Below are 72,089 nucleotides of genomic sequence, written 5' to 3' on the forward strand. Positions count from 1 at the left end.
TCACGTCGTACACGCGGCCAGATTCATGAAAAAGTTTTCTCTTCGTCATATTGGCACCACGGAAGAAGCTTGCTGGATTCGTAACCGCCTTAAACCCCGTCGTAATCACCCCGGGAACACTGTCCGCTGTGCTGCTAATCGCCACTGCTTGCCCCCGATGATTCTGCACCGGCTACCGAAGAAGCTTTCCGGATTTGTAGTCGCCCACTGTCCTCAGCCGGCGGCACCGGCTTCCGAAGGAACTTTCCAAACTCGTAAATGCCTTAAATTCCGTCGTAATCACGACGGGGACGCTGTCCGCTGTGCTGTTCGTCGCCATTGCTGCCCGATGCTCCTGCGGCAGCTACCGCCAGGTCGCGGCGAACAATAGGCGACCGCCGCGACACGGTCGGCTTGCTCACTTTCTATGACGCCTATCCTGGGGCCCTATGTTGCGCTTTTTGGACTCCCACGGCGACTAAGGAGAGGGAAGTGACGTCAAACACGCAGCAAACGTAGATTGGATGTTGATTGGTGAGAGTTGCTGATGACGAATTTCCGCAGAAGAAAACAAAGAAAAAGTGAGCTTTGTTTTCTTCTGCGGAAATTCGTCATCAGCGACTTTCACCAATCAACCTTTAATCTGGGCTTGCTGCGTTGTTGACGTCACTTCCTTGTTCCCAGCCGCCGTGGGAGTCCACAAAGCGCGACATAGGGCCCCATTCAGGTCAGTCATGAAGAGTTTGGCACAAACCATCTTCTGGAACCCCGGTGTTGACAAAGACATTTAAGACCATGTAAGAAGGTGCGAAACATGTGCCCAGTCCTGTTAAATGCCCCTGGTGCAGGTTCGGGTCAGCTGATTGGATACCAACAAAGGCTGAACATGGCTTATATTATGCCGTACAGCTGGAGAGTTACGTGATACTGATCGACACAAAGCAGATAGAAGCATCGGCCGAGACCACAGTGGAAGGCCAGTGTGACATCTTTGATCGATTTGGACAGCCAAGGACACTTGCGTTTGGCGACAACAAACCCAGATTAACAGTACTGTTTTCAAACAGTTTTTACAACAGCCATGTACATCACCCCACCACCCCTTTGTATCACCCGCAGTTCATCAGGTTATCCGAGCATGCAATATGTGGAGACAAGGGGGAATTTATGAGGTTCAACCTCACAGTCTTGGAACCAGACTTGCAAGCACTTCCCCGCTGTTGTTGAAGTTCCACTGCTGCAGAACCTCAGCAAAAGATAGCAAGTATTCTTCTTAACTGCTATTTGGCTACCACATCAGATCCCCGATTGATTTTTGTCTATATGCATTTGGACTCGTCTCCGCACATGGGAGGCAACCATCCTTTTGGTGAGGGACAGACTGTGTGGGCGCGCAGTTTAGGCCTATGGTGGATTACTGAAATTGTCTGCTCACTTGATGGTATACGAATGACAACAGTAGGCACCTCAAGAGGGCAGCACCAACACCAGGCAGATCAGCTCTGGACACAGCTTTTCCACAAGTGGGCCAGCCTACCTGTAGTAGTTTTTTGACGGAGAGGCAACAATGTTGGAGGTTGGGTAGTTCAATCATCAGGCTGCTCCTTGGCAGCAGGAGACATCCAAAAAGCGCTGGTAGAGCGGCCAGGTGATGGGGTACCCTGATGGGAGACGAGTAGTGGCGGGGTTCACAGTCAGCGCGAACCCTGCCAACGACAAATCAGAGGTGACTGACTTTTAGGTTTAGATTTCATTAATTATAGAGCAGAACATCAGAACTGAAGAACAAGAATGGCAAAGAGGTGCAAGCTCAGACTCGAACTTGCACTCATAATAGTGCAAATAGTGTCTGTGACGATGTAACAAACTAGTAAAAGCCAATTATTAGATTCTCCTTTCCTTAATTTTTTTTTAAACAAAACCCCAAGAAAGACATTAAGGGGGTACAGAATCAAAACTTGGAATATTTCCAGAACACTCCGAAATAAGTGAAATATGATCCACGATATCCGTAAATGATAATGGCACGCTTGTATTTTTAGCAGATGGCTATATTTTTTGTTCCAACCGACAGATTCTGGCGAGCGCTTCAAAAACAGCCATTGAGTCGGCACGCAAATCTCGGGATATTTACCCGTAACGTCACGCTCGCAACGTCACGGGCCCATACGAGGCCAAGGGTATAGTAATTACGATCGCCGTCACTAGGTGGCGCCAGCTTTATCGTCAGCGCGTTACAATTCCGACAAGTCGGAATGCCGGAGGTACGGTGTACTAGACCTGAGACGTGCGCAAGCGTCGCTCGCTCCCGCACGCCTCCATCGGACACGCCACACCGTGGTGTAGCTTCTGATGGGCCCGTGACGTGAGACATTCCAACAAAGCTCAGACCTCAACTACCAGGTGGTATTAGGACATTTTTTTATTTGTTTTAAAATTGCTTTTTTTTGCATTTATAGACGAAAGACTGCTGTTTGTGAGCTGCTGTCATGGAGCAGACCATATCTACAGAAAGAAGTAGGCGCTAAAATGTTGCTTCCGTACCCCATTAAAGCAAAACAAAAAACTACTGCTCTCCCATTCTTAATATTTTTTTTAACAGTAGCTATAGGAAGACTACAATAATAAAAATACCAGAACACAACACTTATCTTCTAATACACACAAGTGATCAATGAGAAATGATATTGGAAAAACTTCATATCCGAGGAAAGTTTGTCATAATTGAGATAGTCGCAATCAGAGAAAAATGTTGACTTAATGGCGGCTGTTCTGGTCACAGGCATTTATGATAAAAACGTTTTCTTAGAAGAAAAATCGAAAGAGAAACAATTAATTTCACAGCACTGCGATTCACCGAAAGCGTCCGTCTAGAACGGAGGAGATGCTAGCTCGTCCGCGAACGGGCAGCCATCGATAAAGCTTCGTGTCGCATGCTGGTGCACGCTCGTTCTTCAGCATACGGTTTCGAGCGAAGAGGCCAATGAAGACAGCGGCCGTATTGTAAACACCAACTTCTTGGGAGGTCGGAGCTAGCTGGATGGCCATCCTGCGCGCTGACTGTATTCTATTCATCCCTAAGCTGAAACTGTGGTGAAAGCTACGTCTTCAATGGACCAGTCATACATCCCTCTTTTGCCACGTGATCACGCTCCCGCTCATATCCACAGACCGAGGACTGGGTCAGGTGATGAAAGGGAGGCGGCTGATTAGTTCGGCGGGCAAGCAGTTCCCACTGCAGTCTCGGCTCAGAGCCGTGTTTAGAGAGTGTTTGGTCAGTGCTAGGCACAGGCAGAGCCTGGGCATGCACCAGAAGCAGAAAGTGGGCTTGACATTCTCTCTTGACCAACCAGAAGCCTAAAAGAATCCCTAGCGGCCCTTAGCAAAAAGAGACCGTACTTCAAACGAAGTTGAAATATATTGATTACGAATATTCATTTTGTATTTATTCTGTATTATTTTGGCCGCACTCGAAATACGCGCGTAAGGTATTCAAAATAGATTATAAATATGAATAAAAATATTTTAGATTTACCAAAATATTATCCCGTCACACTCAAGATGCCCTTTGTGCATTAAAACCGGCTACACATTTTTTTTTTATTTTTTTATCTTTCGATTTTGTCAGCAAATGGTGTCCCTGTGGTATTTGAAGGCACTACTAAATACATCTCACAAAGCTACATTAGAAAAAAACACAAACACCATGACGCTCTGAACAGCTCATTCACAGACCCGTTGACTGCTCTAGAGCCTTATATAGCCTACATATTGAAGGTAATCATTTTTTCGGTGACCACCTCTGCGCTTATTAAGGTTCCAAGTATTCGATCTTCTCCTCGGGAGTCTGTCAAAGGGGAAACAGTGTTTCGAAGTTTGTGGACGATATCTCTTACGAAAAAGCATTGGTACAACCCTTAGCAAAAAGAGACCGTACTTCAAACGAAGTTGAAATATATTGAATACGAATATTCATTTTGTATTTATTCTGTATTATTTTGGCCGCACTCGAAATACGCGCGTAAGGTATTCAAAATAGATTATAAATATGAATAAAAATATTTTAGATTTACCAAAATATTATCCCGTCACACTCAAGATGCCCTTTGTGCATTAAAACCGGCTACACATTTTTTTTTATTTTTTTATCTTTCGATTTTGTTAGCAAATGGTGTCCCTGTGGTATTTGAAGGCACTACTAAATACATCTCACAAAGCTACATTAGAAAAAAACACAAACACCATGACGCTCTGAACAGCTCATTCACAAACCCGTTGACTGCTCTAGAGCCTTATATAGCCTACATATTGAAGGTAATCATTTTTTCGGTGACCACCTCTGCGCTTATTAAGGTTCCAAGTATTCGATCTTCTCCTCGGGAGTCTGTCAAAGGGGAAACAGTGTTTCGAAGTTTGTGGACGATATCTCTTACTAAAAAGCATTGGTACAAGAAATAACAATTCGGCGCAGTCCCTAAAACAATATCCACACGTGAGGACCTAATTCTCGCAAAGTTCGGGAATCGCCTACAATTCCGACAAATAGGTCCCGTGAACAATTCCGGCAAAATGCAAAAACATTAAAATCTGTATTGCGATCCCAGCGCGTCGTGAAAATTAGAATTTGCGAATTATTCCAAAACTCAAACTTTGACCTAAAGCGCGAAATATTGAGCCCGCGAAAAATAAGTATTTTACAGTCGTTATTTTGCCTTTCCTTTTTAGTAGTAGACTATTTAATATGGTAGTTAATGTCACTATATTAAAGTCACTATTCACATCACGTACAATGGTGAGTATACACGTTCAGTGAACTAACATTGTGCTAACAAAACCACGCCGAACGTACCTGTTCATAGCACCTGCTGAAGCTTTCCAGCATCAGCAAATGTTGTGGTTGTAGTTCCCGAGCCCCGTTTGTGATTGGTGTGCAAGGAACTGATCAGGTGTGTTCTTGATAGAAAAAAGGAAACAATAACATAAACTGGGCTGATTTATCAGTGCGATGCTGCGCAATGCAGTTGACAAACTAATCAAATGTTGTATTTGTGCGCTTCAGTGTACTCCATATCTGCTTGAAGTGAACTTCTAGAAGGGGAGCTTTTCAATATCTTGGTAGTTTAAGTCAAATTTCCAAAGTATTGCAGTCAAAAGCTACTTAGAGTATAACACAACAGTATTTACGATTTTCAGGTATTTTAAGTGTATTCTGCACGTATTCTTGATTGCTCCATTTTTTTAGGGTTGGAGTATATTTTGCGTGAATTAAATAAATATTTCAAGAAATATATGTGAAAGGTATTTTGTTCCTATTAATTTAGTGTTTACTTATTTCAAAACGCATAAAGGGAACTTCAAATGAAGTTTAAGTAAAGGTATTTTAAAATGAGTTTTAGAAGTATATTTTAGTACTAAGTAAAAAAAAGAAGTTTATATTTTCGGTCTATTTCTCGTGTACTTACAATTATGAACTGTATTTCAAATACACTCAAATTAGAATGTGGTATATTTCAAACGTATTAGTTTTCGCTAAGGGGGTAGTAGCGAGAAACTGTTTTAACCATAAGTATATGTTGGTGTATGGTTTAAATAAGCACCTAAGTGTGAAGTGTAGTGACCCTTCATGGTTTAAAATAGGGTGCACAGGATGTTACAATCATGATCATGCAGAAAGATGTAAGAAACAAATGTGCCGCTCAACTCTGTTTTGCTCGGGGAGAGTGTGACCGCTCAGACGGATTATGTCGATCGTTCCGCCAGTCGTACTCTTTCACCATAATTTCGGATGACCGTGATTGAAACATCACATGCACCACATTTTCTGTCACCGAGAGTTACTCTGACGCACTTATGAATTTTGTTTCTCGCAACCACCGCCAGGGCATTATTTCCGGCTTCTGATTGGCCACATTCGAATTTGTGAAGACGCCCTGGAACACGCCCAGCCTGCTTTTGGCCAATGGCACTTCCTCATTTGTCTCCTATACTTCCCAACGAATGGCCAAACTTTCTACATATATGGCTCTGTCTCAGCTTAAGGGTGAACGGAGTATAGGGCAGCATGTCTCAATGCAATGAAATTTCGTAAAGTCCAAAACCGGGTACAGCAGAGCGACCGGCCAAGGGGAAAAGATCAGAAGGTTTGAAAGGTCCCGTCTTGCAATGCAGACTGGTAAACTGAACAATCACGGGCGTTGGAACAATGTGAAGAACATCAGGGACTTATTTACTGTCCTAAAAGAACTGAAGGAACACAAGTGTTAACACTGAGAAGAACTTAAAAAAAAAAAAAAGAAAAGAAACTGAACGAGCATGAGCGCAAGAACGTTGTGAAAAACCGCGGGGGCTCTTTTTGTGCCCAGAAAAGAGTTAAACAGTCGAAAAAACGGGACGGGCCGACAGGCTCGGCCAACGCACCAAAATATAGCGGTAGCTGACGCGCCGAAATATAGTGGTAGCTGACGCACCAAAATGTAGTGATCCTCTGGTGGAGAGGCGACGATGATGGAGGTTCGACGATCCGGCTGCTACTTGGCAGCAGGAGACATCCAGGAAGGGCCGGTAGAGCGGCAGCGCTATGGGGTGTCCTGATGGGTGACGAGGCAGAGGCGATTGACCTTTAGATTTAGGTTTAATAAATCAAAGAGCAGAACATCAAACCAGAAGAACGCAAACGGTGAAAGAGGCGCAAGTTCGGGCTCGCGCTGGCGCTTGTAAAAGCACCAATAGCGCTCGTGACGACGCAACAATCTAGTAAAAGCCAATTACTAAGCTGCCACTGAATCTCAACCTGCTACTGAATTGGAAAATTCGCGCACTACATACGTACAGCCAGAAGATCACAACCACGACGGGTGCAGCTCAGGAATTCAACCAGTCCGAGATTGATGAAAACAGTACGGGCGACACAGTCACATCCCTCTGAGCATGTTTACCCTGCCGATCCTCGGTCCCATTGTTCAATGGTTCAACACGATCAGATATACAACTAATCATTTATTTTTTTATATTCTTTGCACGAAAATAGGGCAGAAAGATATCCTCACCTCAGTTCGGCAAACACCCACGCCGTTTGTTGTTGTTATGATGCAACAGCTACACCCCACCACGGTCCACGGCTGTCGAGACCAGTGTTGCTGCTCGCGCTGAACAAATGTTTATTCCACCAATTTACGCGAATTGCACAGCAGATGTGATCTTGGCGGATCTTAAAAGATCACGAAAGCTAAGGAAGCTTATCATTTATAGTCTTCCAGTAGTTATCCAAGTTACTAATATCATTTACGACTGCCAGCACGTGAATATTGGATTCGAAAGTGACCACACCCCCGTCGTCGTCTGCAGAAAGGCGGTCATTCCACAGCGGTTTGGGGTCGTCACTTTGCCCAAAGGCTAGTAACTCGCCTTTTGTTGTAGTCAAAGCCTCCAAAGCGCCATCTGACTACCCAGGGTAGTCATATTTCTTAGAGTGTACGCTCGAAATCTTTGAGAAGAAGTGCCAGATAGTAGCTGCCCGGCAGAGGAAACAATACGAAGAGACACCTTTCATAGCCCACGTACTTTATTCTTTATTCGAATGTTGTTGTTTTCCGCTCATGCACAACGGGGTCATTTTCATATAGTGACAGGACTGGCATATTATCAATATATAGGCGTCACCGGGATGCTGGCGAGCGTTGAACACACTCTATATTCCTTTCGATTGTTATTTTGCTTTGAATCGTCGCTTGTTTTTTTACACACCCGCTGCGGGAAACATGTTTGGGACTGAAGTGTAGCGAAGTTAAACATCGTTCACCGATAAACAAAAATGCGCAAACTAAAACAATTACACTTTTAGAATGTTAATAAAGGTACATACAATTCGGTACGACCCAAATAACCAAAGCATTCCGTGTTAGTTTCCGGCGAAGAGACAGAATGCACGCGCGTTTTCCCTGAGAATGCACAGGAGCATCGCAAAAGTAGACTTCTTACTGTCTGCTTCCATTTGCGTCACGGATGTCACATAGACACTAGCGCCAGTTGAACCTCTAGCGTACATTATAATAACCCTATGCCTTCGCCAGCAGGGCGAAGAAGGGCCAACTCTTCTGGCGGGATCCTGGACGCGTCCCAAGAGGACCCGCGTCTAACAACGGAGAGAGCGAAACATTTGTGTGGTGTCTTCGACTCTACTGTGCGTCTGATCCTTCCTCAGAACAACATGCGAGCCTACAAGATGCACGTCTTCCATGAGCTGAAGCCTTAGGACTATGGGCAACGCTGAAGTTCTGCCTCGATGAGATTCCGAAGATCGGGTCCAACCTCTCTCATCTGCAGTTCCTTCTTTTGTCATCGCAGGAAAACACTCCAAGTCTCACTGTTGAAAACAACCTCTACATGAAAAAGGTTTCTTTCTTTTTTCTTTTTTTTATAATTTTCATTTGATTGGTGACGAGATCGTTTGGTGGCGCCACCTGCCGGGCGCTCTCCTGTGACGGGGCGGCTAGGATGCAAGCAGACGTCGCGCTATGTAATAGCACAGAGTAGATATGTTGGTTCTCATCTATGCCGATTAAAAACGGTGCATTTATTAAAGTAACGTGTATAAGGTTTTCGTGAAATATCTTTCCAATTAATAAGCACTCCTCGGTGTTGCTTTTTATATCTAAAACACACTAAAATTCTAAAAGAAGTCTGGAGCTTCACATTGCAACTTGCGCGGCGGGCGACACGGCTGTTCACAGCCTCTCTGAATCTTGCTTTTTCGGATGTGTGAAGGCTTTTGTAACAAAAAGTTTTGAATTCAGTCAAATAAATGACGTGCTGTCTTCCTAGCTTTGCGTCGGAAGCTTGTGTTAGCTAAATTAAGCTTGCTGATGCCGACGCTTCTATCCAGGTGTAACTCGAGAGTTGCTCGTCAGCAAGTGGCCCTTAGCTCCTCCCGCATCGAATACGTGGCAAAAAGGTTTGTCACACTGCGAGTTCTGCTTAAAAAAAAGAAAAAACAGATATTTTCATAACTTATATTGTATGTCGTGGCCTGGCAAATTCACGTGATTCATTAATTTGTCTATCCAAATTTAGCTGAACATTCTATTACAAATTTATTATCGCTCGCTGAGAAGTGCATCACGCATTATGCGCAATTCTTTGGGTCCGCAAAATCAAACATTCAAACGGTAGTAACTGATAGCAGGTGTATACCCCATTTTTCGGGTCCCCGAAGTGTCATCGTCTTAGTAGATTAGACGTCGATCACGAAGGGCCTCGAATGTTTCATGTCGGCCGGGTGAACAAGCAGGCATTTGTTGAAAGGGCTCCCGAAGCCCGCCACCGCTTCTTCCTGCCAGTTTTTGATGAAATCTTTACTTACTGGTTTACAAAATTCCAAAAGGAATCAACTTGGAATTAATAAGGAACCTGCATTCAGAAAAGACATTGGAACCAAGAGGATACATTTGGGGTCCGAGAGCGTTCGACGAAAGTAGTGGCGGCAAAGGCTGCTAGCTATAGGTCCCACTAATTATTTCAATCAGAGCTCGGCGTTCGTCTCTTCCTCGCCCTTACTTTCTCATCGCATAGGAGGCTGGATGGCGCATAGTTGCTTTATCGAGCCTGGCGCAAGTGAGGCCACTGGAATTTCGATGCTTGTTCAGGGAGTCGGCTTCCTAGTCAATATTTTTGTCTTGCTTTCCTGTGTCTTTGAGTGGTTTTGAATATTTCTGTTTTTATTTAAACCCTGACAATAAGGAATCTGAACGGGGGATAAATGCGAACTTGATCAACTAGAATCTCAAAATTTTCACATGATATGGCTTCCCGGGAGACTTCTCGGGTCTGTATGCGCTGTTACTGTGCAACAAGCAGGCTTCGTTCCTGTGGCTTCATACCTGTTTGCTCAATGTGCCATCCAGCCAACTTGCGGAGATCAGTGTTCAGCCCTTATATGTTCGTCCATTCCGAAAGCGAGCAAAGCACCTGCCGTGCGTACAAGCGCTAAAAACGGCACCACGGCTAGAAACTCTTTTCTACCTACGACCTGCTACAACCGTGACTCGTGCATAATCTGGCGCTACTCATTAGAAGCCAAGCACCATTAGCAAACAGATTTTTCACAAAGTGCGTTCAAATGGCGTTCAACTGATTTGAACGGGGCATCTTTGAAGGCAGTCGGAAATCGAGTAATATATTTTACTGGCTCGTGCACCAGGCCGGCCATTGGCCCCTGCCGGAAGCGGCGGATACCCACCGTTATTAGAACCAACTCAGTTCCGGAACTCCGCTCCGGAGGGGGTCCCTTTGCGTGACGCCTGTTAGAGGGCGCGCGCTCCACATTAATACTCGCTATCATCATCATTGACGGCGCGCTTGTGGCCCTTGCATCTGGCCTACTGAGATTACGAATGGTCGTGGCGCTTTTTCTGACAGTAGCAGACGGCTTTCAAATTGTTTCTGCTGCAGTTGGTAGTCACATACGAGAAATTCCGATACTTGTTTTAAGCAATAAAACATTGCATCTGTGTTCCTTTTGATTCTGAACCACATTCCAAGTCTCGTCCGCTCTCGGCGCAAAATTATGATCGCGCGCGCGCGAACGTTCTTTCGTTCGTCTGCAACCGCCGCGACGGGAACGTCCGCGCGCATTTCACGCCTCGGAAAAACAACACGGAGAAGCTTATAGCAGGGCATGACAATTCACACATTGTTCAAAACTTGTGAAGCGACAATCTGTGAGTCTACAATCTTATCAGAATATGCCGTTGGCGTGGTCCGCACCGGAGTGTCGATATCGTAAACGGTCGGTGCCAGGTACTCAGACGCCACATTTATTCAAAGTTCCTTGAAACGTGAAACGACACGTCTTAGGGGAGAGAAACTTTCCTTGGCGAGATCTATCGGACAAGGACGTCCTCTGTGATTTGTGCTTCAGGAAAAAGTAAATTCTAAATAAATTCTAAAGTGCTTCGAGCACGATATTCGTGGAGCAGTCGTCGTAGCACCACGGGGTAAGTGGAGTCTGAAACCCGACGCGGTCCCCAAGCGTTATTGCGACCTTCCCTGAATATTTGCAGCGTTCTGAAAGGAAGCCTGAAAGTAGGCGGTCACCTGTGACACCTCTGTGCGAAGATGTCCTGGATGTCCGACCAGCAATGGCATTGCCCTGTTAAGACTGCACATCTACTACTACGGTAGAAACTCGCTTTGAATGTAGTCACCGGATTGTAGAGGCGCCGACGAATTCTAGTTGTTTGAAACGCTTCAGGCTGTCAGCACAGCTAAGCCAGCGGCATTTTACAATAATGCAAAGAGTATGCCAAAACGGTCGTAGCGCTTATCGTGCCCAAATTATATTTTTTACTGGCGAAAGGGCAAAAATTAACCAAAAACCATGCTGAACCTCGAGAGGAGTCGGGACTCGCAAGCAGCCGCGGAGCAGTAGCAGACGAAAACGCGTGAAATAATGCGCCGGCAGCGCCACCTAGCTGGAACGAAAAAGGACACGGTTTCGGATCCCCTCCAATGTACAGCGTCTATGGGAAGCTCCATAACTGAGTTGATCCAGTAACGGTGGCGGATGCCGCGCTAGTAGCAATACTCCGTTTTACTTTCAGTATGAGCCTAGCAGAAGCTACAAGAGCGAGCTCCGGGCTTTCAGCGTCCCTGCCAGGCACGCGCGCTCGTGTAGTGCAAGCACAGTTCAGGGCCATATGCTCGTGCTTGCAGCATCGGCTGCATCTCGACTTAAGATTAAACGAAGTATAGTAGGGCGAAGAAAAACTGGATCGCCTAGATTAGTGCCACTAAATAAGCTACGCTTCAGAGTAACAACACTTGGCCATATCGTGGTTTAAATCATGGTTGCCAGTTATCTGAAGCTTTATCTGAAATCACAGGAAACGCTTTTCCGTCCTCCATGAATGTCTAAACAGTACACGACAGAGCAAAGCAATATCACATGACCTTCCTAACACCGAATATAATGCTGAGGAAGTCGCACTTTTGAATCATGACGATCGGCAGTTGCGTCTGCTGCACACAAGCACCAAAATGGGGGCACCTACAACAATTTCGGGGAACGGAGTGCCGATACTCTAAGCGCAGCTCATGTAGTGGCTCTAACCTAGATCGGTGGCGAACAGTCCGTGGCCCGCGCCAATCTTGTGTTTCCGAGCTGCATTTCTGGCTGGGAACAACTGGTTTGCTCCGGAAAATGTCTGCACCGCCTTTGAGGAAGAGGCTACAAAAAAGGGCGATGCAGCAATTTTGTTCCTTAAGTAAATACCACTTAGAATTATTTCTTTAATTTCATGACCTATAAAATACCCATTAGTCGTTTTTCCTCCATATGCAATGGCACTTGCCTAAAGAAAATCGAGAAAAAGTAACAGCGTTCACCCCAATCACACTGCGACCCCGATCAACTCGCAGTCAGAACGAACGTCCACGTGATGCGCGTGGCCGTTTGTTACAATGTTTCTCATAGCCACGCGCTTTAATTGACAATTTTTAATCGAGCACAGGGCACGCGCCGAGGGAGATAATAATAACTTTATTCACCATATCACATTAGACGGGAGCTGGAAAAAAAAAAAACTGACGAGGCAGCTTGACTACCCGAATGCATGTCGATGGCATCATTTGTCACCAGTCCAAATCGAATGCTCACGCGGTGCTCGTGTCCACTGTATCAGGAGCATTCAAATATCGTCACTGCAGGGGCCGCAATTGTTCAGACGAAATTCTGGTGATCACGTTGCTGATTGTCATAACCTCGCCACCAAGCTTTACACACGCACAAAAAAAAATTTAAAAAAAAACAACCTCTTTTATTTTTTTAAATTACGCGGCAACAAATTTAGAAGCTTGATTGTTAGTAGCGTTACGGTCGATGATACTTGGGTCCCATATAGTGCCTAAAAGCTTGTCTAGAGTGAAAACAAAAATCATTACCCAATGTTGTGGACGACCTCATTAGGTGCCGAAGCATTATCTTATGTTTCGTAGGAAGCAGCGTATCAGATCACGTACGCAAAATGCGCTTAAGTAAGACAGATCTCTGCGCAAAGTTCACGTCCAAATTGAATTTAAATGTAAATGAAGATGAAATAGATAGGGAGGACCAAGTATAAAATGGTCGCTTATTCTAAAATGAATAACCACTGAATGGAAGTATTATGCACTTCATTGGTCAGCTCTCTGGGCTGCCCATTATGATCTCAATAATGTCGGTGTGCGATCGTTGATGCGATAGGTTACGCAAGGGAATTTTTGTCTGCGTTCGTAAAACAACCCGCCATATAGTGTGTCCAACTTTTCCTATTGAAAGTGGCACTGGAATTATTTTTGAGAAAGGTCGTTTTTGATCTTATATTGTTTAAAATGTGTTTGTTCTCACATATACCAAGTCCTATATCACAAATCCGCTTTCTCATCTCTGGGCAAGAGAAAAATATGTGGACTTTTTTTTCTCGCGGAGTACACTATGTGGACCAATGATTGCACTTATATACGCGGAGATTCCGAATGGTTTTATTATAAGGTGTCTGGAAGAGAGTCTGATAGGTACACATTCGGATGAGACTCCTCTTTTTCTCCCCGGGCGAAGCCATCGCTTACAACTCGCCGATAAGACCCCTTCGTGGACTACTTCACTCGAAGTCTTCTCAAAAAGGGCGTGTCGCGATCTTGAAACACGCTTTTAACGAGGAAATAGTCTAAGCACGGTTATGGTTTCGGGTTTGTTGGGATGCTTAGAGCGTCCAGACTGAGTTGTTACCCCAAAAGGACGATCTCAAAACCGACTTCAGTGCCCCTTTAATACTTTTGTAAAATAGAAAAAAAGCGAATAGAACAGGTACAAGAGCTGAAGCGAAAAGTAAACGTTTCGTTTCCACTGCTGTGCCACATGCTCAACAACACGCTTCTTTTGTGGCCAGCTGGGGATATTTGCCAGCAGTGGAAGTTATTTCGGTGTACATAAAAAAAGATCGGACGGTTTCAGAGAAGGCAAGGAAAAAAATAATAAAACGAGAGGCACACCGATTCGCGAACAGCTGCGGTAACGTGGCGTTTAAACCAAACAACCCACTTGTGCTTACACACCGGGCATGAAAATGGCATGCTCCGTACTCCAACGGGAACTCGGTTAGGCGAGTTTTCGTAGATCGTTTCCGCCATTTTATATTACGCTCTGCAACCTGCGACGAGATGTGGCACTCAGCATACAACGCTGGTGGCGCGCATGCGCAGTAATTACGTGAAAAGCCACCGATTTTTAAGCTGTTCAGTACTTTAGGGTGAATCCTATTGATTGTGCCTCCCCATGCTATGCGGGAAGATCAACAAATAGTAGGGATGCCGCGAACTTTTTTCGAATCGAAGTTTCGATGATCGAATCAAGCGGTTCGATAGGTTCGAAAGATTTCGATTTTTCGAATTGTCTACATCGTAAAATTCGACGGAAGTCGAATTTTCGACTTGTTGAGCTAAGAAGTTCGACGATTTTCGAACCGTCGAACTTATTATGCTAAAAAAGTCTATCTTTTTCGAACTTTCGAACTTATTGCGCTGCAAATTTTGATGCTTGTCGAACTTCCGAACTTGACTGACCAAAAAATTCGATGGATTTCGAACTTTCGAACTTATTTATCAAAATAATTCGAAAAGGTTCGAACTTTCGAATCCTGAAAAGTCAGAATTTCGACGAACTTCAAACTTTTAAAGTAAACGTTCGACGTGCATCGAACTTCGAAAAACCAGCGGACGGTTTCTATTGAATTCGAAGTAGTGAGGTACATTCGTACCTCACTACCTTACGAAAGACAATGGCGTTTGTTTCAATGTTCTGGCATGCTTAGCTTAAAAGAAATAAAATTTCCGAAGGGGCGAGGAAGGACGACGGGTTTTTGATTATTGTTTGTGCCAGATTTGAAGCGCGCTGTAGCCGAAGCTATTTGTGGTAGAGATGTTATATATTTTTTTAAGAATGATCTATGTATAGCCTAGTAAGTGTCGTCTTAAGATGTGATTATTGTTATTCAACATGAGTTTAGAAGAAATGTCCAAACATGTATCTACATGCAATTATGCCCTAAACTTCATATTTACTTTTGTCTAAGTTGTTTGAGGTATCGCATTTAAATTAACATCACAGACAGTACATATCATTGCCATCTACAGAATACAAAAGAATGTATTTATTGTTTTTTCACGTTAAGGAATAAAATAACTCATGGGAGAAGATTTCTAATAGTGTTCAAGTTCAGCACGTCATTAAAAGAATTTTTTTTTTTTTTCGCTTCACGATTTTGGGACGTGTTTCTACTTTTAGCCTGTACACAGTTTGGTAAAGGAAACTTGTTTAGAAGTTCTGAACCTCTGAAGACGCAAGAATACAACACTTCCGGCGAATTCTTGATAGTTTTTTTTCTCCAACTTTTTATCCCCGCATTTATTTATCTATTCTTTTTTATATATTTTTTTTCTATTGGCACAGGTATTTAGGTCAAAAAGACATAGCTTTGAACTTCCGAACCACTAAGCATGTGACGGGTAGTGCCTTCTGACAACGAGTTTCTAACAATGACCATCTACGCAATCTTTTATGCAGTGAAGAGTAGCTATACATATGCATAAATAATTTCAGATTAAAATAAGCTCGACCACGTCCTCTTTCCCCGCTACCCTCTTACCCCCCGTTTTTCCTCTTCCGACTCACTTGTATGGTAGGACGCTCCTCGACCTCGAGTTGTGTCGGCTTTTTGCGAGGCGATTCCTCCGTCCCAGAAAATAAACCTCCAGGACAATTACAAACTTAACTTACAATATGCCAGCGTCACCCGGGCGGCGTTCGATCAGATCACTACCAGCGTGCAAGGGGTGGCGAGGTAGTTTGCCAGGTCGCTTCAAGGTTTTTCTGAGCCTCAACCTCCTGCCCGCCCCTGGCCGCTTCGAACTGGATGAGTCTCGTAAAACAGTGTGTTCGTGTGATCACTACTGCGTGATGCACGTTAAAGACCCCCCCTTCCCAACCCCGGGCTGGCGGTCACAATTACTGATCCATGGTCACACGTCACTCTGCACTGGCAAAAATTCCAGCACATCCGGGACACTCGTCGCCTCATTTAATTGCGTGACCAACTTCGCAGAATCTAGATATCACTAAGGGCCGGTTGCACCAACGTCGCTTAGCGCAAAGCGGAGCTTAGCCGGGAACTTAAGCTTAGTTTCGGTTTCGTTCGGTTGCACCAAACTCGCTTATCGCTAAACCTAGCACTAAACTACGCTTAACTTAAGCGCCCAACATTGAGCGCTTTGCTTCTGGTTGTTTCTTAATCCTGGATTAAAAACATGGCGGCTGGTTTGTCACGGTCGACGCGGTGGACGAAATTGGTTGTGCAAAGTGTTTTAGGCTACATCAGCGTGAAAGTTTTGACAAAATGACTTTCGATTGTGACAAGGATGCAAAATATTGTCGCGTGAAGTGTTTATCGACCCCTGTTTTCAAGTTGGCTCTCCACTCTCAGGGCGTGTTAGCCCTAACCGAGAAACGTACGGAGCAGTGGGGCTCACGTCTGTATTCCCGTTGGTTCTTCTGTCAACGAGCTTATTCGTATGTACTTACTAATTTTCGCATAGCTGTAACGTATTGTTATTTACCACCTTGTTTATCTACACTTGCAGCGCGTATCCTCCAATCTGATCAGCGCGTTGAATAGTGGCAGTACATGATCTCGGCGATCAGCTGATTGTCGACACCTCTGCCGTTTGCATTAGATTGCGGCGCTTTTGAGTAATAAAACAGCGAAAATTCAATTTCTTTCGTTTTCTGAGTTTTGAGACAATCTTCAGTCAATTTTCCTTATCTCGCGAGTAGAATCTTGGCTTCAGAAAACTGTATCGTTCCATAACTGTAACTTTTTTGGTGATCGCATTTTTTTTATATACTTTGCTTTATATCTTTCATTCGTCTCCCGAGAACGAGATACTGTTGTTTCCGAGTTCTGCTCGTGATGGTGTTTTCCCTTTACTTTTGTCGTTTGTTGTCATTGTGACGATGGTTGAGACTATATACCGGAACACGTTTTCAATAAAATTCAGTTGAAAGTTGCGCCTTGTTGTGTCCTCCGTAACTTTTTTGGTGATCGCGATTTTTTTAGGAATATTTTGCTTTATATCTTTCATTCGTGGCGACGACAAATCGTAACGACTACTATGTTAGATTCGTGCATTGCTGTATCGGGGCAGGCTGGGGCAGGTGATGCAAAAAGACGACCGTTTTTATCGGCACGATGTAATGTACTAGTGGGAGTTTTTTTTTTTTTTTTTTTTTTGGAATTCGACAGTGTGAAATTGAAGTCCGTTTGAGGCTGCAGCGGATGTTCAACGACGGTACAGTGCAGTTCTGTCACCTTGCTGATAGCAACAAGTACCGTCGATGCAAGGTCTCGTGACCTGACCTCTCGACGACTTCTATTCGACGATTGCCGGGCATTTTCGCAGCTGCCGTGGCGAGTTCGTCACTGTTTTGAACTTCATCGGTCTCAGGCTTGACTTGGTTTTAGTAGTCATCTTACCTGCCTACTTATATCCATGATGTTTTGTCTTCAGCGATGTAGCGAGTAGAGTGTCCTTCTCGCGTTCGGTGAGATTTGGGGCCCCCGATGGCTCCTTCGCCTCAAAATGTGAGCACGAAAACTACTACCACTGTCAAAATATCCTGTTATCAACCGATATTAAACACACAATCACAGATGTAAACAGCATTCGTGTTTATTTGAAGCTTTGACTTCTGTTATTGAAAGTTAAACGAAAAAATGATTGAATTTGGAGACCTTTAATTTGTTACTCACCGAAGAAATACAGCGAATAGCAGACGCCAACGACAACTACTACGGCAGTTGTTTTTTTTTTTTTTTTTGTTTGCATCGCGTGATTCCTCTCCGCCAATCTTGTCCGTCGCTTTGAGCGTTCCCTAGTTTGCTCTGTTTGTCCCTAGATTCCCTACGCAAATCCAGCGTTTAGCTAGGGGCGCGTCTGTAAAGCCGGCTTAACGTTGGTGCAACCGGAATTTAAACCCGTGCTTACCTAAGCTCGGTTTAGGGCGCTAAGCCGGCTTAGGAAAGTGCCGCTTTGGGTTAAGGTAAGCGGCGTTGGTGCAACCGGCCCTAACCTTTCTAAACTTGATTTTGTGAAAACCAGTGAGTCGTGAAAACGTTATTTGAAACAAACTGTGGAGGAACTTGAAATCCGGACTTCGAACTTTGAAAACGAACAGAAAGAAAAATCGAAATATTCGAATTTTTCGAACTTCATGTCTATAAAAATTCGAAGCGTTCGAAGTTTTTGAATTTTATTTCCAAAGAATTTCGAAATCTTTGAATTTATCGAACCTGAAGTAAAAAAATATTCGAAATATTCGAATCCGAAATTTCAGAAACCGTAAAAGCTTCGAACCTTTCGATTTCGAAACTCCACTTTGATTGAAAGTTGCGAATTTTTCGAATTCGAATCTCGGTCGGTACGAAAATATCGAAATTTTTCGAAATCGAACCCCAGTTCGCTTCGCAAATATCGAAACCTTTCGAAATCGAACTTGGGGTGGCTCGCGACATCCCTAACAAATAGAGTGTGTCCAAAAGAAAAAAAAAAAAGAAAAAAAAAGACACCTCGTTTGGTCATAAGCAAATACAAAAAAAAAAAAAAACAAAAAAAAAACACCGAAGCGAGAAGACGGCGTGCTCTGTTGTCTGTTCGCTGGATCTGCGGGAGATGGCACGCACCAGAGTTACATTCATTTATAACTGGATCGCAAGCCAATGCATCCGCCGTTGAATTAAGCAAGTTCATTGACCTCGTTTATTTTGACAAGAAGATAAACATACATTGAAATTTTACATAGTAAAATACACTAATTAAATTGACATTGGGTGTAGGTTTGACTTTTCTATCTACAGGCTCTGAATTTTGTGGCTAGTTTTAAAGCGGTCTTAACACCGTGTCCACTTTATATTTGATCTATTGCACTACTCATACGTAAACGCAGAATGTATTTTTCTAATGTTGGGTACATGGAGGAAGGCAGACGTGCGTCTTTTCCTTCCTTCATCAGCTGCGTTGTACAGCCGTGGTGTGGCAGTAACCACGAGAAAGGAAAACACAATGCCAAGAAAACTGATCACACGTTAGGTGCGCTGTCGGGGAATCTGTGCATACAGATATTACGAGGCAGCTTGAAAATTCAAGAGTTTATTTCGTCCGCTTGCATTCAATCCGCGAATGTATGGAGAAAGAAAGAAACCGATAGGAGAGAGGGAAAGAAAGAAAGAACGTAAAAAATATTGAATTGCGGGTCGTCGGTTCTGACGCTATACTTTATTTCCAGTTCTTTCCAGTTGCAAGTTGATTATTTAACTAATTAATATTTTTGAGGTGTTTCGCTAGGTGTAATTCTATGACGCGGGTAGTTTCTTGCCAATGAAATCTATAAGCAACCGACTGTGACTCTAACCCGACATGCGGCCAACGCCTCCAGAAGAGACTCGTTGTCTTCTGCTGGCCGCTTGCCTCGCGTGCGTGTTACGGAAGGCTGAAAGCATGCGCTCGAGAGGGAGCGCGTACGGGATACCCAGCCTGTCATCGACCACGTTATCAACAGAGAATTTCGGAATAGGGAACCACAACGCTTTGTGTCCTCCTTGCAGCTTGGGCCGCCGCCGCGTGCACGCGCAATCGTTCTGCGCACGCATACGGTAACGCCCTTGGTTGCTTGGGACTATCAAATGTATATGCATGTGCATGCCGCCAGGATTCAAAGGGAGCCTAGTCTCGTCGATTTAAATAACTGCTTTGCTTGGGTAGAGTGCCTGAAACGCGTTCCCGACTGGTGTGTTCACCGCGTCAAAAGAAAATGGTCGCTGAAAGCGCTAGCGTTGGTTGTCTATTAATTGCGATAGCATTCTTCATGAGACTCACGACGCAGCTCACTAGTGAAGACGACTACGCAAATTATGAGTTAACAGTTTATTTTATGAATTCAGTTTTCCCTCCATATTTAGCGCAGAAACTTAAAAGAAGGAGGCCTTAAAGATCTACAAAATCGGGGGAGCGGGGAGTAATAACTAACGAATGCCTATCACCTTTAAAAAAGTGGTATCTCGATTTCAGCCTGATGAATTCATAGCACTGTCACGCTGTCGCCTGCCGCAGTCCTGGCGTTGTTCCAGCGGTGGTAGTGGATGTGGAACACAACTGTTCTGCTGCAGGTTGCACTCTGCAGATAGCCAGCCCACGGAGGCTTCAACAGTTGGGAGTTGGGATGCCATTACGAAAGCGGCACTCAAGTTCGCTCGTGCTTTTCACCAGCGTTTCTACGACCAACCGCCAGGATCGCGACATCCAACAGCACGATACTCCGGCTTTTGTGAAACCATTTCTTTCCGCTTCGCGACCACTTTCCATGCACGGGTGGAGTAGGTCGCCAAACACACCAGTCGGAGACGCGTTCCCGACACCACATAGTTTGGGCGTCAGTTTGCCAAAATTGTGAAAGCGCCTTAGCGAGGCTTAACTATTAAGACTGTCAGACGCGTCAGCAGCAAGATGGCGTCGCCCAGAGGTCGTGTTGTTTACACAGACGCTCCCTTCGTTTCTACGAGACGCAGGGAGCGTCTGTGTAAACAACACGTTCACCGGATCTGAAGTTTCCGTGCTCGAGGATACGGATGAGTAGATTGGCGGTCACCCCAGGGGTCATGTACCTGCCACTTTCCTTGGCATCTGAAACAAAACAAAAAATGCCAGTGTTAGCTAAATGTGAGCAACGTTTTGCGGAAGTATTTAGGGCGTAGCGCAGCGAAGGTGCCGTGTGCCCAATGACGGAACTCTGCCCTTCTAAGCGAGGTGAACACTAGACAGTTTTGGAGTAGCGTTCGGTAAAGTTTTGCGCATACAAACAAATGGCGTCGTCTCCCTGCGTGTGCGCCCAGCACAAACTGCGCTTTTGGATTGACGCATGGCGACAACGCTATTTGAGTGCATACGTGAAGCATTTATGAATGCTAGTTAATGTAAAACTAAAATGCAAGCGTCTCTTTAGAACACCCAGCATTCGGTAGGAGCTCGTCGCCATCCGTCGTGCTTTTACAGCGCGTGCAAGCGCAGAGCCCATGAAACGGCGAATTGTTATTAACCCCGTAAGTGATGACGTCACAACATGGCGCTGTGCTCTAAATAAACCGCTGCTAGAGCCGTTGTAATGGACAAATGCGCGGGGCAACAACGTGAGGTTAGAAATTTCCGATAAAAATTGTCTGTCTTTTCTACAGGGGGTATTACACCATGGGCCCTAAACTCGTCAAACACAAAGTTGTAGCCAAAAGTCCGCGGAGCGCATCGATTGGACGTCGGCCAGAAAAACGCCAACTCATTGTCCTGATTGTCCAATCGGTGCGCTCCGTCAAATTCGGCTCCAACTTTGTATTTTACGAGTTTAGGGCCCCATGTTTGAGGGCGATGTTTAGAGCACATGCTTAGAAGGAGGTCAGACTAAAAGGCGGCTAAGACCGGCAACCTTGATGGTATGGAATTCTGGTTCCAGAAGACCAGTGAAAGCTCGCCGTCAGCGCGCGCTCAGCAGTCGCGCGCACAGCTTTGAATGCCAATGAATACTCCCTATATGTAATCACGAATACCTTTTTTATCATGTCATTGCCATAAAGCGATAATAGAAGCCCGTAATTAAGTTTCAAAACCTGTCTGGCCTTGCTTGCTGATGACACGATGTTTACGCACGTTCACTGGTTGTTTCTGAGGGTCTACGCGACTGCGTTAAATTAATGTGGTGACAAGCGACGAAACTTCAAACCCGGGGTCAACTTTATATCCGAGCGAAGAGTGCCCGTGCATAGCTTTGATCGATGTTCGAGGTGTTCGAGCGCGCAAGTGCCTGCCGTAGTATTCCGCATTATTTGAGAAGGGTGAAAACGCTGTGAAGCAGAATCACGTGCGGTGACTACGAGAGGTGTATCAACGTCGAAGTGCCGGCCATCGCACGTTCAAGGAGTTCTGACGGCTCAGCAGATGCTTCAGTTCATATATGACTTGTAATGCTGTTACGCTCGCGCTCTGAACTGTGGTTCAGACGAAGATGTTCGGCTCAAGGACTTTCGGCCGAAGTTACAGGGACATCCATTAACTGAAGACAAGATGGCGGCGTCTACTGCATCGCCGAAGGCCAGTGCTAGCGACGCACTTACTGTTTCGGAACGCCACTAAAGGCATTTTTATGAGATACATTATAGTCCCATTTAATCCGTTTAGAATTTTAAGCACAAATCAGATCATGAAACATATTATAGCTTTAGATTGCAATCCAAAACATAGATAGGCACCATTGGCTCTTTTCTCACCTAGTGGTCAACTTGTTGGCGGAGTGGGATGGGAGAAGAAAGAGGAGAAAAAGAAAAGAAATGAGCATTAATTTAGATTAAGCAATAATTATATAAGTTGCCGAGTACAGTCCACTTGGTTCTATTAGCGATATAGGTTAAAATCGATATTCAACATGGGAAATGCACAACTAAATAGATAGAAATAATCAGCATAAAATGGGGAAAGAGGAAGGAAGGAGACGGAAGAGAAAAAGAGGGAAAAGGAAAAAAAAACAAAAAAAACAACATTTAACATTGAAATATTAGTTATATTCTTATTTTTATACAGGACATCTTCATAAAGAAGTTGGATCGTCGTCGTCTTCTTCCAGAAGATCGGTGGAGCAGAAACCAAGAAAAACAAATTTACATTTGAAGCGATAGAATTTTTAGAAAAGGGATAATCATATACATAAAAGTAAATGCCCGTACTAAATTCCAAGCCCGTTCCTGAAACTATGGTTTCTACGCTCCCCAGTTTTTCTTTCAGATTGGTTTTTAGAAAAAAAAAATAATTTTGGTCATTTGACCCTACTCATTTATTTTGATTGGTTTAACCAACATGTTATGCCGTTTGGTGGTGCAGGTTGAAAGTGATAGGTTTATTTCTTTTCTTTTAGGTCTCAATGAAACATTATGATTGGGAACGCAGTGGTGGGTATGCACACACAATCGTAGAATCAGATATTGCAGGAAGGGACATGTTTAAAGGTTGGAGCTGACTTTTTGGCGATTTCACCCTCTGTTCTACTACGTCATGGAAGCAAACGCCACGAGTGCGGCCCTCGTTCCCGTTTGGCGTCGTTTAAAAAGTTAAGCCCGATTACTGGACATCCTTTACACCGTTAACTAATCCATTAAGCGGCTTCTTTCATTCCCATGCACAACCTCCTTAAAAAAAATCAAAATTAAATGTTTTGCCTATGCTGGGTATGCAATCAACGGTGCAGTTAAACATTTCTGTGTGGTTGAGAACAGCCAAATATACCCACACTCACAAATTATTACTTCAACCGCAGAGTCAAAGAGGTTCATTCACGTTATCCGCTAATTGTGAACTCCTTTGATTCTTCACAATAGTCTCTGCAGCGCTAAACGGACACTCGCACGGTGTTTAAGTGGCTGGGAAACGTATAACCCTCTCTACTTGCCTGGACTTGTAAAGCTTGCCCCCACAATTAACTTTCTGTCCGAATTTCACTTCTTTCTTCTTCTTTTTGTGAGGTTCAGAGAAGGAAAGGGAGAGCCGGGAGAGATGTTGGCCTCCTGCACGGGGCGAGTCGCTACCCGGCTTGGGCAAGGGGGAGGAGCCGTATGTGGCTAAAAGAGATAGTGTGGGAATTCGGAAACCAGTCCAAAAATGTGATGGGGCTTTGGCACAAGTGTGGGTTTCAATTGATTAGCCTTGCTGCTTGCGGTGTGGGTATTTGGTCATAGACGGTCTGCCAAACCAGTCTCACTCAAGAAATCCAAGAGGTTTTTGTAAGCCCTCTGGACTAGCCGACGTGGGGCTTCTGGGATGAGGAGTTCCCGAGTGGTGGAGGAAGGAAGTCCATTGAAAGTGTAGCGTTGAAACAAGGTTTTACGCTCTTCTTCGTATTCTGTGCATACTAGTAGCACGTGTTCAATGTCCTCTAGGGCTCCACAGTGTAGGCAATCAGGACTATTGACTCGTTGAAGTTTGTGCAGAGTTGATCTTGTGTTTGCGCAGTTTGCCCTCAGCCGATGTAACATTGACGCTTGTTCTCTTGGCAGCTTGCGGGAGATTGCTGGAGGGGGCCGTCCTTCAGCCGTCTCTCGGTGTGGGTGGCGCTTCTGGTAGAAATTTCGTATAAATCGCCATGGCTTCATTGTACCGGCGAAGGGAAATGGTAAAGGTCTCAAGTCCATGGGCTTCAGTAACGAGGGCATCCGCTTTCTGGTTTCCCTCAATTCCAGTATGTGCAGGACACCGATGAAAAGCAAGTTGCCAACCCTTTCTTTCAGCTGACCTGGCAGGTGCTACAGTTGTTGCAGTCAATGGAGTGCCAGTCTCGGGGTTCCGGAGAAGTTGAAGAGCAGATTTCGAATCTGTGAGGATGACTGCTCTTCCTGGCGTTCCACTTCACACTAGCAGCTCCAAAGCCCGCCAAATGGCCACCAGCTACACAGTAGTGGATGTTGTTGCGATGTTCAGTCTGTCAGCAATGCAGACGTTGTGAGCTGGGATGAAGACTGTTGTCGTGGTGGTTCCTGTCGCCGGACTAGTGGAGCCGTTGGTGTATACTTGCAGCCATCCAATATACTCTGTGTAGAGTAGTTCCTGAGTCAAAAGGCGAGAAATTGTCCCAGAGCACTCGCCTTGCTATGCATGTAAGGGAGGGTTTCACTTATCGTCATTGGTACTTCTAGATGAGGCTGCGGGGGTGGAGGGATATGTCCGGGTGGTCCTATAAGATCTTCGATCTGTCTCGCCAAATAGCCAAAGCGGGAGTTCGGGCGATCAAGGACGTGTGATAGTAGTGAACTCCCAGAGGACACACCATAAATTCGTGCAAGGTGACGGCAGGCGCGCTCATCAGCCCGCAGAAGAACAGGCCATTCTTCGGCAGCAACGAGTGTGGCAACGTTTCCCGCGTATCGCGGCAGCCCGACGCACATCCTTAGTACTACACGTTGAAATGTTTCAACATCACGTTGTTGTGCTGGTCCGATGTTGAGTAGTGGCAGAGTATAATGTAGGCGGGAAAGGATTAATCCTTTATATAACTGAAGGAGGGCGTGCTGTGGTGTTCCCCAGGTATGGCCGCGGAGGCACCGCAGAACTCCGAGAAGGCTGCGGCACTTGGAGAGAACTTTGCAGACTTCCGCTCTCCAGGTTACCCGATCATCCAACAAAAATCCAAGATATCTATCTGTCCTCACCCTCTTGACTGGCATCCCAGCCATCTTGAGTTGCAGCGCTCGTTCGGGGGGGCGTCCTCTTGGACGGTAAAGCAGCGATGCTGTTTTCTCAGGGGAAAGTGTCAGTCCGAGTTTTTCGTTGGAATTGCAGATTGTATCGAGTGCCTTTTGGAGTTTACAACGAATCTTCCTTGCCCTTCGAGTTGGGCCAGGGCACTAAAGAGCCACATCATCTGCATAGATGGATATCTGCACGTGGAACGGCTCCTGCTGGCTAAGTAAGCTTGGAAGCGTTGCCATGGCCACATTGAAAAGTAAAGGACTGAGGACACTTCCCTGAGGAACGCCCTGAGTCACAGTACGTGGACTGCTAAGTTCTCCCGGGACCCTGACCCGAATCGGTCTACCAGAGAGAAATGCCTTAATATATTCGAGCATTTTCCCTTCACTCCGAGCTGTCTGAGGCGCTGGAGGATAACATTATGCGGAAGTGTATCAAATGCCCGTTTTATGTCTAAAAACACACTGTTAAGCATGTTGCGGCGTGTTTTTGCCTCTTTCAGTGCAGATGCCAAGTTGCCCATTGCGTGTGCTGTACACCTCTTCGCACGAAATCCTGACAGCTGGTGTGGCACCGCATGCGATTTCTCTAGGTGCCATGTCAGGCGTCTTAAGACCAGGCGCTCAAGTAGTTTTCCCAGGCAGGTTGTCAGGGACACAGGTCACGACACAGGATGAGGAGGAGTGGCTCGGCTTACCGCATTTCAAAACTGTAATTACGATTGATTCTAGCCAGGTCATAGGCAGAATGCCTGTTCTCCATATCGATTTGAGTGTCTGTAAAAGTTTTGCATGATGAGCTTGGTCTATGTTTTTCAATGCTTGATACGTGATTCCATCTGGCCCGGGTGCAGTTCGGCGTTTGCAATGTCGGAGCACCAGTGTTGTACGGAACGGCGTTCCAAGGAACGGCGTTCCTGGAACGCGTTCCTTTTAGGAGGAACGAAGAAACGCCGCCGTTCCATTTTGTATCGCTGGAACTGGAACGGGAACGCGTTACATTTTTACTGGAACGGAGAGAGTAACGGCGTTCCTTTTTTTCGTCCTGTGGGGTAATTTTTATTTTGTTTCGAACAGGAAAATTTTTAAAGTACAAAAACAATATATTTACGAAGTGCAGGATCTTGTTAACTTTTTGGCTACTAATCTTGTGGATTATTTTGTGTGGTGCTCGCTTGCTAACAGTTTCGTGTGCAGGAGAGCTGGTGGACATTGATTCCTCTTTGAGTGCCCACAACTGCGGTTGAAAGAGCAAGGCTTTTAGTCGTAGGAAAAGACAAATAAAGAGGCTTGTTTCAAGCTCAGCTACTTTTTTTTGGTTCCACGAATCCTCATACACCCAGAAATCTAAGGCCGACTACAGCCACTTGTGAACTTCCTAACGAGACCTACAGTTCCAACAGGATCACAGACTGCCAGAGATCGAACGCACCCTTGTTTCCCGAACATTGGTCACTTAAAAGATACACAAAAGAAAATAGCCATTACTTCTTCTCTTGTCGCCCCCACCTTCAAAATCAACAACAAAGCCAACCTTACAAAGAAGTATTTGTAGTTTTTAAGACTGACCTTCCAAAAACCCTACCCTCTCCTCGACTTGCTCGTCTTGCGGACAGCAACATTGAGAAGCAACTGTTGTGAAGTTCGAACAAGGAACTTTGCTCTATTGAAACGTGTGACGTTGCTGTAAAACGCTCGTACAATGTTGTGTAAAAGTACATTCGGCTCGTCTGAATCGTCCACTACAAACATGAATATGGTTACAAGCTGAGATTTTTAACTTGAATATATCAACAAATGAAACCGTGCTTCCGCTTGCTTTCTTCTCCTGTTGCCCTTCCATAACGACATACAAACTCGTATGTTGACTACTAAAGGGATAGATAAAAAAAGTGTGCTTGAATAAACTAAATATAGTAATCAGTAATATACGAATGTAACGTATATGTAACGATACGTTCCATTTTCTAAACTGTAACGGGAACGAGTTCCTTTTTCACAGATGTAACTTGTAACGGGAACGCGTTCCAAAAGTCAGAAGGAACGAGGAACGAGCTTTCGTTCCTTTTTTGGAGGAACGTGTACAACACTGCGGAGCACATACTGCAGCTCAAGATGGTGAAGTCGTCATCTGCTGTGGATGCTTCAAAAATGGAAGTGCCTATCAGCTCTTGGGGTAAAACCACGGCTGGTGGAGGAAGGGGGCACGCAAATTCATCAGCTAGCAGTTCTGCCGTTTCAGTCATGGTTTTGTCGTTCCTGATGGCGAGTGCTGCAATTGGGTGACGAGGGACCTTCGCAGCTGCCAAGGCGCCAACTAACCGCCAAGCTTGCGCGGCTCCCCTCGGATTCCCGAAGGAAATACATTTTTGAGCCCAATGATAGCGCTGCAATTTTTTCGTGTGCGTCCTGAACGCCGCATCTATTTTTTTGTAACGTGCCCAGTCGTATTCTGTATCTGTGTACATAGCCCGTCGTTGGGCTTGCCTCCGTGCCGCTCGGAGGTTGAGAAACTCTAGGTCCAGGACAGATCGCGAATGCAGTTTTCAATGATGGCAGGTAGGCCTGTAGTGTTAGCGTCAACCGCAGTTACCGATGCTGCCATGTATTCACGGTAAAGGTCCCAGTTGACTACTTTGCATGTTCTGGTGGCGACTGCACTTGCGTACGGCGAAGCTATAATGATGGGAACATGGTCGCTACCCCATGTGTCTGGTTGTATTGCCCACGACACTTTGATCGCAGGCGATGCAAATGTGAATTCAAGGACGTTTTTTCTGACCCCTTTACGGATAACTGTGGGTGCTCCGCTGTTTAGAGTTGTGAGGTTCAGGGCCGCAATGGTATCTTCCAGGTATCGTCCCCTTCTGTTGGTTCGGCTGTCACCCCAGGTGACCTTGTTTTCGTTGAAAACTCCAGCTAATAAAAGTTCACCTTTAGCTCTCTGTTGAATTTGGTGCAACAGATCAGGGTCCCATGTGCCCCCCGGGGCTACGTAAATGGAAACTATTGTAATGTCTTGCGTGCCGAGCCTTAATGTCACTCCCGCATACTCTGCCGTTAATGAGCAGAGATCTGAAAAGTCCAGGACGCTTCGATGGAGGCTTGATCTCACCAAAAGTGAAACTCTAGACCTAGTCTTTGATTCAATTGTGGTGGGATTGTAGAAAAAATATGAAGAGAGTCGTAGCTCACCGTGTAGGATGTTGGTTTATTGAAGTGCAACTACATCTATGGTTCTCTGCTGCAGAATTCGCCGAAGTTCAGGAACGCTTGTACGAAGGCCGTTCACGTTCCATTAGAGAATTGATTGGAATTAGGGGTTCCGAATTCGTTGACACGGCCTGTTGGCTTTCCCTCCCTTTACTATGACTTTAAAAGAGGAAGAATCATGTTAAGGAATGAAAGGAGAAGTCGTGCCCACTGCGAATCCACAGTAGATAGAAATGCGCAAGCCATGCTGGTTGCCTTCTGAAGAAGTGGAATCCAGGATTCCCAAGCAGATTTAGCTGTGGATTCAGCACTGAGGCTGGGGGGAGGCTGCGGCTTCAGTGCAGGCGTCACATTCAATGCTGGTCTGACAGTGTCGGCTTTTGATTCCACAGTGCAGGTGTGGTGGTTGTTCAACTGAGATGCACCCTTCGTCGCTTTGCCTTTTCGCTGAAGTGCAGCAGCGTAATCCACAGCACTGACATTAGGCTTCTTCATAGGATCATTCCTTCTTTTCGGTGGGCTTGGAGGGGGCTGACCATGTGGAATTGCGTTGGCTGTCTTAGACTGTTGGACAGCTGTCCTTGCAGCACGAAAATCAACGGCATGTTGACGTGCGTAGTTGCGGGTCTCGCTTTCTTCCATTTGGGGCAGGATGAAGAAGTGGCAGCGTGAGGTTGCCCACAGTTGACACACTTTTCTTGCGCCGAACACTCGTAGTTGCTCTCATGTATGTCTCCGCAACGGCTACAAATAGGAGGTTCCTTGCAAGTCGCTTCTCGATGTCCATACTCGCAACACTTTCGGCACTGTTCCTTGAATATAGAAACTGGGTGACGGACATGGCCTAGTTAAACATAACTTGGCAGTGTTGTTGTAGAGAAGGACAGCTTCACCGCTGTGCTCTTGCCAAGTCGCAGTCTTGCCACTCGACCTTCCGGAGATATCACGTTCTGTTCGATCTCTACTTCAGAAAGCGCAGGATCAACGTCTGTGATCACTCCGACGGCGTAGTGTCGGGGAACTGGCTCATATGCTCTGACCTTCATTCCACAAAGCTCGGAGCAGGCAAGGAGCGTTTGAGTCGTCTGGCCATTGCGTGTGTCTACTGTAATGAGGTTGAGTCTTTTGTTGGGACGGACCTGAAGAATGCACTCCGGCCACATTTGTTCCTAAGCAATTGACAGTTTAAGGCTGCTGAGTGTAGCGATGAGCTGATTTTTAACCGTTGATACAAAGATGACAGTCAGCCCTTCTGTCACTTTCGGCGAGTTGGTAACTGTATCCGTGCTTTTGCTTGAGTTTGAGTCAGTCTTCTTGCGTTTTCTTAGCTCCTTTGGTCTGCCAGCCTGCATCGTCGTCGTTGAGCTCCATGTCACAGAGATGTGACTCTTCGGCATTCAATACGTTGGTATTTGAATGTTGACCAGCTGCGAGGTCTTCTGCCAAGTCAGCAGCGGAAGCTTCGTACTCCGATTTTGCGAGAGATGTACCGCATATCGAGGAACTCACACTCTATCGGTCGGTTGCAGCTCTTTGACTTGCCGTCAGTCAGGGAGTTCTGGTGGACATAGCGGAGTCATTTCAGGAAAGCCGAGGAGCAATCCCCAGCCGACCGGCACACCTGCCCGCATACAGTTGGAGGCAGGCTTCGCACTTGTATAGGCTCAAAGAAAAACGTGTAGAAGGTTTATGCTATCAAAATATAGCCACAAATAATAGAGACGAAAAGAGCACAGCCCTATTCGAAGCACGCCTTCTTCCTTTTCTTCAGATTTCATTTAAAGCTTTCCATCATGCAGGTGCACTGTTCTCAACCACATTCAAATCTGTGTGGTTCAGAACAAGTGTTGAATATTTAGTTTTTTTGGTTTGTCAAAATTTAACGATTAACTGGTTAAACAAATTGATCACGATTAAAGCATTATTCGATAAATCGGTAGGTTAGTCGATCAAGTGCCCAGCCTTAGTTTACATTTATTTGAAGAGTTAATATTTTTGGTTCAATTTTAACTGAAACGAAGATGGCTATGAAGCACGCGCTAAAAACATTTCCAAAGAGAAGAAAGGTTAATTCTGATTTTTATTTTTGTATCCTTTAAAGCAGTGGTTCTCAACCATTCGTGTTTCGCGGACCCCTTGTGGATCGGGAGTGATGATGGAGGGCCACGTTCGTGGTGAGGCGAAACGAAAGGTACAGGGTAATTAGGATAATGATTTAATAATGGGATATAACTATGGACTAACGTGAAGTAGACTTGTCTCATTGATATACGCACGCGAAAACTCACCCGAAAAATAGAACGTCTGTTCTCAATCTGAAAAAAAGCCCAATTTTATTGCCGGGCTTGACTGATGAGGCAGGGCTTCGCGGAATAAAGAATTTCTTCGCGTACCCCAACGGTTCCGCGAATCCCCATTTGAGAACCTCTGCTTTAAAGTGTGTGTTTCTCTTTCGCGGGTCACATGAGGTGCGGCTCAACTGAGCTCGTTAGGCTAATGTATCGTGTGACACATCTGATCTCCACTAGGGGCAATTGGTCTGAATGACACTTATGGATAAAAACAAGTGTCGTTGGATCAACGGCACTTGCGAGCACCCGTGTAACTAGGCCGCTACCTGATGTTTTCGAGCAAGCTCTTTCACTACTTGGGATGATACGATAAACGGGAGAAAGCGCAGAATGGTGTTTCTCGGTACGAATTACTAAACGGTACAAAAGATGTGCCCATATTGCGAGTCAGAAAAACTAATTATTTGGTCTAACACGTTTCTGCTAGAGCAAATAGAAAAAAAAAAATCCGATGACGCCGAAGCCTTTTTTATGAGCTGTGAATGCGAAAGCATAAATTGAACGCCGATGAGCACCCCTTGGACACCTCGGTGAGGAGAGGAGCAGAGCGGCCGCAACGCTGTACGGGAGTGTGGGGCGCGACATGGCTGAAAGCAGAGCTAGAACACGTGATTGTGTACCCCCCCCCCCCCCCCCCCTACACACACACTCTGGGCCTCCAGGGAGGCGGCGCGATCGCCACCCTCTAATTCTTACCAGCTCTAAGAGGGCTTCTCTGTGGGGCGACGTTCCTCGGAACTGCGCGTCGCAGCCATTTTAAAAGCCGTTCCGCCTTTTTTCGCGGTTACAGACAACGCCGGCTCCATCCACGAGACAGTTGGTTGATTGGGTTTTAGTGGCGCAAAAGCATCTAAGGCTATAATGCGCCAAGTACCTAAACTATTGCTGGGAGAGGGTTAAGGAGAAGAAGGAGCTTTAGTAGCAGATGATAGGATAAAGCAATGAACATGACTGATGTACAAGTGCAAAAGGTATGTACATTACTTCAGAACAGTAAAATCACAGTCGGTGTAGAAGGCCGATTGCTTAGAGAAAGTTAAAAACACTAGAGTGTGGTATGAGGGGTTCATCGCCAAGTAAAATCATCAGATGTAGGGGAGTATGCTCTTTGTAAAGCTGTGAAAAGTGGTTACGACGTTCTAGGCCATACGCATTGCATTCAACTAGAATATGAAGTATAGTCAAAGGGCAATGGCAACGTTCGCACTGTGGGATATCCTTACACCGCAAAAGGTGCCCATGTGTGAGCCTTGTATGGCCAATCGTTAGACGGCAGAGTACCACCTCGTAGAATCGTTCACGGTGAAGGGCACTCTCCCATTCCTTCAAGAGTTGTTTCACCATATGCAACTTATTGTTTATCTCAGTATCCCATTCATGTTGCCATCTCTGCAGTATGCAATGTCTATCAACCTTGGAATAATCCTTGTGAGCAATTTCTTTAAGGTGCACAATTTGTGTGGCAGCAGAGTGCACAGCCTGATCTGCCTCCTCATTACCCGGGATGCCAACGTGACTTGACACCCAACAGAAGATAATATCACACTTGTTTTTGATCCCACAGATTATTTTACTCTGCAGGTGTGAAACCTACTGGTTTGTGGGGATATTCAGGGAAACAAGGGCTTTCAGTGAGCTTAAAGAGTCTGTGTATACTACGGAGCGACGCAGCTTCTTCTCAATTATATATTCAACAGCAAGGAGTAGACCATGCAAATCTGCCGTTAAAATTGTGGCAAAGGGGTTCAGTTTTTTTACCTTGGAAACAGATGGTCCGATCATTGCACAGCCTACAAAGGATTCAGTTTCAGTACCATCCGTTAAATGCTTGTGTGGTGCTGATAGTGACTCTGTAGTTCGAAAAACTCTTGCCTCAGCACTTCGTCGGGAGTGTCTTTCTTGCTGTGTTTTGTCAGTATAAAGTCGCAATGGATGAGGGAGTAATTCCAAGGAGCTACAGTATTTCTGTGTTGTGTCACGCAGGGTTTGGGCTCCAAACCAAAGAGTTGTGCTGCCGTAGTATTTCTTAAGGCAAAAGGAGGAACAAAACTTGGCTTATTTTGGAAAGCCCTTCGAAACCTAATTTTTACAACAGAATCATGAGCAGGATGGACAGGAACAGACCTTACTCGGAGTGAATACATAAATCCTCGTGCAAAGCGTCGTTTCTCAAGAGAGACCTCATTGGCCTCCACATAAAGGCTGGGAACCGGGGAGGTGCGGAAAGCTCCGATAGGACAGCCGTAGCCCCTGATTATGAATAGGGTCTAACATCTTCAATACCGTTGCTTTAGCTGAGCCGTACACAAAGCAGCCATAATCTAGACGGGAGCGAACCACTGAACGATAAATGCGTAAGAGGCACAGTCTATCAGAACCCCAAGATTGATGAGACAATACTTTTAGGATATTAAGTGATTTTGTGCATTTCAACTTCAACTGCTTAATGTGAGAAACAAAAGATAATTTTGAATTGAACAGAAGTCCTAAAAACTTATGTTCACTCTTCACAGCTATAGGCAGTCCATAAATGGTTAATGAAGGATCTTGAAAATCCCTCGCCGGCGAGAAAAACATACACACACTCTTTTTTCTGTGGAAAACCTGAAACCGTTGGTATCGGCCCAGTTCGTCAATTTGTTGATTGCCAGTTGAACTCTCCTTTCACATATAGAGCGGTTACATGACGATACTGAAACTTGGATGTCATGTATTACTCGGTCAATGGAGTTTTGTTTTTATAATGAAAAGAGTGACACGAAGTACACCACCCTGGGGAACACAATATTCCTGTTCAAAATCTCGAGAGAAAGTTGTTCCAAGTTTCATACGAAATGAGCGGCATTCTAAATAGCTTCTAATGATGCCGAACATGCTCCCGCGAATACCGATGTTGATGAGATCTTGCAGGATTCCAAATCGCCAGGCAGAATCATAAGCCTTCTCCAGATCAAAGAACACAGAAAGGCAGTGCTGCTTGTTCACAAATGACTCTCTCATGGCTGTCTCAAAGCGAACCAGGTGGTCCACTGTAAATCGTGCCGACCGAAGGCCGCACTGATAGCTGTCTAGAATTTTGTGAGTTTCAAGATAATGCATAAGCCTTCTGTTAATTATTCGTTCCAGAGTTTTTAATAGGCAGCTAGTCAATGCAATAGGCCTATAACTAGAAGCACTAGAAGGGTCCTTTCCCGGTTTAAGCAAGGGTACTACAAAGGCCACCTTCCAAGAAGTCGGAAAGTGGCTTTCAACCTAATTCCATTGAAAAGTTATAAAATGAGTTGAACAGCTGAAGGATGAAGATGTTGAAGCATAATGTAATGAATTCCATCTGGGCCAGGTGCAGTCTGCTTAGGGGCATCAAGAACCATTTCAAGTTCATGCAATGTGAGTGAAGCATTATATGGGTCTTGATAGCCACTCGAACTATTGACAGACCTTTTTTCTACCTGTACTTTGTGTCTAAGGAAAGTAGGCGTGTAGTTTCTTGAGCTGGAAACAAACTCGAAGTATTCGTGAAGAATGTCCGCCTGTTCTTCGAGGTTTTCAGGGCATATTCTATTTTTTGTCAAGAGAGGAAGGGAAAAAGCATGGTAAGAGCCATTTATTTTGTGGACTCGATCCCATACCTCCTTTGGTGTTGCCTGACTATTTATAGATGCCGAATACTTCTCCCAAACAATGCCTTTTGACAGCCTGCAAACAAATCGCGCAGAAGCCTTCATTTTTTAAAGTAACAAGGTTGCTCGGTGTAGGGTACAGCCTAAAAATGCCCCATGCTTTGTTTTGTTTCTTTTTAGCCTTTTGGCAATCTTCATTCCACCATGGCTTCAGTCGTTTATGAAGGTGAGTGGATGTCATGGGTATTGCGAGCATAGCAGCTTCCAATATGTGCTTTGTGATATGGTCTACTGCCTCTTCCATAGAGAGTTGATGGAGAGATGTAATAGCTAAAACAGAGGATTGCTTGAAAAGTTTCCACTTTGCTTTGTCAATCTTCCACCTAGATGTTCAAGTTGGAAGTGTATTAGGGTGACTGTGAAAGTCTAAAATAATGGGAAAATGATCACTGCCATATGAATTAGGAATGACTTTCCACGTTAGGAAAGGAAATAATATGGGATGCACAATTGAAAGATCAATTAATGTGAATGTACGTGTTCCTGACGAAAAATGTGTAGATTCTTTCGAGTTGAGCAACCATAATCCAGATCACAGTAAAAAACGCTCAGTAAGTACTCCACGTGCGTCTTTCCGCCCACTTCCCCAGAGGGGATTATGAGCGTTAAAATCACCCTCATGCACAAAAGGAGAAGGAAGCTGATCACAGAGAGATTTAAGTTCCTTACACTTAAGCTGGTAGTTTGGAGTTATATATACTAAACAAATAGTAATGAATCGGTTAGTCAGCAAACGGGTAGAAACAGCTTCTTGTTCTGTGTTTAAGGGTACTTCCAAACATGGTACAGAGCGTTGCAAAACCACAGCAGAACCTCCAGATGGATGACTTGAATGCTGCCGATCTTTCCGAAACATTTGGAAATGCCTGAGAACATTCGTGTGACTCTCTTTTAGGTGAGTCTCTTGCAAACAGTGGGCATTGGGACTGTGTTCGTCTAGTACATCAGTAATATCATCATAGTTTGCAAGAAGACCTCGACATTTCCACTGTAGAACAAGTGGAGGCATTATTATGTAAAAGAGATAAAAGTATAAGAAATTCAATCAACTACTCTGGTCCTGGAATGACGTTCCCGGAGGAAACTACTTTGGTGGTATTACTGGTTTTTTCGTTTTTTTCTTTGTTTTAGAAATCTCCCACTCCATATCGTCCTGATCGAACGAAACAGCGGAAGGCTCGGTGGCCTCCTCCCTCGCCTCCACCTCTTGAGACGAGGCTTGTTGTGTAAATCTGGGCAAAGTCGAGGCACGGGGCCGAACTCCCCGGCCACGACCGCCCTCACTCAAAGGGGCAGCAGTGGAGCTGCTGGGCTGAGCGTCGCCCAACTCCATCCGTCCCCGCCCATCAGCTGTTGAAGGAGCGGCGTGATGCCGCTCCTTGGACGAGACCCTCTCCCGTAAGTTGGGGCGAGACTCTCGCTCCTTCTCCCTGGGGGGGGGGGGGGGCACCTCGGAGTGGAGACAGATAGGGGGGCTCCCTGCCTGTCCCGTGGTCGAGAGGCAGCTGGAGCGCTCCCTCCAGAAACCAGTGGAAGCTGCTGCCGCTGCTGGGGTTTGGGGACTGAAGAGCCACAGCCAGGACCTCAGGCGAGACCTGAGTGGCCTTCGATTCTGTTCGCGGTGCTGGTCCCCTTTGCACCGCCTGCGCAAACGTTCCTTTTGCAAGAAGGAATTCTGTTCCGTAATGAAAAATCCGGCAAAAAATTCAAATGACATTCGGTGAAACCGGGTTAATTTCCACTCGTTTTCAACAGAAACCAGCGTAGTTTACCAGTTTTTTGGTGGAAATATTACCGGCCGCCACTTCCAGTAACCAGATTTCGCTGGACCTTTTGCCGGACCCCCTTATGGTTAGATCCGGCAAAAACTTCCACTTAGATTCGGTGCAAACAGGTTAATTTCCACTCAATTTTACCAGAAACCAGCGTAGACACTTTCGCTGGAAGTTATTCCAGAACCACTTTCGATTACCCGCCGCTGGAATCCTACCGGAAGCCACTCTCGTTTGCCGGACACCGAACATCACTGGAAGCCGACTCAAGGGGAACGGCTGAAGTCAAGAAAGTCAAGACGAGCAGGGGGACTGTTTTAATGGCGGCCGCCAATGCAGCGGCATTTTTGTGAGTGCGTGCTTTAGCTCAAAACGACGTTGCAATTCTGCAAGAAGTGCGTGTAGCGAACTGCTTTGACAATCCAAACAGGTGGGCAGCGATCACCGGCAGCTTGATACTTGCGACAGGCAAAAGTCTGGGCCGGAGCAGGTACGAGACCACTCGAGCGGCATTCTCGTCAGTGCGAGTTTCAGCTCGGGACGACGTTGCAATCCTCAAGAAGTGTGAGCAGTGAACTGTTTTGACGATCCAAAAAGGAGGGTACTTTCACCCGTTTTCATCTGAAACGAGTTTACCAGCCTTTGGAAGATTATTTGCCGCCAAAGAGATTTCACTTGAATGTCACCGGCAGCCCCTTTCGTATACCAAGCAGGCGACCCGGTTTTCCTAGAAATCTTACCCGAAACGGGTGACTCGCTTCCCTGTTTACCGACCTTCACTCGAAGCCGAGGCGAGGGGAGGGGGAAGCCGAGACGAGCCGGGGACTGGGTGTGTAAATATAGTGCCTCGCACCAAGGAAGAGCCCCCACGCACCCTCTCTCCCTCGCATTGGTTTACGGGGAAAATGCAAGAGGGTCGTTTTGCTGACTTATTTTTTTTAAAGAAAAGTGGTTTCTTTGTCCGTCAACGAGCAACGGCCGGCCAGGAACGAACGCTCAGTCTCGGCTTCTCGTTCCATGTGTGTGACCTGTATCTTCCAAAGCAGCTAGGTGTGCAGATGAAAATATATTTTTCAGTTACCTATTTTTTACGCCTCTTTGTCCGTCCGTCTTCAGAAGCATCCAGCGAGCGAAAAAGACTGTGCCCAAGATTTCTCAACGTCGGCGGATGTTCGTTTCGAGCGTTCGTGGTTTTCGCTAGGCGGGCTACGGACGCCTGGCGCACCCGCGGCGACGGCATCAGGGACGACATCGTGAGTGTGCCCGGGATTTTTCAACGTCGGCGGATGTTCGTTCCGCGCGGTCGTGGTTTTCGCTAAGCTTGCTACTGACGCTTGGTGCAACCGCGGCGACGGCATCAGGGACGACATCGTGACTGTGTTCGGGATTTTACAACGGCGGCTGATGTTCGTTCCGCGCGGTCGTGGTTTTCGCTAAGCGTGCTACTGACGCCTGGTGCACCCACGGCGACGGCATCAGGGACGACATCGTTAGTGTGCCCGGGATTTCTCAACGGCGGCGGATGTTCATTACGCGCGATCGTGGTTTGCGCTAAGCGTGCTACTGACGCCTGGTGCACCCACGGCGACGGCATCGAGGACGACATCGTGAGTGTGCCCGGGATTTCTCAACGGCGGCGGATGTTCGTTCCGCGCGATCGTGGTTTTCGCTAAGCGTTGTAATGACGCCTGGTGCACCCACGGTGACGGCATCAAGGACGACATCGTGAGTGTGCCCGGGATTTCTCAACGGCGGCGGATGTTCGCTCCGCGCGTTCGTGGTTTTTGCTAAACGTGCTGCTGACAGTATACCTAGTGTGTGTCCGTGTGGTGCACCTGCGCGGTTTTATTAGTTCAACCACCGTGCGTCTAGTAATTTACCCAGTGGTATTGTGAGTGTCTTGAAAGATATCTTTTGCGGAACTTGGTTGTTCCAATTTGATCTGAGTGCTTTTGTCTACAGCTGTGCAAATTGTTTCACTGGTATCGACCCTTTTAAATAAATACATGGAACCTTCAGGTCTATATGGACTAACCACTTTAATTGTTACCAAGTCGTCCAGCATCTGGTAAACATAACCAACCACGGTTCACAGGTGCCTTCCGTTGACGTCCCGAAAAAGAAAGAAAAAACACTGTAAATTCCGACCGATGTGGTGATCTTCTGGTAAAGTCTGGCGTTACTTAAAGTGAAAAGAAAATTCAGTAAAATAGATTTTTACTGAAAATAAACTTCCGGTAAAAATTCGGTGACATTCTGGTAAAATATCTGATGACATTCAGGTAAAAATCAAGTAACTTTCCTGTAAAACAACCGGTGACATTTCATTAAAAAGTCCGGCGACATTCCGGTAAACTAGGGTTTTACTGGAAGTGGAAACATTCCCATAATCCAGTAAAATCGACTTTTACTGGAAATGACCATTCCGGTAAAAAATATTTCTTCAATAGGGTTGTTTTGCCTCTTGGTAGGTAATGTTCTAATGTGCTTTAAGGGTAAGGATTTCTTTTCCCCGCTTCCATTGTGGGCATGTTCTGGCAAAAGCAGCATGGTTGCCTTGGCAGTTAACACAGTTGAGAGTATTCTCACAAATGTCAGCAATATGGTCTTTGCTGCCACCACTTCGCGCAAGTTTCACGGCCCCGACAGTTTCGCGAGCCATGCCCGAAGAGCTGGTACCGGAAACACCTTTGTGGGTTGGGGGTAAAGGCCGGACTTTGCAGCGCAGGTAACCAGCTTTAACGGCAGTAGGAAGCCCATGCAGCTCAAAAGTCAGGATCAAATGCTTGGTTGGCTGCTCCTGCCCGTCTTTACGGATGGTGGTCCGCTTAACGGCCACCACTGCCTGTTTCTGGAGTCCAGCCAGAATTTCATCCTCAGTGCAATCTATCAGATCAGCCTCAGAGATAACACCTCGAACACTATTCAGTGTCCGATGTGGGCTGACTTTTATCTGGTGTTCGCCTAGACATGTTTGTTTTAGAGGCGTTCTGCTTTGAACTTCCGTTTCAACCTCGACAAGAAGGTTACTAGAAAGCTTTTTCGCCTTGAAAGCTTTGCCAATGATAACATCGAGTCATTTTGACACTAAGAAAGGCGAGAGTTTAGCCAGTGGCTTTTCTTCATCTAGGGCTTGGAGGACAAAAAACCTTGGATAGTTCGGTGGTTCGGATGCTTTTTTAAAAGTAAGTACGGACCAACCCCTTTTAGGGGGACGCACCGTGTTGGGCTTGGAGGAGGGGGCAGCCATAAGAGGCGGAAAATCTTCAGAACATGTGGTGTGCCGCCCACCACGGAGCCCAACGAGGGAATAGTTAACGGACCATAACAAAAAGGGCTTTGCTGGAACCGTTACACTATTAGCATTGCCCAGGTACTATATCCAAGTGTGGTTTTGGACAAGGGGTCTGTCTCCACCCAAGGTTAGCCCTCGCCGCCAAAGGAGTTTAAAAAGGAAAGAAGAGAAATGAGAAGAGTGAAAAGAAGGAGAAGACGAAGGTGAAAGAAGGGAGGGGATAGTAGAAGTGGCGACTGGCTGAATCATCCTGGTCTGGCCAAGCCAGGACACCCGTCTACGGGAAGCAGGGGCCGAAGTGGTTTATTGCCTCACCCGGGGGGCCCCGAAGGGTCCAAACCTTCCCCGGTCTCACCTCAACCACCAGGATGCCCTTTTCCCCTGACACGGGAAAGCCACGCAGAGCCAGACGTGGGCGGGCGAACCCGCATGGCTCGGCGTCCGTGGTGACGCCACTCACCAAACACCTGCTTTCACAGGTGCCCCCTGAGGGGACATGAGACGGTTAATGCTCTCGCATTAAAAGTGCGTTCCTATCATTTCCATAAAAAAAAAAAGATGTATTGACGTTTCTGTTTATAGTGCGTAAGACCGGTCTGCATTAAAAATGCAGCGACACTATTTTACGCTCAAGATGAGAAATTTTGCGAGTGCAGTCCGACTGCTAGCCTCGGGTCTTTAATGTGCGTCACGCACTAGCGATACACGACCGCACTCCGGTACCACAGTGGGGTACAAAACCGAGGTTTTACGATCGCGCTTGCGAATATGATTGAGCATGCGGAGCTGTGGTGGGTTATAGCGGGCCGGAAGCACATTAATAAGTGAACAAAAGAAACGTCAAATTAGTCGTTGGTTGTTTATACAGCAGGAGGTTGGTCTGTCAGAACATGGCGACATTGTTACCGAGTAGAGAAAGCAATTTAACCAGTGCAGTACCATGCCAGCCTGGGGTCTTTAAGTTGCACCCTGCAGTAGGGATACACGACCGCACGCCGGTACGATGCTCATCCATTTCGAAACGGGCAAGGGTGGGCATTGAACCCAGGATACTCAGGAGCTTCAGCGCTCAATATTGCCGAATAACATTAAACTCGTGATTTATCATGCTCTTTTCTGGTCTCATATAAATTATTGTCACCTCGTGTGGGGCACAACAACTTGAAATTTAAGCAGAACACTGTTACTTTGATAAAAGATACTACGCATAATCGTGGATGTACACTACCTATACCACACTAAACCGCTGTTTGAAAAATTGAATATTATTGTCATTACGAATATGCACGTGCACCGTCTCTTGTATGCTTTTCTTTTCGGAACAAATGAATTCACTGAATTTCTTTGGCGCGCCTCTGACTAATAAAAAGAAAATCTCGATCAGTATGCGCGGCTCTCAAATATGGTATGTTCAGTCCTAATCACACTTGTCTATAACGCGCGAGCGTGCGGCTTTCTCCGGGGAGCGCTAGACTGGTGCCATTCGCGGAAACTAAGCTAATCACGTGGTGCAACATGGAACGACACGCTCGAGGGGTGTCCTGCTTACTCTATCAGCTGGCGGCGAACGCGGAAGGCTGCTCGCACGCTTTTTGCAAACATCATTGCTCGAAAAATAAACAAACTAATGCATGAAGGCTTATCAACGATGTCGTCATAAAAAAACAAAAACAAATATATCATAAGAACTTTACTTTTATCGCTTATCAAGCTCGCATAAGGCTTGCTACTCTGCAAAAAACAAAAGTATATCAATGGACCGAATTCAACAGGATTGCGCCTAGCATCGAGAGAATCCTACGGGAAAAAAGCACTGATCGCTGACAATGACACCACGAGTGCCAAAAGACGTCCGAACAAGGATAGTCGGAATGAATGAAGCAGGGTTGTCACAGCGACACATCTCATCGAAGACAAACCTGTCTCTAGTGACGGTCAACCGAATCATAAAGGCGTACCGGGACGAAGGCCGCATTGACGATGCTCCCCGGGGTCGTCCTCCTTCGTGTACGGCTTTGAATGAAGACCTGCTCATCGTCGCCGCCGCCGTGGATGATCCGTTTATGTCGGCTTCAGAGATTAGGAAGCTTTTAAACCTCAACATTTCTGTAAGCACCATTCGAAGACGGTTGTGGGGTGCAGGCCTCCACTGCCGCATAGCTGCCGAGAAACCACGTCTTTACGAGAGCCATCGACACCAGCGACTTCTCTTTGCGCAAGAGCACGTGTCTTGGGGTTCGACCGAGTGGAATGAGGTGCTATTTTCTGACGAGTCCAGCTTCACCACATGCTGGGACCAACAACAGAGTGTGTGGAGGCCAGCCTGTGCCAGGTTATACCTCCGTAAAATCTATTTACTTCGAAATGCATTCATATTTGACGATGCTTCGAACAGGCTATACGCAAGGTGCTTCTAAAAAAGGGGCAACAATTATAATGCGAAACTGCACATCTCATTGACAAACTGGTGATGACGAATTTTCCACTGACAAGATGAGCTTTTAGAGTGCAAGGTGCATTCTTTTCACTAGTAATAATTGTTTGATGATTTTCGAATAAATAACACTTTGGTTAGTAAAAAAAAAAAAAGTAGCAAACCGAGGCCCCAGGGGTGCATCGCAGTAGGTGTCCTCACCAAAACCCAATAAAGCGTCATCGTAATGTTTAATGGTGCAATAATTAAGTTGTGAAGATGCTCACAAGCATCTTCATAAAATTTGGAATCGAGAGAGGGTCGTTCAGATCTCAAACTGTCGTTTTGATTATATAAAAACCATTTCATGTAGCGGAGTAGAAAACCCTTGGTGAAAACAGCAACAACGAATGAGTTTATTTTTTTGACGTTTCGTCCGGAGTCCGGCCTTTGTACGAAAGGCCGGATATCCTGGTGGAGTCTGGACTCCGGAAGTCCAGCGAAGGCCGGACTCCGGCCGAAACGTCGAAGATATAGGCCGGTCCGTTGTTGCTGTTTTCACCGAGGGTTTTTTACTTTGTTATACCTACGCCTTCTGCCTCCCACCACCATGCCCGTTGTATATATATAGCGCTCCTAACTTTCTTTAAATAACCAAGCCGTCTCAGCAACTATCACGGAGGGATCGCATTTTTAATTCATTATTTTTTCTTTTGCAGATATGATCCACCATACGTAAGACCAATCGCTGCTAGTGGCAGAGCTTCAGTCAGTGTGTAGGGCGCTATTTCTCCACACGGACTTGGTCCGTTGCATAGAATTGATGGCAGCCTGACAGCACTACAATATGTCGACATTCTCGACTATGTCATGCTGCCCTATGCAATTGACGGCCCCTTTCCGGACGGCGCTTTCAAATTTCAACATCACCAAAGCCCCGTCCACAAGGCAAAGGTTGTCAGAGACTACCTAGAGGAGCGTTGCATCACAGAACTTCCATGGCCACCGTGCGGCGCGGACCTCAATATCATTGAAAATGTCTGGGGCATATTGAAAAAAAGGTTGGCTAAGAAGACACTGGGGGACTCATCGCGTGACACCTTTTGGGCGGTTGTTTCGGAGGAATGGCAACGACTGCGGGAAGACGGATAACTTTGCCCTGCACTTTACGGATCCATCCCTCGCCGCATCAACAGTGTCATCTTGCACAAAGGCGCATACACCCACTATTGAACTCCAAACAATTATTTATCCACAGGATCGTGGTAGCAATAACAAGTATTCCTTATTATTTTACACAAACAGACCCCGCAATAAACCTTTAAAAACGAATATTTTAGTGTGCTCGTATTTTTTTTTTTTTTTTTCGCAGTCCCTTCAAGCCATTAAAACGTTTTGAGCACATTTTCTAGGAAATAAGTTTGCAGAATTAAGGCAACAGAATATCTAATAGGCCTCAAAATAACATTATGATATGTGCAGATGCGAACCACGTCTGGGGGAATTGGAAAAAGAAAAGACCACATGCGAAAAAAAGAACACTTGATATGCTCACAACAGCGTGCAAGCGATAAACGGTCAAATAAGCGGTCAGAAGCGAGCGTGAAGTGTGCTGCGAGCAGCCTTCCGGCGTTCGCCGCCAGCTGATAGAGTGGGCAGGACACCCCTCGAGCGGGTCGTTCCATGTTGCACCACGTGACTAGCTTAGTTTCCGCGAACGGCACCAGTATAGCGCTCCCCGGAGAAAGCCGCACGCTCGCGCGTTATAGACAAGTGTGATTAGGACTGTTCCTCATTTCCGCACGAATCACGCTTTACAATCACTTCGCAATATGTTACCATCCCTAGTCAACAGGTACCATCTAGAAAACAGATTTATACTTTCTGACTAGAGCTGAATTGTGTTTTATCTTATGCGGATGTCTCTATATGACATTTTCTTTTTCTCGCTTTCGCATAATATGTTTGCTGCCGAACGTTCCTGCGCTTTCAATTGTTTACTATGTTTATTGTTACTTAAGTACATGCTTAGTTGATAAGAGAAACTCCATATGCTGTATAACGAGTCTTTTCAATGTATAACGCTTTTCAGCCAGATTGCTATGCTTGTTTTGATTTAGGGCCCCAGACCCCGTCAAGTTACCATTTGGTAGCTTTTTGTCTAGAGGCCCGCTAGAGTAAATTTCTGGAAATAAAGATTTCATTTCATTTCATTTCATTTTAGCTTTCCCTCTACGTGCTACGAGGTGCGGTGCGCTAACACGCTCGAACCCCGATCCCCTCAGTGGGTCAAAGCCTACTTTATTCAAGAAAGCCTTTCGAACCCCGGAAGAACGTGGCCGCTGCAAGGGGAAAAGAATAGGAAAGAGGGCACGTGGAAGGGTGCAATGTGCCACTCAGGCAGCGCCAAAGAATTCCCCAGTGGTAAAAATCCAAAAACAAGGAACCGCTTTTTTTTCCCCGCGGGAAAGGACAAAAAGGAACATTTGCGTCGACCCTCTACTCTCCCCCCTCTCCCGTTTCTTTAGGCGCCGATAGCCTTCTTTCTCTTTATTTCCATTGCGGTTTGTTGTTTTTATCACAGATAGGCCACAGCGCGTAGTTTCGGCACTGACTAAGTGGTCACTCCTGAAGTGGCTGTGAGCTACCATATCGGTAACCATTCGGCACTGCTCCTTGCATTTTCCCGGCAGCCGGCGCTCAATGGCTCCGTCTTGGAATTGAGAAGAATTCTTATAATATTGGAGGGTATGCCCCAGTTTATAACTGCATATGCAGTTGTCGATCAATTAAGGTTTCATATTTGAACAACAAAGTGAACATACTCTGTATGCAAATGGAACAATCCTCGTTGCCATCTCGCGTCTCTTTGCTCATGGCTGTGTCCACGGATCCAGGGTCATAGCTGCAGACGGTCACCGACGGGTTCTCCGTGGCTACGACCCTCATGTACATCTCCCGGGCTGCTTTGCCTGCGCAACGAAATCCACGGAAAGCATTGAATATAGTCTTCCATCGTACCCTCATGAAGCAGTCGCCGCGGCCTTGCACGTCGCACGCGTGATACGTCATCCGCTTACTGGTCATTCGATACTTTTATCATACTCCTTGGATAAACTACCTGTTGCAGATTGAAAAGGGCAGGGCAAGCTTCACCCGCGAAGCACCCCACCCTTGCAGCTTTTACAGAGTGAACGCCGGAGGGGAGGGGAGTCCCTTGCCTCGTCTCTCCTCCTCACCAGAGTTAAACCTGGATGAAGCAGAAGAGTGGAGGGCTTGGCGGAAGGAACTTGTTCTGATTATCTCAACTTGAGCTAGTGTATAGTACTTTTGTTTTCTCCACAGCGGCGCTGTTTTTATAGGAGTAAGGCGATGTGAAAATCATTAGGAGAAAAACAATATTGAAGAAATTTGACAGTTTTATTTTTGCAGTTGTAGCAACTTTCACGTTGCGGTCCTAGTATTCCGACATAATGAGATCTATAGGTTTCCCGTATAGATGGCGTTCCTAATCGTCCATCTTTATGGGGTGCGTGGGGTTTTCGGAAAGAGCGCAGCTGTATATAAAGAGAGTTTGGTTAATGGGAGGAGCGGGCAGGGCCCTAACGTGCACGAGACGCAGATAGAAGGCGTGACGGTCTCTGGTGGCCAACCGGAAGCCGAAAATAATTCCCTAGCGTTGGGAGCGAGAAGAAATTTAAAAAAGCGCGTGAGGGTTCAATGAAGCAACTCTTCATGGTTCAAAATATAGAGCACGTGAAGTTTCGTGTATGATCGTTCAAAAGATGTAAGATTCGAACATGCCACTCGAATTTTCGGTTTCGCTTGGTCGAAGTCTGACTGCTCGTACGACATTTTCCTGGCCCTTGGTGCCTGGCATACAAATAACGTTAATGAATCTGCTAAAATTTTATTTTGGATGACCACGATCGAAAAATCACGTGCACCATATTTTCCAGTCACTGAGAGTCATTCTGACACACTTATTGATTTTGTTTCTCGCTATCACAACCAGGGAATTATTCGCGGCTTCTGCTGACCACATTCGAACTTGTGAAGACGCCCTGGAACACGCCAAGCCCTATCTCGGTCATTGGCGGCTCCTTATTTGCTTCCTATAATTTCCAATGAATGGCCAAACTCTCTCAATATAAGGTACTGCAAAAGAGTGAACACATCGAGACTTTCTTCTGCGGCGACTTTTACAAACCCACATTCATGTTTTAGGTTTTAGAAGCAATCTGCTTGGTTAACACCTAATGTCGGCAGCGCGCCTCCGGTGCTTCAGTTTCTAACTAGGGAAAATTTTACCGTCGTGTAAGGAAATGAACCCGGACAAGGTAATCTGAGGAACGTGCTTTTAGGATCCGTGGTGCGAATAATGGATAAATTTTATAGCGCTTCTTCAGTGGCTGTTCTCACAGGGACGGGTGTACAAGGCCGTCAGAGCTGCTGGTGCGAGCCCGTGGCTTAACCCAGCGTCATTAGCAGCAAAATCAACTGACACGCTTTTGCTTGTAGCTGTGACAGCATTGTACACGAAGTATAAAAAGAAAGTATATCTTTTAACGTGACACTTTCGTCAGCGGGAAGTTTGCCGCATGGGGCGTCTGGTGACCTACTGTAGACGTGAAAGTTTGCAATTACAATGCAAAAACAAGTCTGCGTACTTTAACGTACATCACGCAGTAGTTCTCACAGATTTGGAGCGCTATGTCACTTGGAGCGCTGTGCTGAGCCACGGTAGTGAATCGAGTGGCCGTAACGACGCAGTTACTTCGTTCGAAATATCGTATACAAAAGACATGTGTTCGGTGCAGAAACGACGAAAGAATTATCTGCCGACGCGATTCAGGCATGTTCGAGGTATTTATGCTTAAAATTATTTAGTCATTTGTTGTTTATATTGCGGGAGGTTAGTCTGCCAGATGATGGCGACATTGTTACCCACAGTAGATGAGAATATAGCCAGGGCAGTACAACTGATAGTCTGTGGTCTTTAAGGTGCACCAGGCAGTACTGATACACTGTCGCACGCTTGTACGATGCTCATCTTGGTCGAAACGGGCAGGGTGGGGATTGAACCCAGGATCCCTGTGTTCTGCAGCACAAGCTTTCGCTCCACGTATGTTTGCTTCATACATACATATTGTAACAAGCTAAACGTTGAAGTGGAAAAAAAGGACCAATAGTCGAGAGAAGAATCACGAAAGATGGGGCAGGATCGATAGGCGAAAGCTTGACGGTAGAAGTTACTCAAAAAATTGTGGCAGCGGATCCTCCAAGACTAAATACCCGCTCCGAGCCACCAGCAGCATAGATAACGTAGCACCAGCTCATCGAGCAGCTCTAGGCAATTGGTTGGTCGAGAAGAGTTCGGCCGACAAGCAACTGACCTTTTTTCGAAATGCGTAATTCACATGCGTGTAAGGCTTGACGCTGCTGCGTTCTACATTGCGTGCTACCAAAACAGATACGCCATCTTGAATGTTGTGCCCAAGCCTTGTTTCCCTAGTTTTTTTTTTTTTTTTTTTTTTAAAGAAGGAGCTTTTGTTTTTGTTAGCATGGGCGCAATGTGTGTTGTGTGTATGTTTATACAGCCTGAAGCTAGTCTGCCTCGGCGGGCGATTTTCTCTCAGCTGTAGATGAGCAATTTAGGCAGTGCGATACAACCGCTAGTCTGGGGTTTTTAACGTGCATCACACAGTAGTGATGCGATCCCTGGGTTCCGCAGCGCGAGCTTTCGCTCCGCGTACTCCGAGCTGGTGTGCGCTAACCCTATCGGCCACCATCCCCCCTTCTCCTCAAAAGTTAACACAAGTCGACACACGATCCTCAAAAGTTAACACACGTAAACACACGAAAGGCGCTACCATGTTTGTGATTGTGCGGAAAAGCCCCTGCATTTTCAGGATTGCAAAAGCTATATTCACGAACAAGCTGACCGCGCTTGCACTTATGGGGCACAAGCCGGGGCACCATACTTGCAATTGCCTATATTCACTGGACGCCATACTTTACGGCGCTTGTTACAGCGCATGCTCAGAACGAGCTGACACTAATAGGCTGCTAGACAGGCAAACTTGGTGCTGCAGAATTCACGCTGCAGAATAACTGCGGAAGCTCGTCGATTGCACGTGCTCAGCAGTCACAGACACAGCTACGGCTGCCAGTGAATACTCCCTATACTGAAGAAAAGAAGAGAAAAAAGTCACGTTTCATCGCGTGGAAAAAACTAACTTCGAAGAAACAACAACAACCATGGCACTGACGCTTCGTGATTCTCTTTTTTGATTCAACGCTTACTTATTTATTTTATGACGTTTAGTTTTCGACTTTACGGTGTTGGCTATGACCTTATATCGTAACAATATTTTTCTTGTCAGGCCAGCGGCATGGAATCGTGCCGCAGCAACGTAGTGTTCGCACCGTTTGGGTTATCACGATTCAGTGCTAAGAAATAAACGCAAACCAGATGAGCTCATCTTGATAATATGCTACTCTACTAAGTTTCATGCCTAGTATACAGCGCTGATAAAGTTACTGGCGCGAGCGCGAGGCTTCATATATGCTTTCGTTTCCGCGAAAACGCATGCACATGTTCTGTGACATTAAACCTCATGATCCCGCCAGCAGTTTTGACAGCGTTCTACACTACAGAAATCCCTAAAGTGACACGAAAATACCCAAATACCGAAGCAGAATGAATGGGACAAATCTTGAGAACGCTTTCTGTTCCCAAGGCGAGCAGATGGCAGATCTGTTTTCAAGCTACTTAATCTCGAACCCCGGTCTCCCGATAGGCGGCTGATCATAATTTGGAAAAATGTTCATTTGACGATCGCCTCGCCGCCCGCACCTACACCGTGGAACAGAGCGTGATCCACGAAATCACTGATATTCATCACCACTTCTCGACTCGACTCCTCTAAACCCTCTCCTCTCACCAGTTTCCCCGCTAAGTTTGGAGGGGAAATTAGACACATGACTTCGTAACACGTAACCTATGAAGAAATACAGTTTCTCCGCTAGGTTTAGCGGGAAAATCGACGTCACGTGACCTCAATACCAATTGAATTTCCCGCTACATTTAGCGGGAAAACTGAGCTGGTGCTTAGGTCATGTGGCGTCAGTTTTACTCATAACCAACGTTACTAGATTAACTCAGCTGCGGAACTCCCACATAAGGGGGTACCCCCCCCCCCCCCTCACTCACTTCAATCCGCCTGCCGTCGTTCGAAGCGCCATCTAGATTTTCGTTTCATAACTGTGCGTTCCATAGAGCAGAGCTGAAACGCCATCTTGACGCCGTGCTTCAAAACGTATGTATCCCATAGAATGCACTGCATTTACCAAAGCAGCTGTCCGGCGCGTCAAGCGACGACAGGCGAGTCGTGGTGAGTGAGGGGGGTACTACTTGTGCATGCAGCGTCTACGGGCAGTTCCTACTCTGAGGTAATTTAATAACGTTGCTCCTAACTTTATTGCAGAAGCTGAATATGCAGTGTTGCATTATGGGACGTCACAGACCTACACATGAATTCAGTTTCTTCGCTAAATTTGGCAGCGAATTGAATTGGTGTATAGGGCTCTGACATCCCATAATGCAACGCGCGCGGTTACGATTGCGGTGACGCCGACGCCGCGAAACACGGGAACGAGTGCCTAAGAGCTGCGCTCTAAGAAACTGCACTTCACTATAAACGGTAACAGGCAGAACTGACACGTCCCGAGAGAAAGCCTCCTTTATTTCTTCTCACTTTCTTGACAGATTTAAACTAACCTACCTGTATCTTTTTTGTTGTCTTTTTCTAGTATTTTCGTTTTCCTATCCTATGTGACTTGAGTAGTGTTCATAGTGTAATGGGCATTATATAAATGTGTCGTTGCTCGTTGCAAGAACTGTGAGTGTCTGTCGTTCGTTCACTTCAGTGTTTTATTCCTCCTGTGTGAACTATATCCTGTCCAACACGCTTCGCTGCGTGTACTCTCAGATACCGTTTGAGCTCGTGTACGGCTTAATTTCTACCCTTCCTCAAGATTCTTTGATGGCTGCAACGGGAACCCATCGAGGCCAAGAGTTCACCTACGGCTTTGCCCGCCGTTTGAGGGAGGCCCGAGGACAAGCTTACCTCGCAATCCTGCACAAGCAGTCCATGCTTGCTGAACGCTCGAGTATCGACGCCGCCGCATCGTTATATTAAACAGCCGCCCTGGTACTAAAGCGAAGGCAAATACGTTTGCCACTCCTGCAGGAGGAGCTCCTGCCGCGCGACTGTGGACCCTCCCGGCTGAAGAAACGACTTGGACCTCTCACCTACCGTCTGGAAGAACTCTCGGTGGTTTGTCTACAGAAGAGTAAACAAGTGTTACCCACTCATGCCGGTCAGCTGAAGCTATATCTTACGCAAAGGGACTATCTTGGTGCTATTCGAGACGCAGAACTCTTTGGGGCGGGGCGAGTGTAACGCGCTCAAGGTTGAAGTCGAAAAGAAGGAAGATTATGATAAAGAAGGATGGAACATTGGGCAGGAATGATAGCCGACGGTTAGAGGATAAGGGTTACCCAACAATTTGTATGCTTCCAAAATGTCTGAAGACAGTTTTGGTATGGCAGACAAGAAAGAATCACGCCTCAGACAGTCTCTACAAACTGTTTTTGTATGATGTTGTGACCGCGGCTCAACCCAGCTACCAGAGTGCCGTGATCTTCCCGGAAACGGCACCTGCTTAGTCCGATTTTGCATATGTCAAGGCCCATAACGTACTTTGGAATGTTGGAGGTGCCTTAAAAACTCACCTGTGCAGTAGAGACCCAGCCCTCGTGTTGGATCGATCGCCGAACAGGACGAAATGTTGACAATCGTTCGCGTGGGACCCGAGTCAGAGTCGTAGCGCCGGAGGAACGCCGCTGTCAGTATCATGACGGACGTTAGATTCAAGCGGTAGTAGTCGTCGATTGTTTTCTCGTCGTCGTACGACACGACGTAGTCGGAACAGTTTCCAACCGTCGCGGCGTTGTGCACGAGCACGACCTTCTCCGGATCCGGGAGTCGAGCCGACGCTCGCCCCAGGAGGTCCTGGTAGTTGCTGAAGGAGTCCTTCGAATGATCGCAGGTCTCGATGCTCACGTTGACGTCGCGTCCTAGAGCTGAGATCATCCGCTCGGTTTCTTCGAGCCCTGCCGTGTTTCGACCCGTGATGACCAGGAGCGACTCCTTTGCGACGCGTTCGGCGAAGCTGACCGCTATGCCTCTTCCAATGCCTCCGCTCGCTCCCGTCACGATGATGAGAAACCTCTTGCCCCAGAACGTTGCTTCCTTCTCGGAGCTACCGCGAGGACACGTTGCTTCAGTCATGTCTGCTCCCTTCGGCGCCGTCGCATCCAGACACCGGATAAGCGCTCGAAATGCGCAACAACTGTCAAGCCAACTGCGATGTGAGCGCAGTCGTAGCACTGCTGTTCTTGGGCAACAAATCCAGGGTCTCTTATTTAGTGCGGCCTTATCAGCAAAGTGCGATTACAGCGTCCAAACGTAATTACGTTACTGTATCGCCGGACACCCGATAACGTGACGACAGCAAATATCAACGTTGAAACAGCTGCGCTAATACGCCTCAAAGATCTTTTTCCTCGAAGTGCTGTTATCTCGCTCGGTAGGCTAGGAAATAGAAGAGCTGTAAAATATTACACTTTTTTTTAAGTTATTAAATCTTGAATTGCTTTTTAACGGAACCCCCCCCCCCCCCCCCCTTTTCCCCTAATAACAAGCCTTTGTCCGTTCGTCCGTCTGTCCATGCATTTCCGCTAAATTTGATGCCACGTGGCCTTGCGCCTTGTGACCTAGGTTATAAACAGTGAGGCACTGATCGAGTGCGCCATTGGACGGCCATTTGCGACACGGAAAGTCGACATTCTGGAGCGTTACAGAGGCTGGGCGGCAGCGTGCTGCAAACACGTTCTCTGCTCGTTCGTCGTCATTCGCAGAAGTATTTTTTCTTTAAACCTTGTGTAAACTGTGAGAATTGACTTTGAGAACACGTGGACGTATTTACGAAAGCGCCGCACCGCAGGAAAGGGCATAACTCGTCGAAAGCAAGTCTCGCCGGCCTCGCGGCGTGATCAAAGCTTCCCCGACATGCCAAAGTGCTGCGTCTTTGTGCCTTCGCTCGCTTGGATACCGATCAAGAATCGACGTCGTGGGAAAGATTTGAAAGTGTGCATCGTGTAGATGTCTTCGGAGCATACACCTCGGAGACGGAGTTTTTGATCCTCCAGCTTTTCCGGCGAGCTGCTGACAGCTTCGTGCTACTAAAAGATAAAGATCAGGCTGCTCTACCAGGCAGCATACATATACCGGGTGTTTTTGCGAAGACTTTCAGAAATCCTAAAAATTAGGGCGTTTGAAAAAAGAAGAAACTGTCTTTGGGAACAAACTACCAGCCACGGCGGACGTCAGGGATCGCCAAAAACATACTAATTAGCCAGCTAATTAATTAAAATTTGTTAATTAACTTTTTAATTCGGGGAAATAGACATATGGTTACAATTAGAAAGTTGCTGAGCGTTATTGAAAACCACTAAATCAGTTGTTTTCAGAAAGACTTTGAGCGCGTGAGAAGCGTAGTAGTGCACTAGAGTTACCGCTCTTTGAGCAGGTACAGAGCTAGCGGTTGCGATAAGGCGCCCGCGCGATTTTTCCGTCTTTTATCTAGCCCCAGCGTTGTACCTGCTCCACGAGTCGTAACTTTAGTACAATACTACGCTTCTCACGCGCCGAAAGTCTTTTTGAAAATGGCTGATTTAGTGGTTTTCGATAACGCTCAGCAACTTTCTAATTAGAACCATATGTCTATTTCCACTAATTAAAAAGTTAATTAACAAATGTTAATTAATTAGTTGGCTAATTACTATGTTTTTGGCAATTCCTGACGTCCGCCGTGGCTGGTAGTTTGTTCCCGAAGAAAGTCTTTTTTTTTTGTTTTGACGCTTTAATTTTTAGAATTTTCGAAAGTCTTCGCAGAAACACCCGGTATATATATATATATATATATATATATATATATATATATATATATATATATATATATATATGGGCAAAAGTAATGGGCGCAGACACATCAGCCGTAAGTGCTTGATGGAAATCTACGCCACTTTTAGCTTTACGACGCTACTAGACTGAGTTTTCTGCGCCGTTGTGGTACGCGATTCAGAGCTTCAGAACCTGCTTTCCTTGCCCGCCGCAGTGTTCTTAAAAATAACCTAATCTTCACAGGACAAAAAAAAAAAAAAGACATAGCTAGTGATTATGCGTATGATGCGATTTTCTAATTTTAAGTCTTTAACGTTTTATACACAATTCCATTAGTTGCACACATTGAATGCTGCTGGACGAAAACCGGGTTTCTTTAACTATGCAGTCCCTATCGTGCTATAGAGTCCTCGCGGGTCTATTTTAATCAGGCAAGCATTGAGAAAACATACTTAAAGGGGCGGTGCAACAATCTTCTCTTAGAAAGTTTTTCACTTTTCACAAGCTTCCTGGCACTAGAGTGGGGCCAAAGTATACTCACATGCAACGCCACCAAACAAGAAATTCCTTTGTTGCAGTGTGATTTAAAGGATAAAAGCGAGCGTTTTTTTTTAATCTCTCGTTCACAAAACTTCACGCCGTAATCGGGGATCACAGTACCCGCAATGACGATATTTGAACGTGGCTCGTAGATTGGACCCGAGCATTGCATGAGCACACAATTTGGGCTCGTGATAATCAATAGCTCAACAAGCATTTGGGTAGTGGCCCGTGTCCATTCGCTGGAATGACGACAATACCCTAACCATAACGATGTCTGTAACTCAGTGTGTGTCCTGTGCTTTGCCAACCTCAACGCATGGCTATACTCAACATTGGTGGTGGCATATATTCGGCTCCAGATCATGTTGCCGCTTGTTCTGGCTGCGAGTTGGGGATGTGGACGTTCCTCATTTTTCTTATAATTTTTTTTCTGCTACTTCTATTGCGTGGGTGTGAAAAACGATTGTGTGTTGCATAGGTCATTAGCATCAGGAAATTGTTCAAGGGGGATTCACACAAAATACGAAAATTGTTGCATCGCACCTTTAAAGGTAGAATAAAAAAAAAAAAAAAATATATATATATGATCGAATGGGCAAAACGACACATCTCTTATTTACAATACAGAGTATTTGACTTTTTGTAACGTCCAATTGCACCCAACGTGCACACATATTACATTCTTATAAAAAGCTTCTTTTTTTTTGGCCGTGACTTGATATAGTGGCATTGCACACGAGGATAAAAGACAGACGCACAACGGCAGGAAGTCTCTGCCCACTGCAGCTTGACATGTAGAGGCATTGCACACGAGAATGAAAGCTGAAAGGACAAAAAGTGGAAATCTGTCCATCCATCATGGCTTGACACGCAGCAGCACTGCACACGAGGAAAATAACGAAAGCACAACGGCATAAAGTCTCTTTCCACTGCGACTCGACACACATCGACATTTCATATGAGGATACAAAGTGAAAGCGCAACAACAGGAAGTCTCCATACACCGTGACTTGACACGTAGCAGCACTGCACACAAGGATAAAAATTAAAGCACAATGGCAGGAAGTCTGCCCACCGTGACTTGACACATAACAGCATTGCGCATGAGAACGATGATGAATAAGCATTTATTTTAGAAGGGATAGCCCTCAGCCCTAATTGGGAAAGGCGAAAAGAGGGGAGGGGAAGGCAGGTCGTCTTCAGGCTGTAGGCTTCAGATGCAGTGAATGATGCCAGTCTGTCTGGTAATGTCTAAAAGATCTAGCAGCGTTTGCCTTGGCTCGCTCGATTTTGCTACGGTAACCGAGTCCTTATAGGAGGTTGTGAGCAGTTTACGATGAAATCTGTGTCGGAGCAGCTCGTGTGCTGCACATCCCCAGGGCAAGTACCTTAAATGTTGGGGGCAATGCGTCATTACAATTCGGGCAACAGGTGTATGTCTCTCTCTGGTTCGTTTGTTGCTGTGTCGTGTAGTTGGGAGGATGCTGCGGGGCGACCTTTGGGCGGTGTGTAGACGTTTCCCCGTCGGGATAACACTTTGGGAGTTAGCGCGAATCCAGTTCGCGCCTTATGGACTAGAACTTGGCACATGCGTTCAAGCCAGGGTGTCGAACCGGAACCGAACCGAAAGCCGGAACAGAACCGTTATTTTTAGCCGAACCGGAACCGAACCGATTTGAAATCTTCGCCGCCATCTTGGAACTGAACCGGAACCGAACCGAAAAAAAATATAACGGTAACCGCTTCAAAATGGTTCAAGGTAATATTTTTTCTTTTTTGTTAGTATCACAAAATGAGCACTTGGGAATAAACAATTGGCGGCCGTATTTCTATCTATTGATCGAATCGTCATATACATAATTTCAATGTATGATAAATTGTGGGTTTTCATGGCACCTTTGTTGGCACTATAATTAACCAGGTGTCACGTTGTCACGTGACGTCAACGTGTCATTACATGTTGTCAAGTAATGTTACGCGGCCTCGTGACGTCACGTGACTCACTACGTCAAATAGATTTATATTTGAAAGTCACTAGATGTATTAACCTTGTTGACAGCATGACGTAACATGACATCACGATTTCGCACCGTAAGTCACGTGACACCGTGACGTAAGCGATTTTCATAACCCCGAGTCGAGTGCCTGGGATCATGACAATCAGCACCGCCAAACATTCGGGTAACGGCTCATGTCAATTAGATATGATAATTAATAGCCCAACACTAACAATATCTGAAGCTCAGCCCAAGTTTTTGCTTTCCAAACCTTTGCAGCCGAGGGCATGACTGTGATGAACACTGGCGGTATATAATTAGGGTCAGATCACGTGGCCGCTTGTTCAAATTGCGAGTTGAGGAGATATCGACCGCTGTCTCTGTCCTTTATTTTTTCTGCATCTGTTATTAGAAGAAAACTAATGGATGTTTCCGCAACCTATCAACGTCACGGGTTATTTCTTAACACTATTTATTAAAAGTATAAAAAAAAATGTTGCAAGGCCAATTTTACAGTATTGAGGCACCGAAACATTTTTTCGTTGTTTGCTGAACTGCATCCGAAAGATGTTCCTGAGAATGGAAGTTTTGAAATGACTAAATGCGACCTATTATTATGACGTTACATAGAACTACACGTGTGTACGGAAGGAATACCTAAAAAAAGAAGATATTTTAGTGACGTCAGAGGGACTGCCGAACGTTGGCAGTCGCTGTAACTCTCACACGAGCGTCGTTCTCAAGTTATTGCCCAGGTTTCGACCATTCTGTATTTTGCTTAAATGAGCTATAAACATATTTCCATACATTACTAAATACTAATCAGGATCAGTCACTAACGTTAATAACTGATTGAACTTGGCTTTGCTCTTTTTTCTAGGGAATGGTAGTCGCCGAAAAAATGAGAAAAATATGAGCATCGTTTATCCCCTCAACTCGGAGCCAGAAGCGGCCACGTGGCCTGGTGCCTATCTGATGCCGCCAACGTTGATCATACCCCCGCGCTGGAGTTTCAAAGAAAGAAAACGCGTCCTGAGCTTCAGGCATTGTTAGAGTTCGACTATACTCATCAGCGCAGTGGTTGGGCACGAGCCACTACCCAAGTGTCCGCAGAGGCATTGGTTGTTACGAGCCGATGTACGGTGCTCACACAGTTCTCCTGCCCAATCCATGAGCCGCGCTCGACTGTCGACAGGCGGGTGGTTTTGATCCCACAATTACAACATCAATCTTTGACAAGGCAACAATAAAAGAAATAGTCTCGTTCAATCCTCGCGATTTCACCGCGACAAAGAAGCTTCTGAATCAGTGGCGGCCTGGGCGAGTTCACTTGGATCAGGGGACCAGTACGCCTCGGAAAAGTCATGCACATTCCAACCCGATATCGCTTCATGACCCCTTTAAAGTTCACAGGGCGCAAAATAAAAGCTATGAAAGGTTGCGGTTAACAAGTGTCAAATGAAATTGTCGAATTAACAGACACAAACGAAGGAGGCGATTCCTCAAGAATACTTTCAGCCTTTCCACTCAGGTGAAAAAAGAAGACCTGAAAAGCTGTACATATGGTGGGAATGAAGTAAAGGCCGGCCGCAAGTCGGCAAGCCAGAGGGGAAAGGCTGGAGGGGTTACCGCCATCTATGCGCGACGGCGGCAACCAGACAACTGGCAAGCCGGTTGTCTGGTTGCCGTAGTCATTTATAGATGGCGGCAGCTCTCCAGAGTGTAGTGTCATCGTTTGTTTGCTGACGGACATGGCACTGGGGAAACTAGCCCTTAACAGCACCGCTGTATAAAGAAGGGCGTCTGTGTGTGGGGCCGTGGGGGGGAAGGGAGAGGGGGAGTTTTAAAAACATATTGTGTTGTAAAGTTTCCTCTTCCCTGCACTTTTGGCGCAGACCAAAAAGCTTGACCCCGGAAACTACTTTGATTGCAAAAACACTCTTGCCAAAAAGCACGTTTTTGTCGTGCCAGACACTAACGCCGTTCCTCACGACGATGCACTAAGAATAATAATACGTGCGTTTCAAATACTTGACTTTCACTGAGCTTGCGCCTCCTGCAGCGTGCCTTTTTCACCGTCAAATTTGACTTTCTCAGCAAGATAAAAACAGAATGACCACCAGCTTTATAGTGTGATGACATCACGTGCATACCGTGATAAATAGATCCGCTTTCTGGTGAAATGTGATGTTCGCAACACTAGCAATAGATGTCCTAATTGTAAATTTGTGCAGTATTTATAGCAGTCTCGCGATGATATACGGCAGCCTTGAAAAATGTTAGAACGCATGACTATTCTAACATAGTGTTGTAAAGTGAAGGCCCAAAACAAGCGCACGTAAAACCAAATATTACATTAGCCTCCCGAGGCAGTATTTCGGAAGTTTCGAGCTCATGCAAGATGATGAAATGTAATTTATATTAAGATTTGAAAAATATTTGTCTGTCCTTTGCGCTTTTTATGTAAAATCATGAATATCATTGCGTGCATCTTTACGCATCTCTTTTTGCAGTAAGGCGCTCTGCGAGGGATTATTTGGAAAAAATAACATTAATTATATCTCTCTTTTTGAACATTTCGTGTATTTGACTTCCAATCCATCATGTGAGCACAGAGTCCTTCTTAGCGTACCCTGCAACCCGATGTTTCACACTGCCAATCACCAAATAGAAAAACACTTTTACGTAGACTCCACAGCTCGCGCAGTTTCGAGCATCGTCCTTCCGCGTCGGTCTCAAGCGGCTATGTGAACTTTATGAAGTAGATTTTTTTTATCAATATAAAATATATTTAATTACTAATTGAATATTTGACAACATAAATAGAGGGCCGACCACTGTAAAGCAATTCCTCCCAAATTATTTGAAAGCTGTTCTGCCAATCTTTTCCGGCGTTTTTATTCTCGACAGGCACGTTGTAAGTGATATGGGATGGCCTTACATACATTTCTGATTTTGAAGCTAATTAAAATAACTATGTGTTCCGCACACATATAACTTCTCAAACATATAGAAGTCTGTTATTGCCTTTTTTTATCTGGTGAACATTAGTTTTATGTGTCTGTGGGCTGGACGAAAACAAAATAAACAGGGGCGCGCGGTGGAACTAAGACGATTACGCACGCAAACCGCCAGAAAGTGTCCAATTAAGTAGCTGCCATGTCGAGTAGAGCGTGAAATACTACTTCGTTCTACTTAACAAAAAATAATTTTGAAGGACGCTTAAGTTTCGCCTTTAAAAGTGGCACGCAATAGCGTCAACGGGCCTCGTTTGCATCGCATTCTCATTTGCCGCGCAAGCGTGCCTCGCGTGGCCTAGTGAAAAGTGTCTGACTCGCAACGAAAGGGTTGTGGGTTCGAATCCTGCCTAAAATTTTTAATTTTTTTCTTTAAGGCAAAGGAATTACTTTCAAAAGTGAAATCATTTGAAACATACGGTAAACTTTATTTCGCATTCCATATCATGTTAAAACTTTGCTCCATTTCGAAAACTTCATTGCTTTTAGCTCAGTTGGGTCGTCATCATATATATATATATATATATATATATATTGTGAAGTGCATTTTGTAAACCTTATTTCATAATATATGGCCACGAGGTACAGGCTCATTTCATATTTTTATGTGATGTAATTAATTCCTTAGTTCAATGACACGAATTCACTTTTAATACTGCGACAGAAAATTCTACCAATCACGGGTATTTTGGACGACCTACAACACTTCGCGACAACATTTTATACCGTGTAAATAGATCAGCTTGAACTTTAGAATCTTACTTAAACACGAAGAAATGACAAGAAAATACAGTATAGTTCTAAATTATAAGCCGATCTATTCACAGGTATGCACCAACAAAGCTCATCTTTTTACTCTTGTACTTAAACATTTTGAATCAGGCAAAATATATTTCACTCGTAAACAAATATATATTGAGTCGTATGAACACGACGTTATGTATGTCAATGTAGATTTTCTTCTACTTTTGCGTCAAAATTAAATAACTGAATTTAATATTTTTCGTATCTAAGAACAAAAGCAAATTGCACGGACGATCGAAGAAACTATATAGTTAATCGTTTCACAGTGGAAATAGTGTATATTGCCAGAAAAACGCGGGAAATATATTCTCAATTCAGCGGTTCAAACCGGTTCAAACCGGTTCGAACCAGTTTGAACCGTTATTTTTTGCTCCCCGGAACTGAACCGGAACCGAACCGAAAGCCGTGAATCCGAACCGGAACCGAACCGAAAAAAAAATTTCGGTTCGACACCCTGGTTCAAGCTTTCTAGGCAGCTGCTGTTCCAGCGATGGTATATGGGATTAGCGAGCAACTTAAATCGGGCTCTACGTATTCATAGCTCCTTGAGTGGGTCGAATAGTACGCAGTTGCCTCGTCGGGTTGGATCTGGCGTCTCGGGTACAAACTCGCCCAAGCCTTGCAGCAGGCAACCATTCCTCAGTACCTCGTCTGCCACCTCATCGCATGCATGTTACCCATTTTGCCCTGTCTGCCCCGGGGTCAATGCAATTGTGACGTGAATGTCGTTTTCCGGCAGGAGCTGCTGGCACATGGTCTTGATAGAGTCGTTAGCCTTGTGAGGGTGTGTATTATTTCTTGGATCTTTGTGTACTAGATTTACGCCCTTTTTGATGTGTTAGTTCATCAGCGATTGAACCACTAGATGTATGGCTTCCATTTCCAGTGTGTATATCCCACAGCACTGCATTTACAGTTCTACTCCCCGCAAGGGTGGTTCCCTTGTCCGCATAGTGGAATGCAATGGCGAAGAGAGCGATTATACCCTTGGGGCTCTTTGTCTTGTTGCATCGGTGTATATTGTTACTGCGTCTGGGACCTTACATTCCTAGGATCATACCAGGCATCGTCTTTCGTGTCAGTTTGAAACTCTGTTTGAGCAACTGGAGAGTGGTTTCAGTTCCGCGGCAAAAAATTCCTTCCACGGCACGTTCATTGGTGTCCACATCCTGGTAATTAATGTTGATTGCCGCATACTGAAGTAATCTGTGTCTGAGTTTGTGGGCATGCCTATGGAGTTCCTCGATTTCAGTGTGTTTTGGGAGTTAGGTAATTACTCAGAAGGCTTCATTATAAAGTGTGTCAAATAGATTATTCTGCCGCTTTGTGCGGAATCAATTAATGGCGCCATAAGTTATCATGGAAATAAAAACTGTTTAAACTAGTCTGGCAACTTTGAAACCCCCTTGCCTCTCACATGGCGGCTGATACGCTTGATTAAGTGAAGGATCTTCTGCCAAAATAGGTTTGAGGGCTTGGAACCTGCTCTGTGTGTTCCTGTTATTGCTGATCAGGTTGTAAAGTATGCGAAGTTGCTTAGTCTCCGGTTGACGCAGTGATTCGCCAGGAAACGCTACGGTGAAAAGCTTTTCCGTGTGCGCAGTACTGTGCAAAATCAACAAATAATTTTTTTTCCGGTAAGGGTTGTATGTTTATGCTGGGGGGAAATCTGCTATGGCGTCAAGTGTAGCTTGGAGGATGCTACGTTGGTGGTGGGCATCGTGGGCATGGTGTGTGGTCCACGGCGTGATGTCATCCACAAACAGGGCCCTCAATTGTGTCTAGCTGTCTGGCCAACCGGCCCACGACTATGTTTAAAAGCAGCGGACACAGGATGGCTCACTGCCGTACGCCAACCATGCAGTTGAAGATCTTGTTTTCTCCGTGGCTCTTACAGGGGGACACTCGAATTTCGAAGATAAGCTTCTGGTTTTCGAAGAAACGTTTCACGAAGTTGATGGCCCACGCCCCAACACCGCTCTCTTCCAGTGCCTAAACGACTGCGGCATGTGTGACACTGTCGAAGGCTTTCTCCAAGTCCACTACCACCAGAAAGTTCGGAATACTATGCTTTCCTCTCAATGGCCGGTTGAGGGTCTGTTTAAGGAGAAAGACTATTGTGGTGTCCCCATGTGTGGTCGAAAATCCGTTTGGGATGGGTGAAAGTAGTCATCTTAAAATATGTAGGAGACCTGCTGGGTGGCCAGGCGCTTCGCCAGTTTGAACATAGTCGACGTGAGGGCGATCGGGCGAACACGAGAGTGGCGATCTGCTTCCTTGCCAGGTTTGGGGGTGAGAACCACTACAAAGTGCTTCCAGTGAACAGGCAATTGTCCCGACATCCGCATCTTGTTAATTTCGGCCAGGAGGTGATGTTTGTCGTGCGTAGGTAGGTTGCGGAGGCACGACCACAAGATGCCGTCTGCTCCCAGAGCACATCACTTTTTCACGCATTGCAGCGACAATTCACGCTCAAAAAGAGGGAAAGGGCTGTTTATGCCCCTTGTCCTCAATGGGTTTTCACTCGTAGGATACAGGGATTCGTTGTATGTGACGGTTGTAAGAGAGTGCAAGCCGCTTCCTTCTCAAGTGCTGCGGTCATTGAGTCTGTGGTTGTCATGAGCTTTTTTAGTGTATTGCGGATTTGTAGTGTATGCCCTCCTTTGGCATGGCTGTTCAATGCCTGGAACGTGTTTCACAGGTGTGCCCCGGTTTATGCCCTCCTTTGGCATGGCTGTTGAATGCCTGGAACGTGTTCCACAGGTGTGCCCCGGTCTTCTTGCTAAAGGATTCGCAGTGGTCAAGCCACCGCTCCCTAGACTTGTTTGCCGTAGCACTGCGCTTGCGCCATGTGGTGACATACCCTGATTAGGTCATAGTGTGTGCAGCCTCCTTGCAGGTACTTCGTCTGAGTCCTTTCTTTAGTCTCCCACAGGTGATCCTTGACGGCCTGTCAAAAATGGCTCCAGTCGATGAGAGTGGCGGTACGTGTGGCAATATTTAGGTTCTTGAGCTTTAGTAAAACCCCCAAGTGGGGTCAAATTGCGACAGTATGTTTGGAACAATTTTGCAGAATCGGTGGTGTCACCCACATTGCGTAGTGGTCGCTACCGATGGGATCTGGGTTGCGGCACTAGTCCATAACCAGTGCGATCTTGCTCCACGTCGGTCCGGGAATGTGTCTTGTTGCTGCCCGTGTAGTGTGTTTCGCGTGGGATAGTTCAGGTCGTTGCAGAGATTAAGGCCGGCTTCCTCAATGACTGCCCGGCAAAATGCAGGGCCTCTTGGGGCGTGAAAAGTATAGCCCCACGATGGGTGATGAGCAGTGATATTGGCCCCTATCAATATATGATCACGTGGGTATATGTCGAGTAGTCTGATTCATCTGAAGTCTCCCTTGTTCCCCGTTCCAGTTTCAGGTAGAATGTAGACTGGTGCAGGTAATATGTTCTTGCGACAGATCTTGCATTGAACCGCTACAACTTCTTAGTATCAAGTGCAGTAATGAGCCACGTGGATTCGTGTGAAAGGTACCTCTTTGAGTCTGAATATTTCTGCCTGTGCTTGTACGGTCGTGTCCATTGTGGTGGTCGCCCTGTCGCGACCTGTTGAATTGGCAGCGAGAAGTATTTCTTTTAGTCCCAGTGTCGAAGCGACACTCTATAGTGGTGAATTTGTTCTCCCAATAGGGTTTCCAATTATTCAACTATGGTGTGAAGTTTGTCGTCGATGGCATTGTGGAGAGTTTGTATAACATCTTGATGAGAGATGAGTAGTTCGCCATTGTCGACGGTGAGGATACTTGAATCTGCATTTCTGTTTGTCTTTGCTGGTAGGCCTGATCCACCTGGTCTTCTCCTTGTATGCATTCCTTTTCCTTCTCTCACTGGGACTCTAAGTAAACATTGCTTCTGCTCCAGAAGGATCTCCAGTGTGAGTTGCGTTTCTTGCAGAGTCCGCTGGGTTCATTGAGTTCTGCGTTTCCGTCTCGGTGCCTTGAAGAGAACTGCATCTTCCGAGCAAGTATACGGCATAGGACGATTCACCTTCCTGGAAATGGGAATGTGAACGTGGGTCTTCAAACATGACCGACGAGTACCTTTTTGTGAGACTGGGGCTGGGATCTTGAGACTTGGATTGAAGTTGTTTCCATTGTAGCTCTTCAGTTGGTTCTTTTGTAGCAAATGCAGCTGTTCGTCTGTGGCTACAGGACCAATGCCTGTTGAGAGCCTCTGCTTTCTTAGCTTTTACCTTGGCATTCCTTCGTCGTTTTAATATAGCGTGGCGGTCGTTGGTAATATGGCCCTTGTTCTCACACAACACATAACTGGCAACTTCTCCTTCGATGTCGTTCAGGGGCAGAACATTTGTGGCTCGTCTCATGACAGCTCAGGCAAATGAGGCATCCATTTGTAGGGGAAGGTGCGAGTTGGGCAGTTGTAGTAGTACACTTGTCGTGGGATGGACGGGGCTTCCATCGTAATCAGGCCGGTGTGGGACTTTCCGAACGTGCGAGCCGGGATAACTATGCCATGCGGCAACAAGAGGTTCTTGCGGATCTCTGCCTCGCTGCTGCCGTGTTCCACTACCTGAATGACGAAGCGGACCTTCCGTTGCGGTGGTGCGACATAGCTCGTCACTTTGATCTCTCCCCACGTTGCACCTTCCATTTGAGTTACCTCTGTCGCGATGCTCGGAGTCCTTCATAGTCACGGTGTTTGTGTTGCTCCATTCGTCGAGTTTGTAGACTACTAAGTGGAACTTTCGGTTGGATGCCAGGGAATTGAGCGTTTGCACAAGAGTGCGACGAGCGAAACTGCAAATGTCAAAAAGCCTATCGCGACTTGACACATAGCAGCATTGCACATGAGGATAAAAAATGAAAGCGGATCAGGAAGTCTGTTCATCGTGACTTCACACGCAACGGCATTGCACATGAGGATAAAATATAAAAGCAGATTGGCTGGAAGTCCGTGTCCACCATAACTTGTAGTGGCATTGCACACGAGAATAAAAAGTGAAAGCGCAACAGGAAGTGTCTGTCCCAGTGACTTGACACTTTGTGGCATTGCACACAAGGATAAAGAATGAAGCATGTCAGGAAGTCTGTCTACCGTGACTTGGCACGTGGCGGCATTGCACACGCGGAGAAAAAATCAAAGCACATCAGGAAGTCCGTCGATAGTGACTTGACACATAGTGGCATTGCACACGAGCATAAAAAATTACAGCTCAGCAACAACGTCTTCGTCCACTGTGACTTCGCACGTAGCAGCATTGCACACGAAGATAAAAAATTAAAGCAGAGGGACAGGTCTCTGTTCACCGTGACTTGACTCGTCGTTGCAGTGCACACGTGGAGAAAGTAATTAACCCACAATGGCAGGCACGTCTATCCACCGCGAATTGATATGTAGCGGTATTCCGTAGGAGAATAAAAAAAAATTAAGAGCACGGCGGAGTGTGTTCGCTGTGACTTGGTATGTTGCGGCATTGCACGTCAGGATAAAAAATGAAAGCACGTCGGGAAGTCTGTCCACCGTGCCTTGACACGTAGTGGCATTGCACACGAGGATAAAAAACGACAGCACAACAACAGAAAGTCTTTGTCCACTGTGACTTGGCACGCAACGGCATCGCACATGAGGATAAAAAATAAAAGCAGATTGGCTGGAAGTCCGTGTCCACCACAACTTGTAGTGGCATTGCACACGAGAATAAAAAGTGTAAGCGCAACAGGAAGTCTCTGTCCCAGTGACTTGTCACTTAGTGGCATTGCACACAAGGATAAAGAATGAAAGCACGTCAGGAAGTCTGCCTACCGTGACTTGGCACGTGGCGGCATAGCACATGGGGATAAAAAAATGAAAGCTCATCACGAAGTGTCTAACGTGACTTGCCACGTAGTGGCATTGCACACGAGCATAAACTATTACAGCAAAACAACACAGTCTTTGTCCACTGTGACTTGGCACGTAGCAGCATGGCACACGAAGAAAAAAATTAAAGCAGAGGGACAGGTCTCTGTTCACCGTGACTTGACACGTAGTGGCAATGCACACAAGGATAAAAAAATTAACGCACAATGGCAAGCACGTCTACCCACCGCGACTTGACATGTAGCGGTATTCGACAGGAGAATAAAAACAATTTAAAGGACGGCGGAGTGTGTTTGCTGTTACTTGGAACGTTGCGGCATCGCACGTGAGGATAAAAAATGAAAGCACGTCGGGAAGTCTGTCCACCGTGCCTTGACACGTAATGGATTGCACACGAGGATAAAAAACGACCGCACATCTACGGGAAGTCTTTGTCCACTGTAACTTGACACGAATGGCATTGCACACAAGGATAAAAAATGAAAGCACAACTCGAAGTCGGTCCCAGTGTCTTGACAATTAGCGGCATTGCACACGAGGATAAAAAACGACAGTACAACAACGAAAAGTCTTTGTCCACTGTGACTTGGCACGTAACGGCATTGCACACGAGGGTAAAAAATGAAAGCACAAAAGGATGTCGGTCCCAGTGTCTTGACACTTAGCGGCATTGCACACGGGGATAAAAAACGACAGCACAACAACGGAAAGTCTTTGTCCACTGTGACTTGGCACGTAACGGCATTGCACACGAGGATAAAAAATGAAAGCACAACAGGAAGACGGTCGCAGTGTCTTGACACTTAGCGGCATTGCACACGAGGATAAAAAATGACGGCACAACAACGGAAAGTCTTTGTCCACTGTGATTTGGCACGTAACGGCATTGCACACGAGGATAAGAAATGAAAGCACAACAGGAAGTCGGTCCCAGTGTCTTGACACTTAGCGGCATTGCACACGACGATAAAAAATGACAGCACAACAACGGAAGGTCTTTGTCCACTGTGACTTGGCACGTAACGGCATTGCACACGAGGATAAAAAATGAAAGCACAACAGGAGGTCGGTCCCAGTGTCTTGACACTTAGCGGCATTGCACACGAGGATAAAAAACGACAGCACAACAACGGAAAGTATTTGTCCACTGTGACTTGGCACGTAACGGCATTGCACACGAGGATAAAAAATGAAAGCGCAACAGGAAGTCGGTCCCAGTGTCTTGACATTTAGCGGCATTGCACACGAGGATAAAAAATGACAGCACATCAACGGAAAGTCTTTGTCCACTGTGACTTGGCACGTAACGGCATTGCACATGAGGATAAAAAATGAAAGCACAACAGGGAGTCGGTCCCAGTGTCTTGACACTTAGCGGCATTTCACACGAGGATAAAAAACGACAGCACAACAACGGAAAGTCTTTGTCCACTGTGACTTTGCACGTAACGGTATTGCACACAAGGATAAAAAACGACACCACAACAGGAAGTCGGCCCCAGTGTCTTGGCACTTAGTGGCATTGCACACGAGGATAAAAAACAACAGCACAACAACGGAAAGTCTTTGTCCACTGTGACTTGGCACGTAACGGCATCGCACACGAGGATAAAAAATGAAAGCACAACAGGAAGTCGGTCCAGGTGTCTTGACGCTTAGCGGCATTGCACACGAGGATACAAAATCACAGCACAACAAACGGAAAGTCTTAGTCCGCTGTCACTTGGCAGGTAACGGCATTGCATACGAGGATAAAATATGAAAGCACAACAGGAAGTCGGTCCCAGTGTCTTGACACTTCGCGGCACTGCGCACGAGGATAAAAAAATGACAGCACAACAACGGAAGGTCTTTGTGCACTGTGACTTGGCACGTAACGGCATTGCACACGAGGATAAAAAATGAAAGCACAACACGAAGTCCGTCCCAGTGTCTTGACACTTAGCGGCATTGCACACGAGGATAAAAAATGACAGCGCAACAACTGAAAGTCTTTGTCCACTGTGACTTGGCACGTAACGGCATTGCACACGAGGATAAAAAATGAAAGCACAACAGGAAGTCGGTCGCAGTGTCTTGACACTTAGCGGCATTGCACACGATGATAAGAAACGAAAGCACAACAACGGGAAGTCTTTGTCCACTGTGACTTGGCACGTAGGGGCATTGCACACGAGGATAAAAAACGACAGCACAACAATGGAAAGTCTTTGTCCACTGTGACTTGGCATGTAGCGGCATTGCACAGAAGGATAAAAAAAGAAAGCGAAACAGGAAGTCTCTGTCCCGGTGACTTGACACGTGGCATTGCACATGAGGATAAAAAATGACAGCACAACAACGGGAAGTCTTTGTCCACTGACTTGGCGTGTAGCGGCATTGTACACAAGGATAAAAAAGGAAAGTGCAAAAGTAAATCTCTGTCCCGGTGACTTGACACCTGGCATTGCACATGAGGATACAAAATGACAGCACAACGGGAAGTCTTTGTCCACTGTGAATTGGCGTGCAGCGGCACTGCACACAATGATAAAAAATGAAAGCGCAAAAGGAAGTTTCTGTCCCGGTGACTTGATACGTAGCATTGCACATGAGGATAAAAAATGACAGCACAACAACGGGAAGTCTTTGTCCACTGTGACTTGGCGTGTAGCGGCATTGCACACAACGATAAAAAATGAAAGCGCAAAAGGAAGTCTTTGTCCCGGTGACTTGACACGTCACATTGCACATGAGGATAAAAAGCGACAGCACAACAATGGAAAGTCTTTGTCCACTGTGACTTGGCATGTAGCGGCATTGCACACAAGGATAAAAAATGAAAGCGCAACAGGAAGTCTCTGTCCCAGTGACTTGACACGTGGAATTGCACATGAGGATAAAAAATGACAGCACAACAACGGGAAGTCTTAGTCCATTGTGACTTGGCGTGTAGCGGCATTGCACACAAGGATAAAAAATGAAGGCGCAAAAGGAAGTCTTTGTCCCGGTGACTTGACACGTAGCATTGCACATGAGGATAAAAAATGACAGCTCAACTACGGGAAGTCTTTTTCCACTGTGACTTGTCCCGTAGCGGCATTTTACACGAGGATAAAAAAATTTAAGCACAGTGGCAAGACGTCTGCCAACCGCGACTTGACACGTAGCAGCTTTCCACACGAGGATAAAAAATGAGAGCATGTCAGGGAGTCTGTACACCCTGAGTTGACATGCAACGGCATAGCACGCGAGGATAAAAAATGAAAGCACAACGACACAAAGTCTCTATTCACTGTCACTTGGCTCTTAGCAGCATTGCGCATGAGAAAAAATAAAAGCAGAATGGCTGAAAGTTCGTGTCCGCCGTGTGTTCAATGCAGGCAGCTCATGCACTTAACACACGCAAGTAAAAAAAAGTCACATGGCCCAGAACTTTGGGCAGTTCCTACGATTTTGTGTCCGATGCCGTTGGACTTGGCATTGGGCACATCCTTTTTCATGTTGGTGCTGAAGCTGTGCTCCTTCGTGGCCCTCTTGGCAGGGAGCCCCTTGGAAGGGTGGCCAGCAGGCACTCGCTTGTTGCCTCGGGTGATGCCTGGGCGGCGCCTGACGATGGCCGTGGGTGGCACCCTGATGGTGCCTCCTCGCCTGTTTCCCCCAGCGTACACTGCTTTTGTAGCAATGAAGCAGGCCATCACGTCGGGCTCTCGCTGTACCTTCCTCATCCCCGTGAGGACCTTCCGCAGCTGCTATGCATACGCAGGATTTTCAATAGCAGTAGCGTGGTGTCGCCACTGCTCCTGCTGGATCTGCCGTAGGAGCTCGTCCGATTCCTGGAAGCAAAAGTTTATTGTGAAACAAGTCTTAGGTGTGTTCAATAGCTACCTGCATAATTTCCTTTTTTCTGCTGGTTATTTTTATTACAAGGCTTCTTGGAGTGGTGAATGCTTTTCTGGAGAACCTGTTCAGTTCTTACCATGAAATGTTGCCTCCGTAAATCAGGTTTATACTTGGGGACATGTGTTTTTTCAGGCATTATAGGATTTTGAAATGTCTATCTTACATTTGTCCCTCTTACAGCTGAGGAATATATTGTAATATCCTGAGGTATGCCCTACGGCCAAAAGATAACCCACCCCTATTTTTTTCATGATTTCATATTTTTTATCAAAAACACCGAAAGATAGCCCATTTTTAGTAATTACACTGCCCTGGGCAATGATGACCTCGACAGAAGTGGTGTTCCTTTGATACGGTGGGAGGTAAGCGAACACTGCTGACTGGGAAGGACGGTCATCTTTGGTTCATTGCCCCTCTCTGCAATCGCAAGTTTCGCAGGTCACTAATTCTAGAACGAGTATTTCTTTCAACTTTTTTTTTATTGCACACGGCAACTTAGATTATTCCTTATTTTCACCCGATTTGCTCTTAATTTTCAGGTAAGCTATCTCTCGGGGTATTACAATAGATAAAAAGTGAAAATTTTGTAAACAATTATTTCTAGAGATGTTCCGCAACTTTGGGACCTGCATGTCTCGTTAAGCAAGTTACTCTTATGCGAACCTGATGTTGCTGACTGTTGCGAAGCAACTCGTCGTTTGCAGCCTGGGGCTCGGAGTCCAGAGGAGGGCTGCCGTTTGGCTCCCGACGGTTGTGCAACCCCGTCCATGGCAGCACTGGTGGATGGGTCCATGGCCGCACTTGTGAAGGGGTCCATGGCGGCGCTGGTGGATGGCTTCTGAAAGTCTTGAAAGAAGGACTCCGCCGGGTGTTTTTCTCGCAAGGCAAGCAGTCCCAGTTGGTGCCGGTCATGGGGTGCAAGCACTGGAGCATTGGGAAATCGGCCCCCGTAAATGTGGTGAACCACAACTACGGGGGCCGATTTCCCAACTACCACAACCACAACTGCTATGTCCTGATGTTTGCAGAAGGCACCCTGCTGTCCAGCCGCACAAGTACAGGTTCCAATGTCACAGTAGACGTCGTAACCTTGCCATCCTCTTGTCCGCTGGGGACTTGGTACAAGCTTCTGTCTAGTCGGATGATAGAATCAGCAGCAGAGGCAGGCATTCGACTCAGTAGGTGGTCATAATGCATCTGGTGGGCTGGCCTGCGATTGTGCGCATGTGAGAGGAGTCTTCTTTGGAAGTTGTCCTCCCACACCGGGGCAATGAAGTCCACTAGGGCGACAACGTTGTAGGCCTTGCGTCTGTGGAGCACAATGTCCTTGAGAATCCAAATGGATGCTTCCGCGAAGTTTTTTGTGTTGTGACCCCTTGTGGTAAGGCCAGAGCGGAAGAGAAGCACCCACTCAGATTTCCGCTTCAAGAACGCCATCACGCGCTTGATGTAGCCCTGGTGGGATCTTCCCTGGAGCTCCTCAACGGCGGCCTCCATCTCGTCCACGGGTGCTGCATACATGATCTGAAGTGTGCCAAATGAGTTAAATAGCTATATAATAAGGAAGCCGGTTGAAAGAGGAGCGAGTAAATATAAAGTGGGAAATAAAATAGAATATTTGTGAAACTAGTATTTCATAACGCAGTTTAAGACCTGCCTACTCTTTTAAAGCCTTCCTCAGGATCTTGAGGCCAATTATAGGTATGTTTCTGGCCCTTAATTTTTCTCATCACGTTTGGTGGGAAAAATGGCATTTCATTGACCTGATGCAGTGGTGAAACTGCTGTGCTATTTGCGCCATACTGCGCCAGAACGAACAATGTGCTACTTGCTGCTCCAAAGGCTGTATTTTTGCAAACTTTGCACTGTTATTTAAGGCAAAAGGAAGCTGTTCTCGAAAAAGAAACTGTGTCTGGCACGTAGCATTGTTGGCGATGCCATTAAAAATGACGAAAGTACAACTTTTTTAAATTTTTTTTTCGAATGCCTATGTACTATGTGTGAAGACTAGGTTCATGAGAATATTAGAATTTTGCGATATAAGTTTCAAATAATATGCTATTTATATTCTTTTCAAAAGGAACTACAGCATTCATACTTTTAGAAGCGTTGATCGCAGCAGGTTAGCCGCCTTGAGTGCGCTTCGGAGAAGCAATACCCGCGGAGCAGACACTGCGATCTCATGACACGCTCTGCCGCAGCGGAGGCGCGCGCTTATGCAAAAACACACCTTCGAAGTGGTCTGGTTCACGCGAGCGTCTGATGCGTCAAAAAGAAGAAAAAAAAAAGGAAACGTTGAGATTGTTGATATTTATATTGCAGTAAAATCTTCGAAAGTCAACTGTGGCTATTGGGTATATGTTAGGCAGCAATGTTCTTACAACCTCTGTTCATTATCTGTGCGTGTTTCTTTTTGAATTTTTAACTCAAAATTGAAAATAACATTTCCATATAGCAAGATTTATAAATCCCCTCAGTCCGGTATGGATAGGCTTCTTTATAGGTTTAATTTTATGTAATATCTTAGTTACTTGCCATCCCAATGCATGTATTGAGCTTTCCTGAGGCCACAGTCTATGACTATAGCTAGATTAAATTTGACAGAGCTCATAATTGGGCAATTAGAAGCTTGGAAACAACCTTTGCAAGTTTAGCTAAGTTTATGTTTCAATATGTTGTAACAGTAGTGAAAAGTACAGCAACTATTCAATATGGAATTAAACAATATTTGGCCAAAACCACTATTCAGTTTAAATTAGCTTTGAACCCGATATCCATTATATGCACATGCCTAACGAAGAGTTACCGGTTTTTGTGCGAACGGTGCTCACATCGATCGTAATGAATTGCTAGCACTATTCATTGTGATTCGT

At 45.9% G+C, this 72,089-nt stretch overlaps 1 protein-coding gene and 1 pseudogene across 1 annotated transcript; both read right to left on the reverse strand.

Annotated features, from left to right (window-relative positions):
• Positions 1-20,614: 20,614 nt before the first annotated feature.
• On the reverse strand, positions 20,615-51,420 carry LOC8040902 (sepiapterin reductase-like). Its single transcript, XM_040216543.1, has 3 exons — positions 50,862-51,420; positions 44,887-45,033; positions 20,615-20,742 (listed from the first exon to the last, which is right to left on the reverse strand). The coding sequence occupies exons 1-3, from the start codon at positions 51,418-51,420 to the stop codon at positions 20,615-20,617; spliced, it is 834 nt and encodes a 277-aa protein (XP_040072477.1).
• A 10,850-nt stretch (positions 51,421-62,270) lies between these two features.
• LOC8053183 overlaps positions 62,271-72,089 on the reverse strand; it is a 14,323-nt pseudogene continuing 4,504 nt past the window's right edge.

Source organism: Ixodes scapularis, unplaced genomic scaffold (genome assembly GCF_016920785.2).
Source record: "Ixodes scapularis isolate PalLabHiFi unplaced genomic scaffold, ASM1692078v2 PGA_scaffold44__24_contigs__length_19508400, whole genome shotgun sequence".
In the NCBI taxonomy this organism is placed as follows: Eukaryota; Metazoa; Arthropoda; class Arachnida; order Ixodida; family Ixodidae; genus Ixodes; species Ixodes scapularis.

Excerpts from the sequence above, each read along its gene's own strand:
- LOC8040902 (XM_040216543.1), bottom strand. The coding sequence starts at position 51,420 with ATGACTGAAGCAACGTGTCCTCGCGGTAGCTCCGAGAAGGAAGCAACG. Across the intron at positions 45,034-50,861 it reads GCTGGGTCTCTACTGCACAG|GCAAAGCAGCCCGGGAGATG; the intron begins GTGAGTTTTTAA and ends TTCGTTGCGCAG. Across the intron at positions 20,743-44,886 it reads TTGTTCCATTTGCATACAGA|ATGCCAAGGAAAGTGGCAGG; the intron begins GTATGTTCACTT and ends GTTTTGTTTCAG.